The following is a 72,089-nucleotide window of genomic DNA, read 5'->3' as shown; positions in this document are numbered from 1 at the left end:
GTTTCCCTTAGGTGGATGAAACATCTTTAGACTTTACAGCTTCCAAGATAGCTGCCGGCCCATACTATGTATCACAGGTCCAGAGTGTCAAGAGCATTATTCATTTTAACAATATCACTTGACATTGAAAATGACTGCAAGGAGAGGGAAGATAAGTACTCTTTTCTTTACGCCACTGAGCCGTCAAATATTTCATGCACGGAGACGAAGATGAGACCTAATTGTATGACCGATTGCGCTAGTATGGGGAGATTTTGTGTCACGGAGTGGAGTTTAATCCAAAAGCACAATTCAGTCCAAATAGCATACTTCAAGTCAAACATCAATAACATCTGTAAACATCTGTAAACTGCAAACTGAACACACTAAACATTGTAATGAATTTCTAATGGTCTCATGAGCACACGGACATGCCCACAGGCTTGGAAGCTACTGTACGTGTGACCCAGTTAACCTTTCATGCAAGCTTACACTTCTCTTTAGAGTTCTAAAAATAGCTCCCAATGTTAAATGAAATATGACTGCACTTCAATGTCAATAATGCAAAGAGCAGTTGAAGGGATAGACATATAGACGACCATGCTGTAGAAACGGCCCTCATTGCGGTCACAGAGGCACTTTACTTAGCAAAAGCGAAAGGCCTCTCCTCTGTCCTGATTCTCCTAGATCTATCTGCAGCTTTCGACACAGTCAACCATCAGATCCTCCTCGCGGCCCTCGCAGGAATGGGAGTGGCTGGCTCTGCTCTGACATCATACCTCAATGACCGCTCCTACCAAGTATCATGGAGAGGGACCCTGTCGGCCCCCTGCGGACGGGTGTCCCCCAGGGCTCGGTCCTAGGACCCCTTCTCTTCTCCCTCTACACTAAATCACTGGGTAACATTATCACGTCTCATGCCTTCTCGTATCATTGTTATGCCGATGATACTCATCTCTTCCTCTCCTTCCCTCCCTCAGATATCCACGTCTCTGAGCGGATCTCGGCCTGTCTGTCCAACATCTCTGCCTGGATGACGACTGTCGTGGAAATATATTATCATACCATTGTGGTATTGTATGAGAGGGCGCTGTCATCAGATATCAACGTAGTATGTGCGTTTCTCTTTAAGAGAAGCACACATTAGCCAGTCAAAACAATTTGGTTATGATCTATGTTGATCCTTGCTATAAGGCCATAAGTGACATTGTTATGGGATCCGCTCTGTTTTCCTTGTAAAGCAGCCATAATAGTCATTTCAGCCAATCCTCAGGGTGATGTTCCAGTTCCTTCCACGTCATATGTATATATTAATTTTGTATTAACGGTCTTGCGGAACGAGAGATCGTCCTCACTTGGTGATCGGACATTTGTTTACATGGTCTGATATTCAACTGTGCATTCCTTATCAATTGATCTATGTGAGGAATTAAATCTATTTTCTATGTCCTTATTTCAACTTTTGGACTCAGAACAAGTTATTGCTCATTATTATATTATTAATCTCCCATAACACGACCAACCACCTCAAACTGAACCTAAGCAAAACAGAATTGCCCCACCTGCCGGCCAAATCCTCCCCCCTGACTGACCTTTCCATCACAGTCGAGAATGCAGCTGTGACCGCGTCCCGAAGAACCTTGGTGTTATCCTCGACGACCAGTTAAACTTCTCTGCTCACATTGCAGCGACAACCAGAACCTGCAGACTCCTCCTGAGCAACGTCAGAAGGATCCGCCCCTTCCTGACAAAAGAAGCCACCCAACTCCTTGTCCAATCAACACTCTCCCACCTCGACTACTGCAACGCACTGCTTGCTGGCCTCCCGGCCACTGCCACCAAGCCTCTTCAACTCATTCAGAATGCAGCGGCCCGCCTGATCTCAAACCTACCGAAAATCTAACCCTAACTAACCTTACTGTCATGCACGTGTCCTAATAAACTAACCTACACTGTAGCACTCAACACTTTGATGAACATCGTTACTCAGCTGATAGAGTTGTACCCTTCCTGATGACTTGTCGTACAGAACTTGTAAGTCGCTTTGGATAAAAGCATCAGCTAAATGACTAAATGTAAATGTAGTACACTGTGGCCAAATGTGGCCAGGATTACTGTTCATTACTCTCCATCTGTCTCGTTGATGCTACAGTGCAGTGCTTTGTTCATAATTATCTAACCAGAGGTATTAAAAATTATGACTTTTAAAGCCCCAATTTGTGATTTTTCTGACCATACAGTATCAATGCAGGATATATTCACGTACATTATGTCATTGTCATTATTGAAGGATTTGATCTATTGATGGAAAATAAGTTACTTGGAACTTTCTGTTTTTTTGTTTTACATAGCATAAACAAACCTTTTACAACCACAAAATACAGCAAATACAAATTCATATTTCTATTCTACCTCTTAAAAAAAATTGCCAATCCACTAGAGATTAGAAGAAATTCCCATGGGTTTAAGAGGTTAAGAATTAGTGACATAGGGGCGGCTAGGTGGTGCAGTGGGCAAGGGGCTCACCACCAATGCAGGAGACACTGGGTTCGAGCCCAGCTCTCCGCATTGCATTCAGCTTTGCTGGTCGTTCATACTAATACATTTGGCAGTATTAGGGGGTGGGAAGCTGATGGGTGGGGATCGGACGTTGTGGACAGCGACAGCGGTTGGTGCGCCTGCGCAGTAGAATCAGGAAGTGACGGGGGCGGCGTCCCTCCAAAGCGCAGACCCCCGATGCTGAAAGATCGCGCTGTGCAGGTGAAAAGATGCGACGGCTGCTACCTCGAGTACCGGAGGGGACTCGTGCAATGTATGGCTTCGTCCACATTACAGCTGGCTTGTGGGAGGCATGGCCAAACAGCGTTCGAGACAGGGGAGGGTAGAATTGGACGATACAAAATTGGGATGGGAGAAAAATAGAAAATGGGAGAAAAAGTAGATAAAAAAAAAGAATGAGTGACATACTTCATTCAAAGAGTTCGGAGCTGCGATAATTTTGGCAATTTAAGAGAACCTCTCCACACGTTGATGACTCTGGGGGGGGCTATCATAGGTTTTCTCTTACAAACTTCCTATGAAGTTATTTACGAGGAAACTTACAAGAATGTTGGTGCATGAGGTCCATTGTTTTGTACGTAGTTGGAAGTAAGACATGTATTGGTCAAGGATTTGGTTGCACCAGGAGCAGACAACAAGAAGATGGCCAGCAGGTCATCAGAATGTCACCTATTGCAAGGAACAGGGACATCCAGCAGGGGTTGTTGCTTTAAAGAATTTCAGAGCCGATTTTGCCTGCAGGAAAAATGTGGGCACCGCCTCACCAAGTCAGCGAGGGAATGCAACGTCCAACCCACATCACAAAGGCACGCAAGAAATTAACTCGATCACTGAGAACAAAGAAATGCATCCAAGGAGCTGCATCATTGCTGCACAATTTATCCGCAGGAGAGGAACAGACTATATGTAGTACTATACTACCTGATGTAGACTGAGCACTCCCTACTGCGTGACACCTGAAGAACTGTTCTTGAGATGACAAACTGTCACTGATGCAGCCCAGCTTGTCAGAGACACTGCTACACAAAGATAACACACAGCACAACCCTGAGGGAGCTCTTTCCAACCTCTGCAGCAGATGTTGGTCAAAAGCTGCAGGGGAGGAGAAGGAGAGAAGTGAGTGCCTGGGAGGAGGGCATTAGGTCCCATCACATAATTTATTTGGTGAATGTATATGACAGTAATTAGTGTGTAAAAGTCTTATTTATTACTAGTCTGGAATGCCAGAGAGATAAATACATAAGAGAAATGTTAGACCCCCTGGTTATACAGTATCTACTGTATGAAGTACAGGAATCAGAATCAGAGTGTAGTGTATGGAATATACATGTATAAAGTTATTGCAATAGCTATTATATTATATTATATATTATAGCTATTATAGTTAAATGATAATGTAATGTACATTAAATGATAATGTACTTGGCGGCTGGGTGGCGCAACGGAGATTGCGCTCATCACCAATTCGAGAGACTCCGGTCTCGAATCCGGGTGTCAGCATTGCCTCCGGCTTGGGCCAGCCGTCATACTAACTCGTTTGGCTGAGTTAGCGGGAGGGAAGTCGATGGGGTGGTAATCTGGCGTTGTGGACAGCGACTCCTACATGTTAGGTCAGGGCGCCTGCACAGTAAAAGACAGGAAGTGGTGAAGGCAGCGTGACCTCCCACGCGTTACACTTCACCAATGAGAGTCCGCGCTGTCAGGTGAAAAGAGAGCCGCTGGCTGTCTCTGCATGTGTCGGAGGAAGCATGTGGTAGACTTCAGGGTTCCCTTGTACCGACCAGTAGGGGGCACATGCACACAACAACCAGGTAGGGGAGGGGGGAATTGGCATAACGACTAAATTGGGATGGGAGGAAAAGCACAGAAAAAAATCAGGCGGAGAAAAAGAGGATTAAAAAAAATAATGTTAATGTAGGCTACTTGACCAATGGTGTACAGGTCAAGATAGGTTCCTTGCCTGTGATTGGGTATTGGTTTCAGTTTTAATTGTGCAGTAAAAGTGTTGGACGTTGTTCAGATAATGACCGCAAGCTAGGAGAAGCTGTGCCACTGTTCCATAAAGTTGACTGTAATGTGTTACGATTCTGGTTCTTGACTACGGTCGAGAACCACCCACCTTCTCTGTCATCTGTCACCTGATTGCTGTCACTTGTTTTTCCCTGTCATTTAGTGCTGTCACTTAGGGGTTGGCTTCTGATTGGCTGTCACGGGGGTGTGTGTGGAATGTTGGTATTTGGTGGCTATGTAACATTCCTTTCCTCTGCTTGTCATTCGTCAGGTCTTCTCTATAGGCGTTCGAAGATAACGCGGCCGGTTCCAGTTCTGGACCACCACTAAGCTCCATTATCTATTCTCTCGTTCCCGTGCCTTGGCATAGTATCCTAGTATTACTCTTTGTGTTCTTTACTATTAAAGTTGAACCTGTTTAAGAGTATACCTTCTCCGTCTCTGTGCCTACAACAATTGGAACTCACCTACCTATATCCTGACAGTAATGTATTGCAAGAATAAATAAACAGAACCAGCAATAGTATATGTTTCTTATTCATTTAAATGTAAATATGTATGTAATGTTGGTGGAGGCATAATTTCTAACTATAATAATATAATAGTAAGCATGATGACCTGAAGGCATGGACACTCATATTAATACTATTATATGGGCAGGGGAATGCTTTTTTTAGAAGGTTAGTAGTAGGGCTGACCTTCTAATCTTTTTTTGGCATTCGAAACTTCGGGCCGAGATTCGGAAAAAAAATTATGTTGTGGGACTTGTACAGCACTTCAACTTTGTCAGTGCTGTAAAGTTTAAACCTTTTTAAATCTTAGACAAACTAAACACTTTGCTTTCATGAAATATTGTAAGCCGTCATTTGAGGCTTTATAAAAGCAGCACAATGAACACAAATCTGTCAGTGCAGAGTCCGACCTCATCTTAAATAACAAACAGCATTGCTTGTTGTAGTTAACAAAGAGAGACAGAGTTGATTTTGCACCCAAAAAAAAGAAAATAATAAAATCTTGATTTTTTTTTAATATATTCTAATTAAATTTTCCCATTTGAATCCCATGCCCATCGAACGAAGCTTCGAAGCTTCAAAGTATTTAAGACAGCCCTATAGTAGGTTGTGATAGCTCCTGAAACTACATAATTTACTTAAAATAGATTGCAGTGATCTGTTCTGATAAAAACCAATATCATTTGACCTTTCCTTCTTACCAGCATCGTCAGACATCGCAATGATGTTCAAGCCTCTTGAGGAGGTGCTCCTGAGGAGTTTAGGCCACGAGAGTCAGTGACCTACACACCTCTGATCAACCGCTGTCAAGTATCCGCTGATTGTACAGTAATCAGGGATGGCTTTAGCTGTGCTTTGCTGACACCCAAACCAGGCTTTGTGCCAACAAACATCAATAGCTCTTACAGGTTGAAAGAATAGCACTTGTTTTTCATATGTGTACATAATGTAAATATCTGTAGATGACAGCAGACATCTACTCTGACACTCAGGCTTTATAATTAACACCGAGAGGGCCTTTGAAGCTGAGACAATTGAAGGAAATCATGGTGTATAACCTAGATCTATACATCTTAAATAAGGAGGACAACTTACATGTACGTGTGTGTTTTCAAGTTAGACTGTGGGAGAGCCACAGGCAGGCCCTGTGAGAGATAAAGCCAAGGTCAGCATCGAGAGCAGGCTGCTGGTAGGGGAAGAGATAGAGAAAAGGGCGTTAGAGGGGGTCAGAGGTGACCAGTGGTGCAGTCGTAATATGGGAACTGCCCGGACGCCACGTGCACATTCGTACTCTGTACTTCTGCTCAGCGAACTACTAGGATGGCGTGGTACCCCGTCCACCCACCACTGCATCCCTGGAGGTGACAAGAGACGTAGAGACGTTGCACCGTTGCCATGGCTAACGGCCGTTGCTAGGGGAATCCACTTTATAGCTGGGGTGAATTTCTAGGTGAAACAGACTAGGAGACGAAGCAGACGTGTAGACACGTTGACAGAGAGACATCAGTAAGCTGGAGCCACGAGATAGCTAGCTTCGGCTTTTGGCTAACCACTGGGCCGCAACACACCATCAAGCTGATAACAGGAGAGATCGATAGAATAATGAATTTAATAGACTTTTCAAAGACTTTCAGAACGGTTTCCATCTTGTACGAGTCTATGTTTATGGAATAAACATAATGTTTCAAGGAAAAGTACCACGTTTCCAGTGTGTCGATTCTTCTGATTACAGATGTATTAACGGGGGAGACAGCGCATGACAGCCAGTAAGATGAGTAAGAGATAACAAAGACAACGCAGACTTCACGGAACCACAGAGAGATTACTGGCTGATAACACGAGAATCCAACAAGGTCATGGGTCATAAGTCGAGGGTTATTACCAGGGGTGTAAAGTACTTGAGTAATTGTACTTTGTTACAATACTTAAGTACTGTTTTTGTGGAAGTGTTATTAGGTTTGTATACTTTTACTCAATTACATTTCAGAGAAAAAAAACATACTTTTTACTCCTTACATTTAAAATAAAGTAAATAAATCCACTGACACATGCCTTCTCTATTTGAACGACCACATCAAACAAGAGGTGGACGCGGGCAAATACTGCGGCATGATCATGCTGGACCTACAAAAGGCCTTCGACACTGACAATTCTTCCATTCTGATTGACAAGCTAAAAGCAATTGGTTTTGATAGTTTATCAGTGAGCTGGATGCAATCCTACCTGGAGGGGAGAGAACAGATGGTGGAGGTAAACGGTACTCTATCCCCCCCCTCACAGTGAGCTGTGGTGTTCCACAAGGAAGCATACTAGGACCGCTACTGTTCCTAATTTATGCAAATGACATGTCGTCAGCTTGTGACTGCAACTTGTTCCTGTTTGCGGACGACTCAGCCCTGCTGGTCTCTGACAAGAACAAGTCACGCCTCACTGCTGACATCGACACATATCACAACCTCTTGTTAACATTCTCCAAAACCATTACTAATGCCAAAGCTTCTTTCTTTCACCATAGGATCGAGGCCTCTGCCAAGAATCTTCGCAAACTGCATGCTACCATGTCCTCCCTCCTCACTCCCCCCCCCACCTCCTCCTCCCTCATCTTTTTCTGCCGAAGACTTTGCGATCTTCTTTGAGGAAAAAGTGGAGAACATCCGCAGCTCCTTCTCCCAACCCCCACCCATTCCAAACGCTGAATCGAGAACCTCATCCTTCACTCTGTCATCTTTCTCTCCCATTACAGAAGCCGAGACCCTGACACTGGTAACGTCGAACCGTCCGACTACATGCCAGCTGGACCAGCTACCTTCCCCACTCCTCCAGACCATAGCACCGGACATCCTCCCATTCCTAACTGCAACCATCAACTCCTCACTCAACTCGGGGGTGGTCCCCACCTCCCTAAAACAAGCCAGAGTCACGCCCCTCATAAAAAAACCAACCCTGAACCCCACCGTCATAGCCAACTATCGCCCTGTCTCTCTTCTCTCCTTCCTTTCTAAAACACTTGAACGTGCTGTATCCAACCAACTTACTGCTTATCTCTTACAGAATGACCTCCTAGACCCCAATCAGTCTGGCTTCCGGACTGGCCACTCCACAGAAACGGCCCTCATTGCGGTCACAGAGGCACTTCACTTAGCAAAAGCGAAAGGCCTCTCCTCTGTCCTGATTCTCCTAGATCTATCTGCAGCCTTCGACACAGTCAACCATCAGATCCTCCTCGCGGCCCTCGCAGGAATGGGAGTGGCTGGATCTGCGCTGACATGGCTGACATCATACCTCAATGACCGCTCCTACCAAGTGTCATGGAGAGGGACTCTGTCGGCCACCCGCCCCCTCCGGACGGGTGTCCCCCAGGGCTCGGTCCTAGGACCCCTTCTCTTCTCCCTCTACACTAAATCACTGGGTAACATTATCACATCTCATGGCTTCTCATATCATTGTTATGCCGATGATACTCAACTCTTCCTCTCCTTCCCTCCCTCAGATATCCACGTCTCTGAGCGGATCTCGGCCTGTCTGTCCGACATCTCCGCCTGGATGACGACCAACCACCTCAAACTGAACCTAAGCAAAACAGAATTGATCCACCTGCCGGCCAAATCCTCCCCCCTGACCGACCTCTCCATCACAGTCGAGAATGCAGCTGTGACCGCGTCGCCGACCGCCAAGAACCTTGGTGTTGTCCTCGACGACCAGTTGAACTTCTCTGCTCACATCGCAGCGACAACCAGAACCTGCAGATTCCTCCTGAGCAACGTCAGAAGGATACGCCCCTTCCTGACAAAAGAAGCCACCCAACTCCTCGTCCAATCAACAGTCATCTCCCGCCTCGACTACTGCAACGCACTGCTAGCTGGCCTCCCGGCCACTGCCACCAAGCCTCTTCAACTCATTCAAAATGCAGCGGCCCGCCTGATCTCAAACCTACCGAAGTCAGCCCATGTCACCCCACTTCTTAGGGACCTGCACTGGCTCCCCATTGCTGCACGTATCCGCTTCAAGGCCCTCGACCTAGCATACCGTGCGGCAAAGGGAACCGCTCCCGCCTACCTCCGGTCAATGGTCTCTAACTACACACCCTCAAGACCCCTACGCTCTGCGTCTTCTGGCCGCCTCAGATCTACTCCTATCCAAGCTCCCGGAGGGTCATCAAAGAGAAGCCGCCTATTCTCAGTCCTTGCCCCACAATGGTGGAATGAACTACCCATCCCAGTTAGGACAGCCGAATCCCGTCCAATCTTTCGCCGTCGACTAAAGACTCACTTCTTTACATTTACATTTACATTTAGTCATTTAGCTGACGCTTTTATCCAAAGCGACTTACAAGTTCTGTACGACAAGACAGCAAGAAGGGTACAACTCTATCAGCTGAGTAACAATGTTCATCAAGTGTTGCGTGTTACAGTGTAGGTTAGTTTATTAGGACAAGTGCATGACAGTAAGGTTAGTCAGGGTCTTTTTTTTTTTTTTTTTTTTTTTTTAATCATTTCAGATAATGGTTGAAGCATTGGTCAACCATTATCTGAAATGATAAAAAAAAAAAAAAAAAAAAATCTAACCCCGACTAACCTTAATGTCATGCACTTGTCCTAATAAACTAACCTACACTGTAACACGCAACACTTTGATGAACATTGTTACTCAGCTGATAGAGTTATACCCTTCTTGCTGTCTTGTCGCACAGAACTTGTAAGTCGCTTTGGATAAAAGCGTCAGCTAAATGACTAAATGTAAATGTAAATGTAAGTTACAGGTTGAAAAAACCCTCAGCTCGGAACTAGGCAAAATCTGCATATGGCTCGCTGATAACAAACTATCATTACACATGGGCAAAACAGAGTCCATTCTCTTCGGTTCAAATAACAAACTCAGCAAGACCGACGGCTTCCCAGTTACAGTGGATGACAATATTGTCACAAGGAAAGATGAAATTACCTACCTGGGTTCTATCCTAGAGGCAAATCTTTCCTGTGACAAAATGGCATCCAATGTAATAAAAAAAGTCAACCAACGAACTAGATTCTTGTACCGGATCTCCTCTCTGGTAAACAAGAATACCCTGAAGACTCTGGCAGGAGCACTCATTCAAGGGTACTATGACTATGCTTGCACCTCATGGTACCAAAGCACCTCAAAGGTGCTAAAAACAAGATTACAAACATCACAAAACAAACTAGTCAGACTACTACTTGACCTTACCCTTAGAACCCACCTCACCCCTGCACACTTTGACAACCTAGGATGGCTTAGAGTAGACGACAGAGTACAGCAACTTGCAATGGGCCTGGTCTACAAGATACGCTATACGACTAAGGTACCCATGTACATGTCAAAATACTTCCCAAAGGTCAGTGAATACCACGACCACAACACCAGAGGAAGCTCAACAAATCATGTTAAACCCAGATTCGGCTCAAACAAGGGACTAAACACATTTCGCAATTATGCCACATCAATGTGGAACGCCGTACCCAAAGCTGTAAAGAAATGTGAATCCCTACCCACATTCAAAACCGCTCTTAAAGAGCACCTACCGGAGGCTGCAATTCGAAACTGGCCACCGTAAATGTTCAAACCCCCCACCCCCTCCTAATAGACAGTCTCCTCCCCACTGCATGTATATATTCTCTCCCCGCCATATATGTATATTTCCCTCCCACCCACCCACCCCCTCCTAATGTACAGTCCCCTCCCCATCATATGTATATACTCTGTCAGGATCTATGAGTAACAGTACTGTATATTTGAATACCGTATATGTTACAAATGTATCAGTACTAAATACCTATATGTCCCTATGCCATAAATGTCATGTATGTTGAGTATGTCATAAATGTCAATATGAAATGAAAATTGGGGACCCTGATGTAAACAAGACAAACGTCTTTCTCTGGTCTGCATCCCCTTAACAATTGTGTGTATTGAGCCGTACTGTATTGTACCCATTCTGCAATCTGTTAAATAAAGTTTTCATTCATTCATTCATTCAGTCATGGCTCTTTCTTAACATTTGCATGGTGTACCTTTCTGTGCTTATTCATCCACAATCTATAGCTCAACATGAAAATATTCGCAATTAATCATAAAACAAAATCACCAAATTTGTTTTCAACCAAAAATGCTTAAACAATAATGTTAGTGATAGAAGGGAACTCGTTTTGTGCAAAAATGGAATGCTTTTCAATTCCCATGCGGCAGAATTGTTACAATAGCCGATAATCCATTTTCCCAATGATAAATCCCTATACGGTTGGAACAACCAGTGACGTCAGACTACACCTCCCTATAGCGGTAGAGATAACCGCTAAGCGTGGCGCTCAAAGTGTTAAAGGGTTAGAATTATAAAATTAATATGTGGTGTTATGATCAGGGCTGAAGTTGAATAAAAGATTGTATTTATTTCAATCTGACATTACAAAAAAACAGAAAATCCATCAAAATCAGTGTTGTTGCTAATCATACATATGCTAGCCTGTTTTTTAACAATAATTTGTGATGCCATCACAAACACTGGCATTTAAAGGGTACAAATAAAAAAATTCCTGCACCAGAATGCAGGAAATGAAGTCTTTGTAACAAAAAAATTCCTGGTGGCCAGACTGGGGCTATATTTTGCACTATATTTCCTGGCCTGAATGATTTCCCCAGTCCGGCCCTGGTTAAAAGCCTCCAATGCTTATTAGTGTGTGTGCGTTTGAACGTTTGCATGTTTCAACCATACATTTCCATTTATAAAAAAAATATATTAAATTTTTTTTTAAATTTGAATATTTTTTTTTCTTTTTTACCTCCTATAATAGTGGGGGTCGTGGCTTTCTGACACCGTTATTTGGGGGTCGCGGCCTGAAAAGTTTGGGAACCCCTGGGTAATTCCTGGGAGGCTATAATAGCCTGCAACGCATATTATACTTAATCCATTGGCATTTTGTCCCTATACATGCTACAATAAAAAATTGAAGTGCATATGATCGGTATATTATGTACCATCATGCATGCATGAAAGGGGGGGTCGTTTCTGATGAATTTATTATCAATAACAGCATTCGTTAGTACAACAGCATACGCTGATCAGGGCGATGGCTATGAAAACAATGCACAACCAGCTGAAATTGACGTTAAATTGCTCTGTGGCCGATGAGATTCCAAAAAGAATATTCCAATTATTTGATTGCCATCTGCTAGATTGTATGTCCATTTGGCCCACGCCATAACCCCCCACAGCATAATGAATCTGGCGTCCCGAAAGCAATTCAATGCGATCCGGTATACCCCTCGGCCCACGTTACTCGAAAACTCCGCCCGGAGGAATTTAAATGATACACAGAGTCAGAAAGGAAGTGCGACATCGGCCGCATACCACCAGGCGGCAGTATTGGACCTTTGCGATCTCAGACACATTGCATAATGGTACCACAACCTTCCGGGGTGATTTATGAATGGAAATAGCAAATAAAAGAAATAACGATCCATTATTATTATTAACGATCCATTATTCGATTGGCGGACAAACACGTATATGCGTGAATGGCGCTGAATGAGTTTAACAGAGGCTAGCTCACTGGATTTTGGATGCGATTATTCTGGCCTATTCCAGTATGGGTCTCACTCCACTATAGTCAGTCAGACTGCGATCTACTCCAGTTGTCTCTGCATCAGCTGCGCTGATTGTAGGGATCAATATGAAGCACATTTGTATTGGTGGCATACTGGTCTTCTCCGTGTCCCTCTGTCAGGTTTTATGTAAAGGACATAATCATCTCCTTCCTTCTCGCATTTGATGAATTGACAAGAAAGTGAATGTAAGCAAGGGCCCAGGAAAAGTAGTTATGGGCTGTTCTGGGGATCCCTTTCTTTTTCATGACCGGTATACAGGGGCGTGCACAGACAATTTCGGGGGCAGGGGGGGGGGGGGGGGGGGGGGGGGGATGCGAGGTACTTTCTAGTTACAGTATAGATTTCCGTCTTCATATTTGGAGGGGCACTTGGGGCCCTATCACTGCACGCCACTGGCTCCATTTCTTTCTTGAAAACATGAAAGTGAAGTTTTACTTTGGTAAATTTACATTCATGAATGTAAAATATGAGATTGATTAGGAAATATACTTTTTCATATATTGTGTTGTTCATATATGAATTTCTATTTCTAAGTTGATAAGGTATATTATTTCGTGGATAGTAGTATACATTTCCGTCTTCATATTTAAAAAAAAAAAAGGAGCACTTGGGGCAAAAGGGCAGGGGCTCAAGCCCCCCTTCGGCCCTATCTGTTCACGCCACTGCCGGTATATAGTGAATATGGTTGAGAGGCCTCATCATTGAACTTAAGAACTTAACTTTTGTTAAGATCAAAACAAGGAGTCTTGCCCAGCCAGCCACCTGCTCTGCTTGAACTTATGCTTGTGTGGTACATGAATAGATTCAGTGGAGGATACAGTTTCAGGCTTCATTTCACTGCACTGGTTACCCATAGTGCTAGCTTAGAATATATGACGCGGCACGGTCTAGGTCAGATTATGCCGGCAGAGACGATTCTTCAGAAAAGCCGAAAATGTTGCGCGATTCAAAAATAGGTTGAAATTGAGATATTGGCAATCTTGAGTGCTTTGGTTCTCTATCTGTTTCCTTCTTTGCTAAACTTAATATTACTTTTAAATGTGTTAATTATTATTAGATTGTTCGGTATTTATTCCGACACAGTAGAAAGAACTACAGTTGTGTCGCAGGGAGTGGCTTAAGTATTTAGGTCTCAAGTGTCGGAGAAGAGACAGACACGCGCAGAAATGACTGCTAACCAAATCTATTCAGAGACAACGGACCCAGTAGGCTACTTTGTTGGCGGTGTGAAAATATGCAGAAAAACATTATCTTTGGAACCGTTTGTGTTAAATTGTATCTAATTCTCTCCGTCACATAAAGGCCTAGCTGGCAGTGCGCGCAAGTCAGACTGAGTATAACAAACTATCTATCTCTCTCTCTCTATAATATATATATAGCACAAAGGACCTTTTGTAAACTCAAGCACTTTCGAGGTAAAAGTAAAACGCAGTACTTTCAAGTACATTCCAGAACAGTTGACAATGGAAAAAAGAATCTTGATTGATCTCAATTTCTCTTATTTTTTCAGTATTCTGTATGAACAAACCAGAATAACAGTGCATGAGTCTGGTCTCCTTTGAAAGGTAACATTCGTACAGAATAAAGAAAAATCATCATGTATAATTTTTTTTTACTTTTAATTCTTTCTGTAGTTAATTAATTGCAATTAATGCGATAAAGTCCCAGCCCTAGTTATAATATGAGCCAACTAAATGTTTTACTTTATTTTAAATTAAATCTTGAATCTTGAATACTATCTTGACTATTTTCCTTTATCCTCTAGTTCAGTGGTCCCCAAACTACGGCCCGTGGGCCGGATTCAGCTCACCTCCACATTTGGCCGGGCCCCCTAGCTTAAAAAAATTATTCAAAAATTCTTTATATATATCTTTTTCTTTTTTTTAAGATGAATCCCCATTGTCTGTGCTGAATGTTTGTTAGTGTTTGATATTTTCTGTTGGTTTTTAGTACTTTTAAACATCCATTTTTAGTAAGTAAAAGTTTTCATTTGATCCTATAATTTTTTCATTCACCGATTTGTGGAAACTTTTTTTTAGTGTCCTGAGGAATTATTATTATTATTATTATCATCCAGGAGGGAAAAGACACTTTGGATAGTAGGGACTTCATCTCTACCTGTCCTGGCAGCGCCTTCTACAACGCTGTTCGGTTTCCGCGTTGCCGTTTTGCGCTCTGATTGGCCCTCAGCCGTGCTGCGATAAGGCTTTCGCCAGCGGGGAGAGGGGCAACGACCCTCCGTGCTCCGGCTTTCAACAGCGGGGAGAGTATTATGGGGCTTATGCCGCAAAGCAGTAACACACATAGTTGCAATGCATCTGTCAGTCATACTTAACTATGTGTTCACTGTTGTGTTACTGCTTCGTGGCATAAGCCCCATAATACTGATGAGCGCAGCGATGCCGCTCACGGCGCCCCTCTCCCCGCTGGCGAAAGCCTTATCGCAGCACGGCTGAGGGGCGGCGATGAAGCCCGAGTCGTGCGATTTTTTATTGGTTTGTCATGACAAACCAATTACATAATCCAACATATGTGTAAGGAAACAACATATTATTCCAGTTAACGGTATATTTTTTTAATGATTGCTTACGGTATAAATTAGGTTAACTGGAGCTTAGTATTGCTGCCTGGCGCGCGATTCGGGCTTCATCGCCGCCCCTCAGCCGTGCTGCGATAAGGCTTTCGCCAGCAGGTAGAGGGGCGCCGTGAGCGGCATCGCTGCGCTCATCAACGACCCTCCGTGCTCCGGCTTTCGACAGCGGGGAGAGTATTATGGGGCTTATGCCGCGAAGCAGTAACACAACAGTGAACACATAGTTAAGTACGACTGACAGATGCATTGCAACTATGTGTGTTACTGCTTCGTGGCATAAGCCCCATAATACTCTCCCCGCTGTTGAAAGCCGGAGCACGGAGGGTCGTTGATGAGCGCAGCGATGCCGCTCGCGGCGCCCCTCTCCCCGCTGGCGAAAGATTTATCGCAGCACGCATGCGCGCGCTCGGCCAATCAGAGCGCAAAACGGCAACGCGGAAACCGAACAGCGTTGTAGAAGGCATATACGAGTCCTGGCCAGGAAACACTTTGCAACTGTGATCTCCTCTGGCAGTAGTTGGATATTGTAATGTGTGGCGAGGGGTTGCAGCAATTCCACTGAGAGAAACTGGTCTGAGGCTGGATAACATGCCTGTATGCCTCTCATAAGTTGTTCTCCAACTCATGAGAACCTGCTCTCAAGCTCTTGCAGCATTCTGTCGAGGACTGGATAGAACAGTCTCTGTCTCAGCTGATCTCCTGAGCTGAGGTCTGAGCTTATGCCACAAGATGACTCAACTACATACTCGTCCATTCTTTTCTGCTTCCTCCTTTGGCTGGTAGTATGTTCCTCAATCCCAAGGCCATTACATATGGCCTTTGTCCTGTCATACATGTCCACTGCCATCTCTGAGGTGCGATAACCTTTGAGTGTGTCCTGCACTGTGCTTTTAAATAGTACAGAGCTAGAGCTAGGTGGTCTGTAGGTACTGTATATTTATTTCATAAAGTGTTATTTATTTCATTAATGTTATTATTTATTTCCTGACTTTTTTTTCTGTGAAGATCCCGGAAAGGGTTATTAATATTTGGTTATGTGTGGCTTTCTGGAAAACAATAAATGTTTACGTTTAGGCACCCCTGCGATCGTCACACTTTTTCTGTTACAAACTGACCCCGGCCCCCACCAGAGAAGGGAAAAGTTATGTGGCCCTCACAGGAAAAAGTTTGGGGACCCCTGCTCTAGTTGGTTATAAGATCTCACAAGTTTCAAGTTTGCTTTTATTTGTTGCGTATAAAGTACATGTACATTACAGTGAAATGCTTGGTTCTGTATGAGCCCCTGAGAATGTGCTTCATACAGTAAAAAGGTGAGTGTTTGCTTAAAGTGAGTGTGTGCATGTGGATGTGTGTGCAATGAGTGTAGATGGATGGGTTGATGTTACATAGAGTCATTGAGCATCAGCAAGTATTTTCGAGTCATATACTGTATGTTGTTTAATATTTTTGATGTTTTGTGTTTACTATGGTAAGATTTCATGACATTGAGCTCAGATTTTTATACTGCTGTGTATTCATTTCTGCCTAGGTGGTGTAAACGCTGACAAAGGCCAGATAAGCTGAAACATGAAACATTAAGAAGAAGAAGAGAAAAGGCATTTAAACTTGTTTTGTGTGTGTGGATGTTCCCCTTTTCTGATGCTGTATGTTTAACCCTTTCACTGCCGCACTACCAAACGGTTAACCCTTTCACTGCGACAATACACATAATGTTAACCCTTTCACTTCCACACAACAGCAGGTTAACCCTTTCACTGCCACACTACAAAAGGTTAATCCTTTACTATCACACTACTGAAGGTAACCATATAGTTTAGTTTATTCGGATCCCCATTAGCCATTGCCACAGACATAGGCTACTATTACTGGGGTCCACACAAATCAATACAATACAATAAAATCAATACAATACAATCAATACAACACAATAAAACAATACAATACACCTCAACCTCAATAATGTGATAGTAAAGGGTTAACCTTCTGTAGTGTGGCAGTGAAAGGGTTAAGACGCTGCACCCGTTAATATTATAATCCAAGTGTTGTGGGTTGAGCGTGCCAATCCTTTGTTTAAAAAAAAATATATATATATTATATTTTTGCCGTAAGATTCACACAGCTCTCCTTTACAAATATTATTTGCTATCACAGCTGATGGCTAGCTAGCCAGAGGGAGAGCTACGCATGCTAACTAGTTTCTGATAGACAGCTATTTTGCTAATCAAACTATGCCTATAGTTATATTCCCCAAGTGTATAGAGTTAATTGCATTTCATTTTCACACGTTTGAAAAAAAAGACTGATACTCTACTAACCACTTTAGCGTCGCTGTTGCCGTTTTGCTTTGCATCTCCAGCCACAACACAGTGTTGTCTGCTCTGCAGCAAGTTCTTACTGCAACATTCTCATGGAAGAAGCCAACACCATGGGGAAAGGCAGGTGGGGCATCCTGGGGCGACAGGAGACTGGAGACACTGTGACAGTGGCAGCGCAGTGAAAAAGAAAAAAATAAGAATTCAGGGCTATAACCCTGAACCCACCGCTGTTCTTGAGAACAGAAAGTACATTTTCACAGAAGGGCCGGTTTTACTGGGAGGACAATAGGCATAGCCTCCAGCGCTTTATGGTGCACTTAAAGGACCTTCTGCATAGTGTTCTGTTACTTTCAAGACTCTTCATCTATTTGCACAGGGAGGAACGACATCATGCCCAACCGCAGCTGAGTTACAAGTGACATTAAAGGAACACGCCAACTTTTTGGGAAATTAGTTGCCATCTACCCTGGAGTTAGACAAGCAGATACATACCCTTTTCTTCTCTGTGCATGCATTGGCTTAGGGAACAGCCGCACAGTTAGCCTAGCTTAGCGTCATTTACAGGCAGGGGTGTAAAAAGTACCCAGAAATTATACTTAAGTGAAAGTTTGGGTATCGTCTCAAAATCTTACTCGAGTAAAAGTCAGAGTATCTGGCTAAAAACACACTTGAGTAAAAGTAAAAAAGTTTCAACTTTTAAATGTACTTAAGTACTAAAAAGTTAAAGTAAAAACCTTTTTTCTGACTCTCTATTCTTCGAATAGCAGGTATTTCATCAAAGATCACCGCTTTCTAGTCTTGCTCAAGGACCAATCAGCATAGGTATGGGTGGGTTAATTTTCCATTGATGGGGATTTGATTGGCTGTTTTTAAATAAAGTGCGGTCGTAGGATTAATAACGTTAACGTTAGTTCGGCCAGAGAAACAAATATACTAATTAAAATAGTTGGACCTGCTAGATTTGTACTTTGTACTTTGTAGGTCTGCATTTTAAATGTAAGGAGTAAAAAGTATGTTTTCTTTCTCTGAAATGTAATTGGGTAAAAGTACAAGTATACAAACCTAATAATACTCAAGTAAAGTACAAATCCCCCAAAACAGTACTTAAGTATTGTAACGAAGTACAATTACTCAAGTACTTTACACCCCTGTTTACAGGTGTGCCAGTGTAGCCTATACAGTAGTTCCCAACAGTCATGAAATACACTCCAAATACAACTCCAAAGCTTGTATTTTCAACAGCAACGGTGCGGCTGTTGCCTAAGCCTAATGCATACACAGAGAAGAAAAGGGTATGTATCTGCTTGTCTAACTCCAGGGTAGATGGCAAATAAGCTAATTTCCCAAAAAGTTGGTGTGTTCCTTTAAGTTCATACGTTTGTGGCAGAGGTGTTAGTCGGAGGTACGCCCTGCTATCAGGTGCAGTTGGCGTATGGACAACGATGTTGTGTCTGAGCTCAATGTGTTAGAGCTGCCTGTGCCTATTCTCCTTCATATTATTTGTCTTTTTCTTGCATTGACTTTGCAAGGGGAGCAGAGATATTTCCTCATCCATATGCAAGTAATGCCATTCTTGTGCATGTAGTCAGAGTCCTTATTGTTATTATGCTGAGGGTGGGCAATGCGTCCAATTGCCTGCCCATACTACTGCTGCTGCCCTGAATCCACCATGCCTGCCTAACCCTCAAAGATAAACAAGGATGTAAATAAGCGGCCTTCGGTTATCATAGTAGTTAAAACCCTCTCAGGTCGGCTCACGCTGTTTGCACCCGCCCGCGGGTAACAAAGGTAGAGAGAATTTCTCAGAAATGGCCAGAAAGTCGCGCATTTCAGAAATCGGTCAAAATAGAAAAATGGCATTTTTGAGTGCTTTGAGATGTTATATATATGTCTCCTTATTTGCTAAACTTAATACGACTTGTAAATACGTTAATTGTTATTAGATTGTAAGGCTGTTTTTGTTTTTCCCCGCAATAATATGAAGGAACTACAATGTCGAGGGGAGGGGCTGATTTAAGTGTCGGGGGGGGGGGGGGGGGGTGCAGTTTCACTGACGGTGATTTCCATAAGTAAACTCTGACTGAGCTCTGAGCAGAAAAGCTATCGACAACACAGCATTAGCATTGGCAGCAGCTATCAATCGTATTGGAGAATTCTGTGTTCACGGCGAAGAGGACAGATATTAGGCCATTATTATTATTATTATTATTATTTTGTCTCGGTCTCAATGAAGACTGAGCCGGCGAGCGAAAGCAAGAGTGAATCCAACAATGATGTCGCCTAGCTAACCCACACTGTCCGCTTCCATTCATTGTGCTAAGCTAGGCTAATAATAATAATGACGTTGGAGAAGTCAGCCAGATAGCTTTCTACAGAACGGGTCAATGAATGAATGATGCTAGAAATAAATAACGCCTACATGCTGGCTGTGTGTGTGTGTCTCTTTTGCATTCAGTAGAAAGCTATCTGGCTTCGATATTAGCCTAGCTAACCGGCACTGTCCGGTTCCATTCATTGTGCTAAGCTAGGCTAACATGATAATTCCCAAGACATCACATGCATCTGTACATATCCCTTACCTACTCTTACTAGTAGTTACTATATCTGTGCATATCCCTAGCCTACTCTTTCTAGTTACTATACCTGTACATATCCCTTACCTATACTTTACTATATCTATCTGTACATATCCCTTACCTACTCTTACTAGTAGTTACTATATCTGTACATATCCCTAGCCTACTCTTTCTCGTTACTATATCTGTACATATCCCTATAGCTTTCTATCCATAGCCTACTCTTTCTAGTTACTATATCTATACATATCCCTTGCCTACTCTTACTACTAGTTACTATATCTATCTGTACATATGGTGAAGAAACAGCCCATGTTGGGCTCATTATCTATATAATCTATATAGGGTGTGTGTATCTCTCTATCTCTCTCATGCATTCATTCATTCATTCATTCATTCATTCATTCATTCATTCTCTCTCTCTCTCTCTCTCTCTCTCTCTCTCTATCTCTCTCTCTCTCTCTCTCTCTCTCTCTCTCTCTCTCTCTCTCTCTCTCTCTCTTGTGCATCACAGGTACATTTCTATCTAAAGCCCTAATAATAATAATAATAATAATAATAATAATAATAATAATAATAATAATAATAATAATAATAATAATAATAATAATAATAATAATAATAATAATAATAATAATAATAATAATAATAATAATAATAATAATAATAATAATAATAATAATAATAATAATAATAATAGTAATGTATTCAGGTAAACTTCTATCTAAAGCCCTAGCTTGTGTGTGTCACACAAAACTCTCTCTGGGCCTCTTGGGTCCAGTCATTGGAATAACAAAGGAACAACAGACTGGAAGCTGGGCCTTTGTTTAGGTGTGAATTGGTCTAGACTAGAGTGACATTGATCACATTGAATTCTGGGAGTGTAGTCCTTTCATCAAATAGCTGAATTGACTTTCTTCCTTTCAAAGCCCTGAACTGAGATTTAGTTAGAATGTTACCAGCATGTTTCATAGGACATTGATTGAAAACTATCGGCTTGAATTTTACAATTGATGGCTTATTTTGAAGGTATGAACCTGTAGTTTCATATTATGTAAAAAATAATATGTGAAAATTCTCAGGGATGAGGGGCCCAACAGCCCAGACTCTAGAGGGTTTTAACAAGGCTTGTTGAGATCTAAGGCAGATAGACAGAGCTCTAGACTCAATTAAAGCGAAATACCACTTAATTTCAGAGGTGACATATGTTATTCCTATGCCCTGGGACTATTAACACTTTCTCCGCCGGAAACGGCTTACGACGGGTTTCAAGTTCATGCGAATTCTGCCAGATCACGGCGTACAACGTTATTCTGATAATATTTCATATTTTTGCCATGGTATTCATATTTCACTCACAGAGCCTTGTCTGATGCTGTGTGAGCCAGCACAACTCTGCAACGCTTCAATACTGCCACCTGGTGGCTGATCGGCGAGTTGCCAAACCGGATATGCCCGTTGGAGCTCGGTGCGTCTCCCAAATCCGTCCGGCCACTCGTATGTCGTCGCGGGACTCAAGACACACACCGTGGATATGGATCGTTGCCATAACTCAATAATCCACATGATTTGGGCATGTATTAGTATTATACAAACCGGAAATGGATCGCCTCGATCCCCATCACATAACTGGGATCTGTTTGCTCCACTCTCATCGCCCAACGGTAAGAGGAGACTGACGTGAGTTTCAGCGTTTTTATTTATTATTATCCATACAAACTGCTCTGATCTATATATAACCCATACTACATAAATCATTTAACGACGATCACGGAATTATAAACGACCCCCCCCCCCTCCGTTCACCCACGCATGATCAGTCATAACGTTTAGGACCATGTACAGTTGACATTTTTAATATAGCATGGATCGGTATCAAACGCCATTTGATAATCTAATATATGCATTTATGCCTATATCTCACATTCTAGGAAATACTGCAGAAAACGATAAAAACATATTTATACTCTAGACGGTATTTTCGTATGAATGTGTGAATGAAAAAGTAAAACGTCCCTACATCCTGAACGATAGATAATCGATGTTGAATGGGTCATAGTAATGTCAATTTAGCAATACAATTTAAAAAGTTATAGCCCTGCAAAGAAGGTAAACATCTCCATAGACTTACAGTGCTGGCAGTGATCAAACATTTATGGATATAAGCGTGGCAGAGAATGTGTTAAACCAGCATTAGATTACATTTACTTCTGTCTCCCATAGAGGAGCAATAGAGAGTAATTGTCCTTACTCCTGATCTGATATGTCATACTGATATATAGTTCCACAGACAATGAATTGGAAAAGTGACTCTGAGAGGTGAACATTTAGAGGCCAGCATGCATCTTCTGGATTGAAATTGACAGCAGTACTATAATATAAATCTCCTTTAGATGTAAGAGTTCAGACAAACTCTATGAGTGCACAAAGTCACTCCCCCATTTATTGTCACTGAGACAACACCAGTCTGTACGATGGAAGACATAACTGTTCAAGTGCATGAATACTTACTGGTCTGTACATGATCACAAGAACAACATCGTCCAGGGTTGATGCTCAGATAGATAGATAGATAGATAGATAGATAGATAGATAGATAGATAGATAGATAGATAGATAGATAGATAGATAGATAGATAGATAGATAGATAGATAGATAGATAGATAGATAGATAGATAGATAGATAGATAGATAGATAGATAGATAGATAGATAGATAGATAGATAGATAGATAGATAGATAGATAGATAGATAGATAGATAGATAGATAGATAGATAGATAGATAGATAGATAGATAGATAGATAGATAGATAGATAGATAGATAGATAGATAGATAGATAGATAGATAGATAGATAGATAGATAGATAGATAGATAGATAGATAGATAGATAGATAGATAGATAGATAGATAGATAGATAGATAGATAGATAGATAGATAGATAGATAGATAGATAGATAGATAGATAGATAGATAGATAGATAGATAGATAGATAGATAGATAGATAGATAGATAGATAGATAGATAGATAGATAGATAGATAGATAGATAGATAGATAGATAGATAGATAGATAGATAGATAGATAGATAGATAGATAGATAGATAGATAGATAGATAGATAGATAGATAGATAGATAGATAGATAGATAGATAGATAGATAGATAGATAGATAGATAGATAGATAGATAGATAGATAGATAGATAGATAGATAGATAGATAGATAGATAGATAGATAGATAGATAGATAGATAGATAGATAGATAGATAGATAGATAGATAGATAGATAGATAGATAGATAGATAGATAGATAGATAGATAGATAGATAGATAGATAGATAGATAGATAGATAGATAGATAGATAGATAGATAGATAGATAGATAGATAGATAGATAGATAGATAGATAGATAGATAGATAGATAGATAGATAGATAGATAGATAGATAGATAGATAGATAGATAGATAGATAGATAGATAGATAGATAGATAGATAGATAGATAGATAGATAGATAGATAGATAGATATCGTACATTTTCTATGTTCAACACATTCCAGCAATAATTTCTGATTATGTACCTTTTTGGTGTACTCCAGTCCTCCATCCCTGCCGAGTCCACCTCTACTTCAAAATACCAGCATTGACTTCTCTCACTTGTTAGCTAGACTAGCTAACAGCTAACCAATACAGCACAACCTCGAGTGTGATATTGCTTTTACACATAACAGTTCTACAATTGCCATTTAATAGTTAACAGTAATACGCAACATGATTTGTTTGTTTATTTAATCATGTATTTTGCTCCGCCAACAAATAGTTCCACAACTGTGCTCTTGAACTTGGACCGTTGCCAGGCAACCTGAACACAAAAATGGTCCTGCACAGCTTGCTACTTTGTATAGGTCAACACACGTTACCGCTGGACGACAGAAGTAGTTTTACCTTTCTTCTCGACCAAAGGCTGCCTTTCTGTCATCTTCTACAAAATAAATGGAGAAATGCGCTGTGGCTCCCTCCTCCCTCTCAACACGAGCTGAAACTACTGTGTGGGCTTGAGGGGCGGAGCTCACCGATGTGAAATTAAACGGTTATTAATTAAGAACACCTGTGCAGTGGAGTGATACATATAGTTAAAAGTCCCAGGGCTGTTATGCTGAATATCTACACTCATGGAATGCCTCTTTTTTTTTCCAATCAAATTACTTGGTTGGAACTAACTGTTGTATAATGAAGTATTATAGCTGAAACACACTGGGAGCAGAATGTATGCTGCCGCTCGTCATCCACACTGAACACCACTGACGTGGAGGTGGAGGGATAGGGATAATGTCTATTTTCACATTCAAAATAAAACCCTGTCCTTGGTGTGTTTGCTCTAGTGCCAACATATGCCTCTCACATCTGGCCATTCTGCTGAAGGGGTTATACAGCTAATGAATGGTCTGCTGTAGCTGCAATATTTCGACGTGACATCAGGATGAGGGTTTTTAGCTTGCTCGTGGAGCAAAATACAAGGCCAAAATGCTAAATAGACCCAGAAATGACATCACTAAAAAGGTACATGACTACTTTTTCTTAATAGCTTGGAAGTGTTTTAACCACTTCCATCCGGAGCCTATTTTCTGAAAATCTGCCTAAAATACATACCTAAGTAAATGGAATATTGCTCCAGGTCCATTTGCATATTCCTGGTATCTAGGGGCATCTATGGACCTCAGTGAATGTATTCCCAGTGTCAGAAATATTGTGTCTATTACTAGGCTTGCTTAAATTGTGATGAAACAAAGGAGAATATGAATTATGATTTTTCTTTGCATCTTTGACAGTGAATAACACAGTAATAATGACCAAACATTAAAAATCTCGTTCAGTACCTTCTTGAAAAAATCTAAGGAAATGAATAAAAGGAAGATGATTAAACAGAAGGTTCTGTAGATACAGTACTGAATTCTCCCATCCGGACCAATGCCATTTGACATATTATTATAGAATATAGAATAGCAGGCTTATAAATTACCTTATTATAGCCAATTTGCACATATATATATACATATATTATCTTTCAAATGTCCGAGTTCAATTTGGATTTAGTATCACCAGTCGTGCATAGAATAGATAATGAAATCTACTGTAATCTACTGTACTTTTTTATTTTCACCACAGTGCAACCGTTTTGAAACAAATTTCAGATCTAATTGTTGCTGCATGCTAACAATAGGGAAGAGAAACTAACTGCGTTTCAATATTTGTCAAAAAATTTACCTTTTGTGGTAGAATTATCCCGAATAATAATAGTTATTGAAATAATTCATACAGAACTCTGAACCTTGAACCCCATAGAACTTTACAGGAAGTGTAGTTTTGAAAAATTCCAACGTAGATCCATAGCTCTGGATGTCCGCTACAAAATGGCTGCAAAAAACTACAATTCCCATGATTCAAGGTTTTACAAAATGGCCGCCTCTCACGGAATATACAGACATTTCCAAGAGGAAAATCGATCTAATACACACTTTAACCTATTCCTAAACTAACGTATTGATGATAATATACATTCTATGCTGTTGTGACATGGTTATGATGTATATACTTGAATACGCCTGAAATAAAAATCGCTACTTTTATAGAACAGTCTGGAAAATATTGATTTATGACCAGACTGCGGACCGCACGGGCGGAAGAGGTTAAGGTGGACATTTCCTTTAACACTGTATACATTACTCGAATAAAGTTTTGGCATTTTATGTTATCGCTGCAAAATGAACAAATAGAATGAATGATTCAATTAGCATTTGTTTGAGCAATTTCTATGTGGTGGGGGGGGGGGGAGATCACTCGCTTGTTGCCTGACTAGAAATGTTGTCTGCAGGAACATCCCTGTATACATGTGAGTGACGTAGGTAGGTTGGTCAATGGTCATTATCATTATTATTGTATTTGTAACACCATGTAAACCTCAGGTTAGTATAGGTAAGTTGTTTTGTAATTGTATATGGTGTAGTGTCACCTGATAATAATTCCCTCTTCTGTTTCCCCCTTCTCAGGTACCGCCTGCCCTTTCCTGTAGAGTCTGCAGAGTGCCCAATGATGACTACAGCTGAGGGCAATCACTCAGCGGGTGGATAAAGCCTGAGAAGCTGCACCCACACATGGCCTTTTGCCATTATGTAGGGACGATGCAGATTGTTTTTTGTGTCGGCCTTATTCCACTGTGGTGTGGAACTATGTGAATGTGAGGTTCACACTTATTTTGTAATAGCCTGTTGTGTTTTTGTTGTGCTGGGTGGTTTCCCAGATTGCCAACCATGTGGCCTTTTGGTTAGGTCCTGTGACACTGGGTGACTTATGTTTGTATAGTGTTCCCCCTTGTTTTCCCCATTTGATGGGGTTATTATTATTAGTTATAGGTAGGGATGTCCGATATTATCAGCCGATATTGGCATTAAAATGTAATATCTGAAAATATCGGTATCGGTTTTCAATTTATTTTACATTTATTTAACCTTTAGGCTACTTACCCAGGCAAGCAAGTAAGAACTTGAATGAATTGAAGTCTATGAGAAAACTCAGTTTTTCTTTTGTACACAGTTGACCAAAATCACTCCTAATCACTCATTTCTGAATGGATCTTTATGGAATCTGGACATGTGTCACGCTTCCTCCGGTCCTGCGGGACCAGACGGCAACCCTCCTCCCGGTTCGGCTAGATCAGGTGTCGGACTGTCTCAACTCCCTTTCCATACACCCCTTCAAAATACAACATTGCCAACCGGTGGGCTGATGCAGATCTGGCATCAGCTCACTCACCTGATTATTATTATTTACTGTCATTTATGTTTATTGTGTTTATTGTCTGTTGTTGTGAAGGATCAGATTAAACCGAATATATATATTTATTTATATATATATATTTAAATAGTGTTTGTATATCGTTTGATATCCCCTGTATATTCCTTGTACAATATGCACTGAATATCCCTTTAGTCTACTAAACAGCCCATAATAGTTTCATTCTACCATTGGACGAGAACCTGGCGCCAGGTTGCCATACCCCTAGGTTCAAGTTCAATCGTGCCGCCCAACATGTCGTGGCAAGCCCCGGTTCCGCGCAGGAATACGTCTGGCGAAATACGAATGGTACTATTTGTTCATAGCGCATATATATATGGCGCAAGTAAAGTAGAACTTTCTTTTAGTCCAGTTCTTTACCCTCCAACAGAGTGACAGACGCGAAGCCTCACCCACGACGCACGTGTGGTGTAGTAAGGCCTACTTGGCCTCAGAATAGGCATTGAGATATCGTGCGTATTAATAGTTGAATAGTCATAGTTTGGCACTATACCGTCGAGTTGGACGTATTCTATTAAGCTAATAATAGTCTATTTATGTATGGTGCATCGTTCGGTTAGAGTTATAAAGTTATCAGTACCCCCATCGTTCCTGACGTTATCTGGACGCTTAACCAGGCTGGGCAGACCCCTAGTGGTGCTTGCATCCGAGGAGCTCCGGGCCAGGGCGACTGGACCTGTATATTGGATTACTCTACCCGGACGACGGCGAGCCTTCCACGGCTTGGATTATGCTTTGGGTGCTTTGATTATTCCATGGATAACGGCCAACACTGCGGAGTGTTGGAACTACCCCCCGGAGAGGACTCCAGGTGAGACGGCGCTCTACACCAGTGAGGTCGCCTCACGTCTCTCCGTTGTGGACCGGCAGCTACCGTCCACCAGAGGGTCCAGCTGTATTCGTCTGCGGACCGAGGTTCTGTGGGCACCGTGTTCAAGACTTTGAATTCTCCCAAGAAATCGTCGGCCAGATGGGATACCGCCAGCGGCTTCTCTAACCCCCCCCCCCTCCTACTGTCTTACAACCAGCGGGACCCCCCCCCCCCCCCCCCTTAGTGTATCCAGCTATAATCATTTAAGTACCATCGCTATAGTTTCCTAAATATCCAGGTTGTATACTTACTCCCTGCGTAACCAGAGATTGGACATTCAATGTTGATTTACCTACGAATACTCATTTGCCATACAAGTGCATATTTCAAATCATAAGTGTAAACAAGTGAACGTTGTATATACCTTTTGCTATATTAAATATTCGATTTGTACATTTGTGTGGATTCGTTTCATCAGGTGGGAAAGTGTTCATCATACTTATATCATGTACTGGATGGCCAGAAGTTAAAGTACAAGAGGTAGTGGTATTAAATACCATATCTAACAATACAGTCAGGGAATTGTACCCCTCAGTTACATCTGTGTTGTCATTGTTGTCTCCACTTTGTTAGACTTGTGTTCCCCTGTCTGTGTTTTGTAAATATGTTTTAGTCTTGTTGTTCAATTGTTATTGTTTTTCCCAGTGTGTTCTGTTGTTTCTGTCTACCACACCTGGGTCCTGTTTGTAATTACCCTCTGTCTCTAATCAGTGTCTGTATATTAGGTGTTGTGGGCCAGCAGTCACTTGCTGGTTCATTGTTAATTGTTACCGTTGTTTTCAGTTGTGTTTGTTGTTTTCTGTTTTAAGTAAAGACCTTTATTATTCATCACTATGCCGTCTCCTGTTTCCTGTTATACCTCTCCGTTCTACACTGCAAACTGAGTTCCACCACATCGTGCCAGCAAAGCGGCACCACCGTAACAGACATGTGTAAGGCTTCATAAGGCTTCAGGCTATGGGTCCGTATGGATTTGTAAGCCATACCACCTTACAAATCAAGTTCAGACCTATGTTACTCTATTACGTTAGCACTAAAAGTGATTTCTTTTTCTGGAATCCGAAACTTCAGAATGTCATCTTTCAAAAGAGACCAGGCTCATGCATGTGCTATAAGTATAAATTATGTTGTTTTGGTTTGCAAAAAAAGTATGCAGTCCTCAAGTTCAAGTAAAGAAAAATTGCCACTTTTCTACCCGCTTGATAAGAGGTTAAAGACCCCAAGGGTCTGGGCTGACCTGATGTGGAAGGGGAGGCTATTCCACAATTTAGGGGCGGCTATGGAGAAAGCTCTGTCCCCTTTGGTTTTTAGCCTAGACCTGGGCACCTGTAGCAGCAGCTGGTCTGTCTGGAGACTCCTTGCTCGCTGCCCTCTGTTAGACTAGATACGGGGGAACTCAAGGACCCGCTTCCCACACGATGCGTTGCAGTAAACACAGCGGGGGACTCAAATCAACATCTCCCAACTCCTCCACCTTTACTCATACATCTATTTATTTATTGTCCTGTATGTATACAGGCAGTGATGCAGTGGTGGTACCACTCGGTACCACGCAGTCCTAGCAGTTCGCTGAGCAGAAGTGCGCGCACGGATGTGCACGCGCGCACACGCAAAAATGCTTTCACAACTTTCACTCTACTGTCGCGCCGTGCGCCAAGTACCCGGCACTTATCACCTAGTCTTTGCATAGCATAACAAAGAAAGAGAAGTGCAAGACCAAAATACAAGCCATGTGGGGGGTTTGCTTGAGCTGGTCTGTGCACACGCGAAGGAACATGTATGCGCGTGCACGTGCGTGCGCGGGAGCGCGCGTGCACGTGCCGTCCAGGCAGTTCTGATATTAAGACTGCACCCCTGTATACAGGTAAACACACAAGCGATACATTACACTGCCCTATGGCCCCAGTAAAATGGGCTTTTAATGGCCACAGCGTTTTATTCTCCTGGTACCATTGACCTCTCTATACTCTTGTGTACCTCTTTCTGTGTCCTGTTTTTACTCCTGAAACTGATTAATGACTTTAAGGGTTTAAGGCTCGCCTTGAGCTGCCTGTGCGTGTGCATGCATGTCCTCGTGTTTATAGGTCCTATTGGGACGTTTTGTAACTCGTAAAAATTTCTGTAGGAGAGCTGACGTTTTCAGGTCAAGATACGATTAGGCAAGGTGAAGAAGTGGTTCAGGTTAGGGTTAGGTTAAGGAAATGGGGTAGAAAGGGTTTAGGCAAGTATAGGCTTGGTGCCAAAATGGTTAAATGTCAAATCATTATGAATCAGGGCTTACCTGAATGCTCTGAAGCCCATTGCTGCCCAAAGCATGCACCTCCAAACATTTTAAAAGGGTGCTGGACAGAGAAATACCTGAAGAATTAGGGGACGATGCTCCCATTGACATTGATTACCATAGAATATAATGTTTCCAATAGTATCCACTTCTTCAGATGCCAAATCGATGGCAAAATCAAGATTTGAATGCTTCATTATTGTTGTTTTGTCAAAGCCTCGATTATCCGCTGATAATATTACTACCGAAGCTTTGAAGGCCAAACAAGGATATCCCTAGTGCATATTGTTTTTTTTATTTCACATTAACATCAGACCTTTTCTATAATCATTTTAGAATCAAATTGGCTGACATGACTTCTAGGTCCAAAGAAAGGTGAAAATAGAACACTTAATTAAAACAAGAGAATGGTAACTCATCATCATCATTCTGTCAACACACCAATGTGCTGTAGTCAATTTTGGTGGTTAATGACCAACACATTATGCACAATAACACAGCATACGTTGTGAATGACGAGTGGTGTAAGTACCCTCCCCATGGAGCCTATACTTTCAAAAGCATAAACAATGGCCAGTGAAGGAATGGGGGTGTAAAGTGGGGTGGCAGCAGGGGAAGATGTGCTTATGGAAAGCTTTTACATGGTGACGAGGTTATTAATACACATATTGATTCGGTTTGTCTCTCGCAAATTACATTACTACGTCTGCCTGTGACGTACAAGTTGGTGTGACTGAAATGGCAAAAAGCTGGAAAGCTGCAAAACACTCAGAATGTGTGATACATGTGGTAATTGATGTTGCTTTAGAAACTTTTTGACTGGATTGTCAGTATTGTACTTTATCCTGGAATGCGATCCAGAATATAATAGGTCGATATAGTTAAATTTAGATCTTTTGATTATAATTCTTTTTTTCATATGAGAAAGGAATGTTTACTTTAGCGTAAGTGTACAGATGCCATAATTTTCATGTAAAATATACATTAGCTAAAATGAAATGTATAGAGTATGGCAATAACTTAGGGATAGTCACTAATCGTCAGAGTAGCCTAGTAAGCTAACGGTTCGGACTATAATTCTTACCCTGCCTACTCTTTTACACTGCCTATCAAATTCATGTGTCGGTTATTGCACTTTTTACTTCTTACTGATGACTATTTTTAAACTGAATCATTTTAAACTATTCTTATTATTCGCTATGCTCGCTCATGCCTGTATTTTATTTTATGTCCGTCGGTTAGTGCACTTTTTAATTACTGAATAGAGAGCCTATTAGGATGCTAGATCCTAATGTGAAACACTATGCTGCATTGTAGAAACCAGGTTAACTGTGTCCTGGCTGTTGTAAAACCAGGTTAACTGTGTCCTGGCTGTAGCATTGTACAACCAGGTTAACTGTGTCCTGGCTGTAGCATTAAACCAGGTTAACTGTGTCCTGGCTGTAGTAGCATTGTACAACCAGGTTAACTGTGTCCTGGCTGTAGCATTGAACCAGGTTAACTGTGTCCTGGCTGTAGTAGTTAGTAGAACCAGGTTAACTGTGTCCTGGCTGTAGTAGTAGAACCAGGTTAACTGTGTCCTGGCTGTAGCATTGTAGAACCAGGTTAACTGTGTCCTGGCTGTAGTAGAACCAGGTTAACTGCGTCCTGGCTGTTGTAGAACCAGGTTAACTGTGTCCTGGCTGTAGTAGAACCAGGTTAACTGTGTCCTGGCTGTTAGTAGAACCAGGTTAACTGTGTCCTGGCTGTAGCAGTTTGGTTTGTTAGAACAGACTGTAATCTTATGCTTATGGCAGATCAATCAGCATGGATTGTCTGTAAACTTTAATACATGGCAGTTTGGTTTGTTAGAACAGACTGTAATCTTCACTTGCTTATGGCAGATCAATCAGCATGGATTGTCTGTAAACTTTCACTTGCTTATGGCAGATCAATCAGCATGAATTGTCTGTAAACTTTATGCATTGTTGTCACTTGCCATATCTTGCTATGCTCGCTCATGCCTGTATTTTTTATGTCCGTTCTATTTTATAATTTTTATTTTATTTTATTTTATTTTTATTTTACTATTTTTAAACTGAATCATTTTAAACTATTTTTACTATTTGTGTTACTGAAAACTGTAAGCGGAGAGCCTATTGGGATGCTAGATCCTAATGTGAAACACTGATTCTACCTGTCTATCTTTTTATGCTCGCTTATGCCTGTATTTTTTACTGTTGTGAAGCACTTTGAACTGCAACCTCTGTATGAAAAGTGCTATACAAATAAAGTTATTATTATTATTATTATTATAATTCGTATAGCTACTATCTCTAACTTAGGCACAGTCCCCATAAAATCATCTGTTCTAAATTGCCAATTATTTCACCTGAATCCACAGACAGTTTGAATCAATTTACTTAAATAATTTTTTTTTGAGAAGTATATTGCCACATCAAAAATTAGACCACTTAAAGATCCTGATCTCTCAAACAGATCCAGATGTCATAGTAATAACAGAATCATGGAACCTTTTAACAGGTGGGCAGAAAAGTGGCAATTTTCTTACTTGATTTTGAGGACTGCATACTTTTTTTGCAAAGCTTAGCTTTATACTTTATACTTATAGCACATGCATGAGCCTGGTCTCTTTTGAAAGATAACATTCTGAAGTTACTAATGGAAAAAAGGATAATCACTTTTAGTGCTAATGGAATAGAGTAACAGAGGTTTTAACTTGAGTTGAACTTGAACTTGTGTACTCACATTTCTCTTCAGTGGTTGCCAGATTCCAGATTCCATTATTCCAGCATAGAGGTATGAGCTGGAAAACCATAGCCTATAGTCTTATGTAGTACAGGTCCAAATTTGATAAAAATCGGTTAAAATGAGTGATTGAGAAAGGTTTTAGTAAACCGTGTCCCAAAAGAAAAAGCTTCAAAATCATCCGTGGCTATCCACCTCTGTGCGTTCTGAAGATTGAGTCACAACAAATATTCGCTCTCAACTTTCACCTACTTCCTCTATTTGCAACCCCCCACGTGGGGTATCATTGGAAGCGGACACTCGTTGGCTACAACGCTGACCAATCATTTTTGCCATCAGTGGTGATTGGTCAGTTCTCAAGCGTATACAGTCAGCCGTGGTCATTCATTGAGTCAGGACTATAAATGTAAAATGCAATGCAAAACGTAATTATTAATAATACAAATATTGTCTTATTAATTATCATTATAATCATTTAATTCCATGGATGTCTGTATTATCGGCAATCCCCAATGACTTGTCCCAGTGAAAGCTGTTGAAATCACGGGCGCACACACCGGTCTGTCCGTCTTACGACTGCCTTTTCGAGTTCGTAAATCCTACATAAATCCTACAAAGAATTTACAATACGAAGCTATTCGAGAATGCCGAATAAGTACGTAAATCGAGTTACGAAGGAATTCCTTGCTCACTTTTACGTATGTCCGTTCGAGAATGAGGACCATTATGTACACATTGAACGAGTGTGTATCATCTGTCAACTCATATTGAGATATACGGTACATGTGTACAGAAATATGCAGCATACAGTATATAGAAATACATGCTATGCCTAGTCTATGCCTATACTGAAATGTACAGAATAATTTGGTCAAGATAAGAAACATCTCTTGTGCCTATATTGTATTCACCTTATTTGCCCCACCTGCCACAGTTTTATATGTTTATTTTATGTTATTCATTTAGATTGTTGAACGTTGTGGAACAGATTCAGTATTTTTTTTTATTATTTTTTTTACCTTTATTTAACCAGGCAAAACTAAACAAATTATTATTTACAATGATGGCCTGGCAAGAGACAACGCCTCTTGAATGGGGGGGGGGGGGGGGGGGGGGGCTTTAAAGGAATTCAGGATTAAGCATTTCCGACATACAATATATGTTATTACAATATAAATATAGATACAACAAGCAATTGTATGAGAATTCTGTTCTTATGGTTGTTTCCAGTCCAAATGGCGGTGTCCTTCCTGGCTGCCGTGGCAGCATGCATGTGTGTAAGCAACATTATGTGAGTATCTGAGAGAAAAGTAACAAATGAATAATTATATGTGATATGATAATTCAGTTCTCAATCATCAGCAAACTTTTATAGCTGCTATCGGGATCAGATAATATTCCAAGCCTAATCCAAATGGGCTTTAATTAACATGAGCCAATATAAGTCTGTTACCCCGGTCGTTTAGCAGTAACTACAGTAAACCAGACGTGAAAAAACTGTTTTGATCCATTAAACATTACATTTTCTGTAATGTTGAGATTTCAAATAAGAAGAAGAAGAAAAATAATGATAATAATAATAATATTATAAATAATAGTTAAAGCTGCACTATGGAATATTTGCATCTTGTTATATTGACAAGGCTTAACCCGAGGTTCAATAAGATTCATTTATTGACTTGTTCGTATATCTGCATCCATTCATGTTGCTTACGTGTCTGTCACGTTACAACTCGTGTGTCGCCTTCCTGGTGCGACGTCACAATAACAACGACAATCAAAGAGGTTCAAACTTGAACCTAATACATCACACATCTTATAACATGCCCCGTCAGATGGTTAGTTACATAGCCATCCTTTGAAACTGTTTCGAATAGAGCTGGCAAATAAATTTAACTACATGACAGGTGATTGGATCTAAACCATGCCTGTAGCTGCCAGTAGTTCCTCAAAGGATGCTGATTGGTCCAAACCACTGTGGTTCGGGCACAAGCACTTAACTTGAAGCCTGACAAGCAATTATCGTGTGATCTCGCAATCTCTTTTGATGACATAGAACAGCGGTTCTCAAACTATGGGTCATGACCCAAAGTGGGGTCGCGGGTAGGTGACAGTGTGGTTGTGCATTGGCAACAAAAAAAAAAAGGATTAAATCAAGAGAAAACCGACGAGCCCAACTCAGTTTTCCACCTGGCAGCTGTGTGTATTTGCCATGTCTCGCCCCTTCATCAATGGAGGCAGACACAGTATTCCAATACACATCTCACTACATCCTGTGCATGTATAATCACAGGAGGGGGGTCTGGTCTTTTGGGTGTAACCTGGACTCGCAATGGATAGGTTTGTTGTCAGAAGCGGTGCCGGTTGGCCGCGATTAAAATGGGCTCTGCGCATAGCCAGCTACTATACCACACTGAAGTAAGGTGGCTATCTCGAGGTATCGAGTATTAAATCACAACAATTCCGTTGCTTTTGTTGATAATATTCATTAATTTCATTGATAACATAGTGCTGCTGTAATTTAATTTCCTAATAAATATGCATGATCAAGTTCAACAACGTGTGCTTTTATTTTGATATTCCTTATTTCCACGTTGAAATGACGCAATACATTAAGTGTGGGGTCGCCAAAAAAAATCCTAAATGAAATGGGGTTGTGGTATAAAAAGGTTTGAGAACCCCTCACATAGAAGACTCGTCTGACAAGGAAACTCAGACCCAATCCAATAGATTGAGTAAAAAGGGGTCTCACTGGAATGAGCATATGGTTTCTCACTGCTTGTGAATTGAGTGCATATTAATATATAATGTTATGTAATGTATATTGTACTATGTATGATTCCATAATGATTAGGAATGCGTTATGTATGTTTGATAGAAAGTATATTGTGGTAATAATAATAATAATAATAATAATAATAATAATAATAATAATAATAATAATAATAATAATAATAATAATAATAATAATAATAATAATATTCAATTTGTACCGCACTTTACATTTGTAAAAATCTCAAAGTGCTACAGGAGATAAAAACAAAAAGTTAAATGAATAAAACAATTCATTGTAAAAATCTCAAAGTGCTACAGGAGATAAAAACAAAAAGTTAAATGAATAAAACAATTAAAATGAATAAAACAACCAATGAAATGGAAGAAAATAAAAAATTAAATAGATTAAGAAAATGAAAAAATAAATGAATAGAAGTAAAAATAAAAGTAAAAGAAAAATTCAGGCAAAAGTCTTGTTAAAAATAAATGTTTTTAGGCCCCTTTTAAAAGCCTCGACGGATTGTGGTGCTCTCAGGTGGATGGGGAGAGCATTCCACAGTCTGGGTGCGGCAGAGCAGAAGGCTCGATTGCCCATGGTGTGCAGCTTAGTCCTGGGGGCTTTGAGGAGGTAGGCTGTGCCGGAGTGGAGGGAGCGTGAGGAGGACTGGGGGGTGAGGAGTTCCTTGAGGTAGGCAGGGGCACCACCGTGTACGCACTGGTGAGTGAGGAGGGAGACCTTGTACTCGATCCTGTGTTCCACGGGGAGCCAGTGAAGTGGTATTTTATTTCATCTTACTACTACTACTTATTGTTACCATTCTTGTATTCATTGTTGTTTCTTAATTGTGCACTGTTGAGCTCAAAACATGAACTGCAATGCCCTTGTATTGGTGAGTATTTGACAAATAAAGAACTTGAACTTGAACCAGGGTGATGTGACTAATGCACACAGTGGCTATTTATCAAGGAGCTGGGCAAACAGCCTGCCATGCCACACATGAAGAGGCGTATAGAGGACACACCCCAACTCCAAAAGCATATTTGTAGAGGCAATGGGAAGATGGGAAGATGTGGGATCAAAAAAAATAAACGCAACCACCACCCAGCCACAGGAGGACATGGGAGGGGGGGCAAGTGAAGAGGAAGAGGTGACAGATCTGCCCAGTTGTCAAAGACAGAACAGTCAGAAGCTGGTGTTCCCAGTGTACCAGGCCTGCGCTCCACAGACATGCTGTTGTCATGCGTGAGGCATGTAAGCACTGAGATGGCAACTCACACTGTACCCATGTCATTTTACTTCATCTTTTATTTGGTCACATTCACCCACAGTTCACTACGTTACACTACAGATACTACAGTTTAATATCAGTATCATCAGTTATCAGTGATATGATGTTATGTGAATATTTCTTTTTACCCCCAAGTGTGTGACTTGATGTAGTTACACAAAAACGTTGTTCAAAAGTACAAAATGGAAAATGAAAATAATTTGTGGTAATCAAAAACTAAATATCTAATGAATCATTTGAATATTAAATGAATTAATACGGGTCATGTTGCGCATTAGTGGGGGGTTTACATAGCTTGTGCATCAAATGGTTAAACATGGCAGATAAGAGAAAACGAAAAAAAAATATATACATTTCTTCAAGCAAGGTCATTTTGGGCACTGTTTTAAATGTGTGCCGTTCACATTTTATGCCTAAAAATAAGACTGCCTTTTACGGACTTTGTGCCACTGGTCATCATGACCAACCAGAGGAGCTTGTGTTCACTGTGTTCCATGCATCGCTGTTGGGATGGTGTTCTCTTGTTCAGCCCAACTTGACAATATTCAGAGCAATGTTTTTTTCATGAAAAAGTGCAGGTTTAAGCCGTGGTTTGGGGGGAAATTGTGATTTTTCAGAAAAATTTGTTAACATAAAGTGTTATATTGAGAAATATCCATTAAATAATTTATTGAAGGACGTTGTTTTTTTTTTTTTTTAGTTTTACATTGTGTCAGGTGGATTTTTATTCTATTCCTACTTTTACTGTAGCCATACTTCTTTCTAACGTACACATCTGTGTCCACCCTTACAATGCTTTAGTGTTTTTATTGTTTTGCGACTCCGGAGGTATGTAGATAGATAATGCAGTTAGGGTGTTGAATGGCTCCCCGGGGGCTCGTCATGAACACAAGCCTTGTGTGTCACACACCTCCCTACCTGTGTGCGGCTCCCCGGGGGCTCGTACACAAGCTGCACGGCTTTCATGACAAGTATATACTATCCGTCCAGACTACTGCTATGATCAAATACACAAGACCTTCCCTGAGTGTGTATGTGTGTGTTTTTGTCTTTGTGTTACAGCCACAGCTAGGGATTTTCTCTCCCCTGTGGCTAGTTCTAGCGGAAGCCGAACTAGAATGGAGAAGTAAGACAACTCCTTCCCTCCACTAGTCTGAGGGTCCACCTTGGGCAAGTGTTAGTACCCTCTCTAGCCTCCCTACCTAGGGATACAGGGGGCTGCACTGCCTTGTGTGTGTGCATATGGATACGTAAAGGCTAAGGGAGAAAACCCTGAAAGAAAACCGCACTGCCTTGTGTGTGTAGGAATACGCAAAGGCTAGGTCCTCACTGACCATGGGGTTACCTGTAAGGAAGGGCATCCGAGGTATAATAAGACTAGCTACAAACCAAAAATGATGACTCCAGTGGCGTGGAGTCATCGCCCGTCCAACCTCACTGTAGTGGGAAAAAAGGGACATAAAACGAAGATGATGATGATGTGTGTCAGCAGATTCCCAGGCCCATACATGGTCCTTCCTGTCCCCACCTCACAACCACTGTCTACCTGGATGCTGCCTACACACCTGAGAACCCTCACATCATCAAGGAGCCAGGATAAGAGGCCTGCACTCCTGTCACTCCTTGTCCGAGTGTTGTTTTCACCTCCCATGGTATAGGACTCTATTCAGACCTCAGTGTTCAGGGAATCATGTCTTCTTGTGCCAAGTGACTTTTTGCCAATAGAGGTTCTATGTAGGATTGTTAGTAACTGTTTAACTGCATATATAACTGTTTCCACTAGAGGGCGCTCTAGGCGGAGCCACTCCTGATACCACCAGGTGGCGAGTATAAATAGAGATGTCTCCTCCCCCTCTATCTCTTCTCCCCCACCTACCTCTCACGGAGAGGAGGACTCATGTGCTGCTGCATTACCATGTGAATGAATAAACCACGCCGTTTAAAGGCTAAAGATAGAAACCATGCCTCTTGACCACATTATTGTCTCCCCATAGCCAGATTCTGTCAACAGCCAAGTCTTGTTCTCTGATGTCCAAGACCTCACCTCTCCGGACTACACCTCAAACATGGAGCCTCACCAGCCTGAATCCTCATGGACCTCACACACACACCTGTCGCTCCTCCACTCCTTGATCCCTGTCTCTGAGCTCCTCTCACCACCTTGGACCTTGCTTCCCATACTCTCATTAAATATTCTAAACCGCTCTATTCTGCCGTGCCTGTGTTCCACTCCTGAGGGTTCTAGAAAATACACCTCACCCTACTTGCCTGTGTATTCAAGTGCATACAGATTGTGAATAGAGTAAGTAAAGTTTATTTAGAGGATGCCAATAGAGAGAGAGAGAGAGAGAGAGAGAGAGAGAGAGAGAGAGAGAGAGAGAGAGAGAGAGAGAGAGAGAGAGAGAGAGAGAGAGAGAGAGAGAGAGAGAGAGAGAGAGAGAGAGAGAGAGAGAGAGAGAGAGAGAGAGAGAATATGCTGCGATGGAAGATAATTTGAAGACCACACTCAGAGGTAGACTTTTCCGTTTCCGCCACAGCTGACACCTGGACAGCTAACAGATGCTAAACAGGTTGTACTTTACTTTTTCGGAGGAGGGAGGTGTAAGCAAGTAATGCAACTAGTAACATAACTAATTACTTTGCTACAAAGTAATTAGTAAAGTAATTTTTGATGAATTTTTAAAGGAGTAATCAGTAATAAGTAACAAATTACACTTCCTGAGTAACTTGCCCAACACTGATCACCAGTATGTATAGGCCCACAAATAACGTAAGGTTATTCTATAAGCCTAGTCAGGGCCGCCTGGGAGAAATGCGCGGCCCTGTGCGAGATTAAAAAAAAATTATATACGTTTTTTTTTTTTTTTTTTTTTTTTTTTTTCATACAGTCAACATATTCGTAAATAATAGCGCTGCCCGAGGCTGGGCATGATACAGTCAACATATAGCAAGAGAGAGAGCGAGAGAGAGCTCCCGTTCTACAGTCAATATACAGTGTACAGAGAGAGAGACACATTGGAAAAAAATTGAAATGCTATTTGGCCCTAAACAGAGAGTACACAGTGGCAGAATACCTGAGCACTGTGACTGAAGATCCTTGACTAGGTACAGACTCAGCGAGCACAGCCTAGCCATCGAGAAAGGCCGCCATAGGCAGACTGTGTGTGTTAGAAAGAGAGAGAGAGAGCATGTATGAGAGAGATAAGCAAAGATGACCCCCTAAAGGATATTCAACTTTTAATGAAAGAACAAAACAGAAGGAAAAGATAACTTCACAAAGGCAACATGAATATACATAGATCCAAAAGGACAAAGATCAACACTTAAATCCAAAGAGAAGAGGGTCTATACCAGAGAAAACAAAGCAGCAAGGAGCCAATGGCCGACAGCTAAAGGCTAGCCAGGTAGGCTACTGACACCAGGCCACACACAGCTTTGGCCAACGGCCCAACGCTACCCAAGCTACACAAACGACCAAGACAATGAATTCACACACAGCACATGTCGTATCTCCAAATCTTGTGAAGTAACATATGTTTTGCCTGGAAAAAAACATCGTTATTAACAAAACATTCAGGAGGGGAAGGAAGGAAGAGTGGGGTAATGTCATGATTTTCATTAATCTTACCTGCACCAAGGAACGCAGGGCGAAAGGCCGCAACACAGGTCTCCACGTTGACGAAAGGCCTCTCGCTGGCGGGACAAAAATAACCCCCTGCTATTCTCACGGCTAATGTCAATGGTCGTAGCACAAGCTAACAGCTAACTCAAGGCTAACTGATAGCATCAAACGAACGTTCCCAGCCGAGCGCAGCCGGCAGCTAATGTCGTAGCTAAACAGCTAACTGGCTAACAGTTAGCTCAACCAGGCTATCGCTAACCATTAGCTAACGCAGAAGCAAGCTATGCGGCTACATACAGGTGCTGACACCAGGCCACACACTGTTAGCTACTAGTAGTACTACAACAGCTAGTCGGCCAGTTTAGCTCCAGAGAGAGAGAGAGAGAGAGAGAGAGAGATGTCCACGGCGGGAATACAATAGAGTTAATAGAATAGGTTAAAAACTCACCAAACGTCCAAGAGGATGGAGACAACCGCGTGGAGTTGACGAAGTTCATCTGCCAAACGACCATCCTCTTCATCTTGGCTGTATGCGCTGTCTCTAGGTTAGCTAACGCTAGTTAGCCTTTAGCTAAGCTAGCTACTAGCCGACATCATCATGGCTATACCATGACAAGGCTCCGGCCATTTGTCCCGCCAGCGAAAGGCCTTTCGTCAACGTTCCTTGGTGACCGACCGACTGATAATGACCGACCTCTTTCTTCGTCTTGGCTGGCATAACTAAGCATAATAGTCAAAAGCTGCACGTGCGAAATAGTCAAACGCAGCTGACTCACGCCGGCGTACTACACATGATGTAACTTCATGTAAGTAACCACTCCCTTCGTTGAAACCAATAGTATGTCTGCTGCAGAGCCCCAGAGGCTGAGCTCCAATAGTGAGTATGTCTGCAGACCCAGGAACAAGTCAGACACATTCTACAAACGTGTCTAATGTGAAATATATAAGCATATAAGCAAAACTAGATTTTAGGTCTGTGATGAAAAAGGGCCTCGCGGGAAGGGGGGCCTCGCAAAAAAAAATTAAAAATTCGAGGCCCCCCTTCCCGCGAGGCCCTGTGCGACCGCACTGCTCGCACACCCCCTGAGGCGGCCCTGAGCCTAGTTATATGAGTATAGCGAGCGCTCTGCTCTTAGTGGAACTATCCCTTTATCCAATCTAATAATGAATAATTTTCTCCACATGCACACACCCATCCGCCTGGCCACACCCACATCCGCTCCTCTACATAAGCGGGGTCGTGGCCACACCATCATCTCCTTCCCAAGTCTTTCACCACCGAAGGCGAAGACCACGGGGTCCTCAGTGAGTCAGAGCAGAGTGCTCGCTATACTCATATAACTAGGGTTATAGAATAACCTTACGTTATAGATCGTATAGCTTACGCTCTGCTCTTAGTGGAACACAGGAGCTGCGCAGAGCGGAAGCTCGACAGATGTACCCGCTGAGGCCCCCCACAACCATCAGAACCGGGGAGGACCCGAGCCCCCTTGACCCCCCTAGAGGAGGACGGGAGGGACTCGGATCCGACTGTGCAAAAAGGGTTTAGCACCTCAAAACGCACAGGGTGAGCAGACCGTGGGACTTACCTTCACTCAGAAGGACCCGGGACCACTCAGGCGCGCATCCCACATGCCACCAGGGAACGGACGGGAAGCAAAACACCTCCGTCACAGCCCCCAACATCACGGGGTCGAAGGTCAAGAAACCCAACCCTGTGGCAAGGCCGTAGCAGCGGAGCGCGGAGGAGGTCCCAGCCCTAGGACAACCTGAGGGACAGGACCCCCCGAAAAAAGGGGGCCTGGTGAGGCCAACGATGCCGTAGCATCGGGACCCCACCAGACGGTCACTGGTGACACCACCCCCCACATCGCCAGCGTATCGGACAGGGCCCAAATCAAGAGCAGGCCCTTCCCCCCTCGGCACGCCGCTCTGAAGCACTCTACAAGAGGCTACTTCCCCACAACACTGTGGGGCCAGTCGGCGTGCCTGGGAGACAACCCCCAAGGAGGTTGATCCCTCAATCCAGGCAACAGGCCCCAAGAGTATAACTCGATCTGCACCTGGAGCACTGCGGACTAGACAGGCGCTAAAGGGTCTACTGTGAGAACAGTATCCCAGTGGAAGGGGCGTTCGGTATGCTGTGCACCATGTCGTAACCTCCACAAACCCGAGGTTCAAGAGAAGGCTGACACAATTGGCAGACGTCACGAAAGGTGCAGGGGCACACTCTCGGGCAGACGGGGTCAAGCCCGGCCTCAACCCGAGAATCGACTCTGCTATCAACACACCGGGGAACCAACCACCCCCCTATGTTTAGTTTAACAGGAGGCGGTTGTTCCTTTAACCCACCAAGAAAAACACAGAAACATAACTGCGCGTATACACAGGCTATACAGGCAGTACAAGTGTTTCAGTTTTCAAAGGGTTAACCCAGGCCAACAGGTCGACGAGAACGAGTTCGGACCTGGGCCCGGCGGACCGGGACCTACACAGGGATGCCTAGAGGGGTTAACAGAAAAACCTCCTCGACAGCCCCCTCCCATCCCCGCCCAGCAGGGGGAGGGAGGGGTGAAAACAAATGGAGAAGGACCAGGCCCCCTAACACAGCGCAAGATCCAAGCACGTCACTGTGAAGGGCAACTCGTAGTGGCATACACATGACACACACATGCATGACATCAATCCTCGCGATGCCCGGGCCGACCCGACATTTTTCCCCCGGAAAAGCACAAAGTCCTTCGGGGTACCAGAACAGTAGATCTGCGCCCCGGCGGACAACGGGTTAACTGACCTGGTCCGGCGTGACCAGAACCAGTCCTGCGTCCTAGTCACGCCGCCATCCCCAGTCCTAAGAGGGGGGTAGGTACGCGCATCGATCCAAAACATCACAGAGGTCGCCACCAAGATGCACTGCTCCTGGTGGCCCACCCCACGGGTGTGAGACCCCTCCGCCAATGTATTGATCTACCCCGTCATCTCCCCCCGGAGATGTACGTGAGCCGTCGAGTCTAACCAAGTACACTGGCGCTCGGTAGAGATAAAAAATCTCCTTCCCAGCCGCCCGCATAAAAAACGCTGTTTCTATGAATTGGGCAACCAAGGCGCGCCAGCCCATAACGTGGTTTCACATCGAAAGCACCCAGGGCCAGCGCTATGTACACATCGAGACCCAAAAAACACATCAATGGTGAATTCTAATAAGAAAACCAGACAACGTTCCCTCCATGCTGTCTGGGACGAGCAGCAGGAAGCCGGTCAATAAGACACAGATATGGGTCTCATACCACGCGTCTGAGGGTAAAACCCTGTCAACATCGCTCTTTACACAAGAGGGAAAGACAGAGAATCCCCCAGAGAGACCTCCACGTGAGTAACAATTGAAAAAGATATATGTAATTATTGAGCCAAGTACAAGTACAGCCCAATACACATTTCAATAGAGAGCAGAGCAGAAAACAAACAGTTCTCAATGCATCGCATCACCCCAAACCTTAACAATGACAGTGGTCCGTAGTACGGAGCCTGAAAAAAATCACGGAAGTCTCATGGCCAATAGAAAACACGCCCAGTGACGTATTCCATGGCCGGGGAAATCCTGTGACCCACTTATCCTAATATGGCGTGGGACCAGGGAACTCCCCCCCCCCCCCCCCTTTCCCTCCCTGTGACGCACTGACCCCACAGCTCGACAGGGAGACCGACGTACAAGAGGTCCAACCCCCTGGCCAATCGGTAAAAGGGGGGAGGGGTTTATCAGTTCACCCCATATGACCCCACACCCCGGATACGATGCAATAACAAGCAGTGCATGACACCAGTTGTCTAGCATGCTACATGAAAAGCGCATATACCTGCTAGGGTAAAAGCTATATAGTTTGCATGCCAGCCACAGACGATAAACTCGTTTGTGTAAAAAACTGGCTGTTATACAAGGCTTAGGCTCATGTGCGAAAAAACTTGCCATCCGCATTTTTACACCTTTACCAAGTAAAGAAAAAACAACAGACGTTAAAGAGAGGGTCCAAAGACCTCGGTACAATAGCTACATATGTGACCACTTCTGTAGGCTAACACTCAACCTAGTTGTGGACTCGATGCCATGTTTCCTAAACGTAACATGAATACACACAACCCTCTCAGATAATAAAAAAGGTAAAGTTCACTCTTACTACTGCAAGAAGAACGCCGTCTTTTATGATGAGAGAAGACAAAGTCTTTCGACCGAGTGCTAGCCACAGGCCTTGCTAAGCACACATATAATAGCGACCAAAAAACTATTTTCAGAGAAAACTGCCCCACTCCCTAAGCAAGAACACAACCCCAAAAGTAGTCGAGGGTTTTACATCGTATCCCCAATATATAGTGAATAAACACACGTTTTGTAATAAAAAAGAGTCCCTCACCAGGAGGGACCTTTTATTTAATAACAAAATTATATGTTGGGGGGGGGGACAGGGGCAAAAAGGGGAGTCACTAGCGCCGCCTGCCGCGTGCAAAGCGACGTTTGCCCCCACGGGGAGGCGGCCCGGAGGGACGGTGCTGGGGAGGCTCCTGGTCATGTCGATCCCTACCGTACCCTCTGGGCGTGGGACGACTGGCTGCAGCGGTCGCAGCACTCCCTCTACTCCTGGCCTTCTTGGCGGAAGGCCCAGCAGTGGCGGCGGTGATGGTGGCAACGGCCGCAGGCCTCTGCCGGCGTTGCTTCCTCCGGACATCACCGGTGGCATCGGGTCGGGGGAAATGGGGCTGGAGCACAGAGCGCTCCTCCTCCATCTCCCTGCAAGCTGCCGTCATCTGCTACATGGCCGACCCGAAGAGTCCAGCATCGGAGAGGGGGGCCGTGAGCAGCGGAATCCTCCTCTGGTCCGGCACCCGCGCCTGCTTCAGCCAAAGGTGGTGCTAGATGAGAGTGGCCAGGGCGTGCTCCTTCCCGGCGGCTATCGCCTGCAGCTGGGTTAGGTGCAGGATGGCTCCAGCCGCCTGGGCGTGAAGGTACCGTTGATGGTCATCTAGTACCGTCCCGCCCGCCATCAGCCCCGACATGTAGCGCGCCAGCTGCGCGATGTTGGAGGTCACAGCCAGGCTCTGTGTTGAGGCGATGTACACCTGGTCACTCGACGACGCCAACTGCCTAGCCGACTTCCCCTGGGGAACCGGCTTTCTTAACGGCTCCCACACCATTTTGGGGCAAAGTATGGCTGCCATTGGGCTATCAAGCCGAGGCACCCCGTCCTTTAGCCCCTGGACCAAACCCACCACCCGCGTGACTGGCACGTAAGCGGGGGTCAGGCCAACGATGCGGGATATTACCTGTCCCTGTGCCACGTAAGCCTCCATTGCTGGGAATAATGGGCAGACAACGCCCGTCTTTCTCACAGGACGACATTGCCAGAGATGACCTATCATGTCATCAGGAACAGGTGCCGGCAGTGGCTGCGGCAACGCCACGCCATTAGCGGCTGCAGAGGCCGCCATGAGCTCGGGGAACAAGGCAAGCAACTCCCCTTGCATACCTTCTTCCACGTCACTCGCGTCCCTCGCGTACGGGAGGCTGTACCGGGCGCCATCGTCCGACGCGGCAGATAGCTGGGCATCTCCTCTCGGGGGTGGAGGTTTTAACCCAGTCCCAGAGTACAAGGAACCCCAGGGAGACGTAGCACTCCCTGCCACTCCCCGAGGGGGAGAGTGACAGGTCTCCACCGGGCCTTCGAACAAGAGAGCTCCCGCCCCCTCCATGTAATGCTCAGTTTCCATCGGAAATGGAGAAGAGGCGAGAGAACTCTCGCTCGGCTCCAGCACAACACTACAACCAGGTTGTTCACCCCCGCTGCTCGCCGTCTTACGACGAGAGCAAGCCGAGGCGAAGAGTCTGCGACGCAAATCCTCGGCCACCAGAGGAACTGTCGGCCTCACAGGAGATGGGGGCTCACCTGGTTGCCACGACCATAGAACCAGAGACACCCCATGGCGCACAGAGGACGCCGCGATAGTGAAGCGCTGGTGGAGGGTAGCGTTGTAACCGGCTAGACCCTCCGACGGTGAAGACATTATCTCTTTGCTTTTTCTGAACTTTGCGAGAGAGAAAGAAACAAAGATACAATGTCAACATAGCTCCTTTCCAACAACTATTTTGGCACAAAACTTAAAGTGGTGTCTTACAGACACTTTCTGTGGTGAAAATAGGGAAGGAGCTGATGGTGTGGCCACAACCCCCTTAAGTAGAGGAGCGGATGTGGGTGTGGCCAGGCGGATGGGTGTGTGCATGTGGAGAAAATTATTCATTATTAGATTGGATAAAGGGATAGTTCCACTAAGAGCAGAGCGTAAGCTATACGATCTATAACCCCAACCCACATGCAGTAACTCTACATAAACAACACAGGCCTACAAGCACAACACATACCTATCCATTGGGCTGCTTCTGTGTGTGTGCTGTGTACCATTAGCATTCACTGCCCCTTGTACACCGACTTGGGGAGGGTTTTATTTGAGAAAGTTCAATTTGTAAATCCGGATTTGTTTTGCCACTCTGAGAGTTGTATGTTGAGTTGATTTTTTGTGGAGGAGATTTTCAGTTTTGCAGGATTCTTGGAGAAAGCATGGCACTTGAGACAAAACACATTATATCATATATCAGTTGATATGAATTCCTCTTGTTTCTTTGAAGTAGGCTACATTATTTACAGCTTGTTATTTTGTTTTATGTTGTTTTCTTTTTTGTGGCCATCTTGGTCTATATGATCACTTATTGTTTATGTGTCTTGTAAGCCCATATGGGCTGGGCATACATCTGTATGTAAGACAAAAAACAAAACAAAAATCAATCAATCAATCAATCAATCAAAGCACTGAAACAAAGGACATAGATGGCAGTATGCAGTGAACACAAATCTATTGAGATTTCCTCTGTAGACCTGTAGATTTTAGGTGTTGGTTCATCTTATACTCCCTGCCCAAATGTTGCTGTTTTTAGTCTATTTTCAGTTGCTGGACTTTGTGACAACAATGCTAGCTAGTGTGGATATTCCCAAACCAAATAAATAATGATTATTATTTGTATTTGCTATAGCTCATTATCCTTTAGCTATAGCAAATATATTTTTAAATGACTGTCACTAGAACATTGGCATGGCATTTTTCATTCTAAATTAACAGACTTAAAAGGCTAATATATCCAGGGGTGTAAAAAGTACCCAGAAATTATATAGTGAAAGTTTGGGTACCGTCTCAAAGTATCTGGCTTTTGTATTTTGTACCTGTATGTTTGTAAATCAAAAATGAAAATAAAATATTAAGTAAAAAAAAACAAAAAGAAAAACACACTTGAGTCAAAGTAAAAAAGTTTCTACTTTTAAATGTACTTAAGTACTAAACAGTTTAAGTAAAAACGTCATTCTATAAGAATCAGTGTTGACTGCGGCCAAAGAGAACATTTCATGGAGATAGGGCCATGGGTGCTTGTCTTGTCACTCTGACTGTCTATTCTTCTGATAGCAGGTGTTTAATCAAAGATCCCTGCTTTCTAGTCTTGCACAAGGACCAATCAGCATGGGTATGGGCGGGGTCATTTTCCATTGATGGGGATTTGATTGGCTGTTTTTAAATAAAGCGTGGCCGCAGGATTAATAACGTGTTTTTTTTCTCTGAAATGTAATTGAGTAAAAGTACAAGTATACAAACCTAATAATACTTGAGTAAAGTACAAATCCCCAAAAACAGTACTTAAATATTGTAACGAAGTACAATTACTCAAGTACTTTACACCCCTGAATATATCCCTTTCTAGATACAGTGTCACAAGCTCATAGGAAGTGGAAAGATAAATAGTAAATGGACTGCATTTATGTGGTGCTTTTTATCCAAAGCGCTTTACAACTTCACATTCACTCATTCACACACTGACGGCGGAGACAACCATGCAAGGTGCCAACCTGGTCATCGGAAGCAATTAGGGGTTAAGTGTATTTTTTTTGGGATCAAATTTATTTACTTAAATTTTTTAACAACAACACAATATCAACAGTAACAACAACAACAATAATAATAATAGTGACAAAACTATAAGAAATAAGAAATACCGATCTAAACTTAACTAATAAATACAAAATACCAATATACCAAATAAAAACAAAAACACACCACAAACACAAAAGGGTAACACTTTATAATAACACTCAGTTATAAGACCTTTATAAGTGTAACTGAGGGGTACAATTCCCTGACTGTATTGATAAGTATGGTATCATTAAACCACTACCGCTTTATGTACTTTAACTACTGGCCACACAGTACATGATATAGATATGATGAACACTTTCCCACCTGATGAAACCAAGTCCACACAAATGTATCCGTCGAATCTTTAATATATAGCAAAGGGTATATACAACGTTCACGTAATGACATTTGTGATTTGAATGCACTTGTAAGGCAAATTAGTATTCGTAGGCAAATCAACATTGAATGTCCAATCTCTGGTTACGCAGGAAGCAAGTATACAACCTGGTTCTTTAGGGAACTATAGCGATGGTACTTAATGATTATAGCTGGATACACTAAAGGGGGTCCCGCTGGTTGTAAGTCAGTAGGGGGGGGGGGGGGGGGTTAGGAGAGCCACTGGCGATATCCCATCTGGCCAACGATTTCTTGGGAGAATTCAGAGTGCTGAACACGGTGCCCACAGAACCTTGGTCCACAGATGAATACAGTTGGGCCCTCTTGTAGACGGTAGCTGCCGGTCCACAACGAAGAGACGTGAGGCGACCTCACTCGGGTTAGAGCGCCGTCTCACCTGGACTCCTCTCGGGGGTAGTTCCAACACTTACCAGTGTTGGCTGTTATCCATGGCATAATCAAAGCACCCAAAGCAAGTAGATAATCCAAGCCGTGTAGGGCTCGCCGTCGTCCGGGTAAGGTAATCCAATGTGCAGGTCCACTCGTCCTTGCCCAGAACTCCTCGGATGAAAGCACCACACGTGGTCTGCCCAGCCTGGTTAAGACTCTAGATAACGCGAGGAAAACGATGGGGGTACTGCTCACTTTATAACTCTAACCGAACGATGCACCATACATAATAGACTATTATTAACTTAATAGAAATACGTCCCACTCGACGGTATAGTGCCAAACTATGACAATTCAACTATTAATCCACACGATGTCTCAATGCCATTCTGAGGCCAAGTTGACCATACTGCACCACACGTGTATCGTGGGTGAGGCTTAACGTCTTGCCACTAGGTTGGAGGGTAAAGAACTAAGGGCTAAGGGGAGTTCTACTTTACTTGCACCATATATATATGCGCTGTGAACAAATAGTACCATTCGTATTTCGGCAGACGTATTCCTACGCGGAACCGGGGCTAGTAACGACATGTTCGTCGGCACGATTGAACTTGAACCAAGGGGCTTGGCTGCTGGTGCCAGGTTCTTGTCCAATGAGAGAATGAAACTATTATGGGCTGTTAGTAGACTAAAGGGATATTCAGTGTATATGTACAAGGAATATACAAGGGATATCAAACGATATACAAATACTATTAAATATATATCCATAAATAAATATATATATTCGGTTTAATCTGATCCTTCACAACAGCCGCCCCCTAATTAGTCCCACCTAATTAGCTAAGCAGAGACAGATTAACCGCACTGTCTACCACTCAAGGTCCGCTGTAAGGGTCAGTCAACTCACAAAGTCATGGGGTCATGGTCGTCATCGATAGTGTCTGGGAGTCTAGGCAGTTCTATTAGCCTCGCCACGGGTCGTGTGTAAGTTCGCCCTTGGACGAGCACTTCAGCTGCTCGGACCTTGCCATCGGCACCGGTGATCACTTTGCTTACGCGGCCAGCCGGCCACATAGCTCTGGGTAGTGACTGGTCGATAATCATGACGACTGTTCCTTCTGTCAAATTGTCTCTCTCTTTTACCCACTTCTGGCGGGTCTGTAGAGACGGTAGGTAGTGGAGTAGAAAGCTGTTCCAAAACTTGTCAGCTAGTACTTGACTGTACCTCCACATTCTTCGGCCGTTCGCTTCTTCAGGCCTGTACATGGTCTGGGGTAGCGCGGGGTCCAGCCGCCCCATCAAGAGTGTGTTGGGGGTGACTGGGTCGACATCTGCTATATCACTGGAGACGTAGCCGAGGGGCTTGGAGTTCAATACTCCCTCGATCTCCGTGAGGACTGTCATTAAGACTTCTTCCGCTACAGTCTGGGCCCCAAGCACGGCGTACAGGGCTGTCTTTATAGAACGTACTTCTCGTTCCCAGGTTCCACCGAAGTGGGGTGCGTTCGGGGGATTAAACTGGAAGTCAATCTGGGATGGAGCAAGGTGGGTCTTAAGTTCTGGGCCCATAGCTTGGAAGCTCTCTCTCAGCTCTCTTTCTCCGCCTTTGAAGTTTGTCCCGTGATCAGACAACAATGTAGACGGTTTTCCTTTCCGTGATGTGAATCTTCGGAAGGCCATAAGGAATGAGTCTGTGCTCATGGTTGGAAGGAGTTCGATATGTATCGCTCTGGTGGTCATGCATTTGAATACAATACCCCACCGCTTCTCGGTTCCTCTTCCTTTTTTTATATACAACGGGCCAAAACAGTCCATGCCTGTGGAGTGGAATGGCTTGTCGCCGAGTCGGAGGCGACAGGGAGGTAGGTCAGCCATCCGGGGTATGCTGGGCTGCGCGCGCCACTTTCGGCAGTCTAGACAGGTTCGCTGGAAGCGTCGCACTGCTTCTCTCCCTTGAAGTATCCAATAGCGACGTCTGATCTCCGCGAAGACTCTCTCTGCTCCTGCGTGGTGTACATCCTCGTCGTATTTCTTTATGATCAGCTCTGTGACCTTGTGTCGGCTGTTCAAGACTATCGGGTACTTAACGTCATCCGGTAGATCGGGGGCTCTCCGCAGACGACCACCCACTCTGATGAGATTATGGGCGTCGCTCTCGGGTGCCAGGTGGAGCAATCTGCTGTCTGATGGGACAGGCTTTCCTCCCTGTAGACAGTCTAGCTCGTCGGGGAACAAGTCTCTCTGGGCTCATTGTAGTAGAAGAAGTTCTGCTTCTTCGTAGTCAGCTGCTGAAATGTCGGCAGTGGGCTGAATCTCTGGGTGGTGCCTCAGAAATGTCTTTAGTTGCGCACTCTGTAGGGTGAGGCAGTCATCTATGTTGGGGTCTGTGGAGGCGACTGTGCTCAGTCCACAGAACATAGGTTTCTTGTTCTCAGCCTCCTCTTTACTCGCCTCCCGTGGGGTGGGCGTAGGCCACTCTCCTTCCGGGAGCTTGAGGAACTCTGGTCCGTCACTGTAGATGTTGTGACGGGTGAGGTCATCTAGGGACATTCCCCGGGTGATGACGTCAGCTGGGTTGTGTCTATAGTGGAGCGAGTCTGTTTTGAAGCGCCAGACTAGTCCTAGTGTCATTTCTTGGGCTTCTCCTGGGATTGTCGCCATCCAGGTCTCGCTGCTGGCAGCCTTGTCCGCGGGGGAGAGGCTGCGCAATACGTGCGGGTCGCTGCTGGCCCACTGCCTGAGATCAAAGCCGCCTTTGATCAGGGAGGCGCGTAGCTTGAGTAGGAGAGCCTCGGCTTCTTCTTGGGTCGAAACGCTTTGTAAACAGTTGTCCACGTAGAAACTGTTCTTCACACTGTGTCGGACCTCTTCATCTGCTGCTGGGTCCTCTGCGACGTGTTTCTGCAGTGCAAATGTAGCACAGCACGGGCTGCATGTGGTTCCGAAGGGGAGGACTTCCCATTGGTAGATGGCTGGGTGCTCATCTCCGATCCTCTCTCTCCATAGGAACCGCAGTAGGGGCTTATCCTCCTCCACTAGTCTCACCTGCAGGAACATCCCTTTGATATCCCCGCTGATAGCCACCTTGTCCTGGCGGAAGCGTAGTAGCACGCCTAGTAGAGAGGGGCCGAGTGTGGGGCCGGGCAAGAGCTCTTTATTCAGATTCTGGGATCCGATCTGGTAGCTGCAGTTAAACACAATGCGATCCTTGCCGTTGTGGTGGACCTTGTGGTGCGGCACGTACCATGATTCGGTCGTCTGATCGGCCTCTTTAATGTCAATCTTCATTACGTGTCTCGCTGTGATTAGCTTCTCAATCTCAGCGCGGTACACACTCTCTTGAGCGGGGTCTTTGGCTAGGCGCCGCTCTGTGTTCAATAGATACCGCTCCGTAGCTTCTTTCGTGGCGTGAAAGGTGGGCATTCCCTCTCGCCTCAGGAGTGGAGTTGCGTATCTCATCACTCCGCCGACTGTGACTCTCTTTGTCCCTTGCTCGAGGAGGTTTATGGCGTAAATGCCTTCTTTAGAACGAATGTCTTTCTTTTCGTTCTTAAAGGGCATTGTCTCTAGTGTCCATAGCCTCTCGACATGCTGCAGGAGAGTGGTGTCTTCCTCTGTCACTCTGGAGTGGAGGCAGCTAGTGGCTGCTGTTCGGTTGAGAGATTTAGCGAGGGGGCCTTGTAGTGTCCATCCTAGGCGGGGTCTCGACTGCTGCAGGACAGCCTCTGGGTCCTGTATGGACCCGGTCTATCGGGACTATGAGGTCTGCATGGTCGGAGCCTATCAGCAGGGTCGGGGTGGCGCCGTCTATGAGCGGGATAGGTAGTTGACGCAGGTGCACATATTTATCCATCAGCTTGGCGATGGGGTAGGTGTACTGTGATAGTCCTATTTCTTGGCTGGTGAAAGCATTTGTAATCCTATACCGTCGCTCTGGCTGCCCGCTTGCTGCGATAGTGAAGGAGACATTCTCGCCTTTTATCGTCTTTAAATCTCTTCTTATTGTCCGAATCGTCATTTGGTTCTCGCTCCCCCGCAGTCCCAGCTGGGCCGCAGCGGACGCGAGCAGAAGGGTCTTCTCTGACCCGTCATCAAGGACGGCGTAAGTGTCCATGACTTTATCTTGGTAGCTCAATGTTACACGGACTACCTTTAAGAGCACTTGGGCGCCGCTGCTGCTGGCGGGGTCAATGTACATGACACTTGCCTTGGTGCTGCTCGATGGTGCAGGTGCAGGCTTTCTTCTGTTACTGTCGTGTAGGACATCTAGGTGGGCTCCGTCACACCGACTGCACCTCTTCTTTAGGCGGCACTCGGCTGCCATGTGACTGCGCGCACATCGGTAACAGCGCCTGTTGGACTTTATCCATTGACTCACTTCTTCTGCATTCATCTTTGTGAACAGGTCACATTGTGACAGCCAGTGTTCCTTCTCGCAGTACGGGCACACCATCTTCCACTTCTCTTTTCTCGAGGGGGTACTGTGGTTCTTACTGCTCGGTACTGATTCTGATTGGTGCATGACAGTCACTGATCTTCTTCCATCGTTTACTCTCCTAGGTCCCTCTCTGGAGCTTGGTGTGCTCCGCACGAACGTATCCAGTCGTAAGCTGCTGACTTCTCTCGCCAGGAAGTCGGCTAGATCGAGGAGGGATGGTTCGGGACCGTTAGGATCACGGTGGTCTCTCTGCCGCCTAAAGCGCTCTTGTCTGGCGGGTGGCAGCTTCTCTAAAATCCTCTCGACGTTAGAGTTGGCGTATAGCTCGTGCATACCCTTTTCTCGTTGCGCTCCCAGCATCCCTACCACGGACTGCACTTTTATAGACAGGTCGTCTAATGAGCGATTGTCTGTTGCTGGGGGTAGGCGGTCAATATGCCTTATCTCTTGGATCACGTAATCCCATATACGTCCATATCTCTGGTCCAGCGCTGCTAGAGCCGCGGTGTATGGGGTCGTAGAGGTGGCATAGGCTAGCGCTATATTGTGCGCTCTGGGTACTTTCAGGTGCTTCAGTAATATTGCATACTTGTGACGTTCATCAACGACATCCACCATCATTGTCTCTAAGCACATTCGGAGCTCCGTGTACTGTGCCCGATTCTCATGGGTGAAGTTTGGGATGGTCGGTGTGGCAATGTATGACGCCGTGGTTGGCTGATACATCGGCGAGCGTTGGGGGAGAGGCCTCCTAGGCGAGTCTCCTCTTGCGCCTCTCTGTGGGCTGGTACCGGCAGGGTACCATGGCCCGCTGGTCCAGCGTCGTGCGTCGTGCTCACCCGTGAATAGAGTCGGGGGTCTGTAGCGCAGCGCCGCGGGGGTATAGCCTGGGCTGTACTGGACCTCCTGGTCCGGTGGAGTACTGTGCTGTCGTCGAGCTTGGTTCTCCTCCTCTCCCTCTTCTTCTTCTATCAGGTCCTCTAGATCCTGTAGTCGTTTATTTAGCTTCTCCGCAGTGTATGCTGCTCCTTCCTTGTAGCTGGGTCTCGCTTGGACCGGTCGGGGAAGGGGGTCTGCGGGGGGTATAGGCTTGGTCTGTTGGTCAAGTTCAGGGTCTCTTGTTCGGTTAGGAGACGCTGCCCTTGACTGTTGTCTCGACGAGTTCCTTGAACCCCTGGCGGAGGGAGAGGGTGTTGCCTTGAGGATCAGCTGCTCCATTAGTTGCGCTTGTAGCTTGTCGCGCTCGGCTTGTAGTCTGTCGCGCTCGGTTTCGCGCTGGATGAGAGCGAGGTCGCGCTCTGCTTCTCTTTGGGCACCGGCAGCGGCACGCTGGGTGTCTGCTCGGTCTCTTGCCATATTCTCTTCCGTCTGAAGGCGTCTCATCTCCAGGCGTATGCGCTCTTCTTCGCTCCGTTGCTGTGTCTGGAGTCGATCGCGTTCACCCTGAAGTCGATCACGTTCACCCTGGAGTCGATCGCGTTCGGTAGAGGCTGTCAGGCTGACGAGGAACACCTGTGATAGCATCCTCTCCGCTTCGCTGGGGGAAGACGGTTGTAGAGGTGAGCCGCTCCTGGCGGTACTCGTTGGGGAGTCCTGGAGCTCTATTTCCTCGGCGCTCTCCTCCTCTTCTTCCGTGCAGAGTTCTCTCTCTGTAGGGTTGTCTTCCTCCCGGGGCTGGTCGGGGACTACTTCTTCGGTATTGGCGGGGGGTAAAGGCATGTCAGCTCCCTCTTGGTCCCCACCGTGAGCTTGGTCAGTTACATTAGAACCCACTAGGGCCTCTGTGGTCGGGGTAACCTGGTCGTTAAGGTCAGACATAATTTTACTTTCTACTTTTACCGCGTTTACCGTTTGTAGAAGGCTAGGTAGTTGACTGACAGCGTAATCCTCTAAGTACGGAGGTGGCTGTCGTCTGCGCCGCGGGCGTTCTACGTTAGGAGGACCGTTTCGTGGAGTGTTCATCATAGGCCATTTCAATATTAATAACACTATATTAATATTACACTAGTTACCCTCCGGCTCGAAGGACCAATTGTAACTGAGGGGTACAATTCCCTGACTGTATTGATAAGTATGGTATCATTAAACCACTACCGCTTTATGTACTTTAACTACTGGCCACACAGTACATGATATAGATATGATGAACACTTTCCCACCTGATGAAACCAAGTCCACACAAATGTATCCGTCGAATCTTTAATATATAGCAAAGGGTATATACAACGTTCACGTAATGACATTTATGATTTGAATGCACTTGTAAGGCAAATGAGTATTCGTAGGCAAATCAACATTGAATGTCCAATCTCTGGTTACGCAGGAAGCAAGTATACAACCTGGTTCTTTAGGGAACTATAGCGATGGTACTTAATGATTATAGCTGGATACACTAAAGGGGGTCCCGCTGGTTGTAAGTCAGTAGGGGGGGGGGGGGTTAGGAGAGCCGCTGGCGATATCCCATCTGGCCAACGATTTCTTGGGAGAATTCAGAGTGCTGAACACGGTGCCCACAGAACCTTGGTCCACAGATGAATACAGTTGGGCCCTCTTGTAGACGGTAGCTGCCGGTCCACAACGAAGAGACGTGAGGCGACCTCACTCGGGTTAGAGCGCCGTCTCACCTGGACTCCTCTCGGGGGTAGTTCCAACACTTACCAGTGTTGGCTGTTATCCATGGCATAATCAAAGCACCCAAAGCAAGTAGATAATCCAAGCCGTGTAGGGCTCGCCGTCGTCCGGGTAAGGTAATCCAATGTGCAGGTCCACTCGTCCTTGCCCAGAACTCCTCGGATGAAAGCACCACACGTGGTCTGCCCAGCCTGGTTAAGACTCTAGATAATGCGAGGAAAACGATGGGGGTACTGCTCACTTTATAACTCTAACCGAACGATGCACCATACATAATAGACTATTATTAACTTAATAGAAATACGTCCCACTCGACGGTATAGTGCCAAACTATGACAATTCAACTATTAATCCACACGATGTCTCAATGCCATTCTGAGGCCAAGTTGACCATACTGCACCACACGTGTATCGTGGGTGAGGCTTAACGTCTTGCCACTAGGTTGGAGGGTAAAGAACTAAGGGCTAAGGGGAGTTCTACTTTACTTGCACCATATATATATGCGCTGTGAACAAATAGTACCATTCGTATTTCGGCAGACGTATTCCTACGCGGAACCGGGGCTAGTAACGACATGTTCGTCGGCACGATTGAACTTGAACCAAGGGGCTTGGCTGCTGGCGCCAGGTTCTTGTCCAATGAGAGAATGAAACTATTATGGGCTGTTAGTAGACTAAAGGGATATTCAGTGTATATGTACAAGGAATATACAAGGGATATCAAACGATATACAAATACTATTAAATATATATCCATAAATAAATATATATATATTCGGTTTAATCTGATCCTTCACAACAATAAGGTATTTGTAGATAATGAACTAATCACGAACAAACCATTTATATACATTCGTAAATTATTATTAAATCATTGTAAGGGACCAAGCAGCCAGACAAGGAGGACACAGTGGGTTTGGCAAAAAATAAGGGTTTTATTTTACCCATTTCAAAAACAGCCAAAGAATACAGGTTTTATTTACCCATGCAAATACATAATTTAAATATAACATAAATGGTCCAAATAATAAAGCAGGACAGAACAGACCTGAACAGAACGGAAGACAATGACAAATGAGAACTCAAAACTATATATAGGCCCTGGCCAGATACATTAATCTAAGTGGGCTAATTGATCATTAATATTTTACTAAATAATATCTTATACAATTCTGATTAATCTAATAAACAATAAACACACAACACACTAACAAACTGAACAACTAATAATCTTAATTAATAAGGAAATACATATAACGAAACTAAATTACAATACAATAAACCCCCCCCCGACATCTCCCGCGACATGGTTCGGTCCACCACCCCCATCCGGCTATTTAGAGTGGACCAGTCGCAGCTGCTCTGTTTGCTCAGCATGAGGACGGCTGGCTGCAGAGTTGGAGAAACAAACAATGAACGACATGCATGCACTTAAACCATGTAAGTCAAATAATAAAGAATGGATATGATATCAGTACGCAAGTCTATGTGTCGTGTGTCATTATGTGAAATAGAAATTGTGTATGTGCATCATGAATGTAAACGTGTACAAACATTAACTAACTAAACAAACAATACGGTGAGGGAACAAGTTAACATGTGCGGGTGCGGTGCACAGACGTATCCGTCACATACTCCCCCTCCTCTGGAAGCTCGCTGGCACAGTGGGACAGGTAGTCAGCAGTCACATTGTCCTTGCCCGGGATGTGGAGGACGCGGAATCTGTAGGGCTGCAGGTCGAGATACCAGCGAGTGATCCGGCCGTTGGAATCTCTCATCCTCTCCATCCATGTCAGCGCCTTGTGGTCCGTCTCCAGAATGAACTCGCGTCCCAGAAGATAGTACTTCAGAGAGGAAATGGCCCATTTGACTGCCAGACACTCCTTCTCGATGGTGGAGTACCTCGTCTCTCGGGGAAACAGCTTCCTGCTGATGAACACTATGGGGTGTCGATCATCGGGTGGGCCCTGCAGAAGGACGGCCCCTACACCCCGATCTGAGGCATCAGTCTGTAGAAAGAAAGTCTTAAAGTTTGCTGAAGGTCTTTAAAGGCCAAAACAGCCTCTTCTGTCCACCTTAACGGGTTGCGACAGTTCTGACTGAGCATGTCAGTGAGGAGGGCAGCCCTGGCAGAGTAGTTGGGCACAAATCTATGGTACCAACCGGACATGCCCAAAAACGACCTCAACTGCTTCCTGGTTTGCGGCAGGGGACACTGCTGAATGGCTTGGACCTTGTGGACCTGAGGCCGCCAGACTCCGTTCCCAATGACATATACCAGGTACTCTGTCTCGACTCTAGCGAATGCACATTTGGAGGGGTTGATGGTGAGTCCAGCCTCTTTGAGACACTGAAAGACTCTCTTCAGGTGTCCCAGGTGATCTGTCCAGGTGGTGCTATAAACGACAATGTCATCCAGATAGGCTGCGGCAAACTCTGACAATCCACTGATTACCCCATCCATGAGCCGCTGGAAGGTGGCCGGCGCACCATGCAATCCAAAGGGCATCACTGTAAAGTGGAACAGGCCCCACAGTGTCCGGAATGCAGTGAGCTCACGTGACTTGTGGGAAAGGGGAACCTGCCAATATCCTTTACATAGATCAATGGTGGTCAAATATTTGGCTTGACCCAGACAATCAATCAGGTCATCGATACAGGGTGTTGGGTAGGAATAAAATGTTGACATTGAATTTAAATAACAAAAGTCAATACAGAACCTGATCGATGCATCCTGTTTTGGTACAAGAACAATGGGATTGCACCACTCACTTCGGGACTGCTCGATGATGCCAAGGGACAGCATGAGGTCAATCTCCTTCTTGAGGGACTCTAGCAAGCGTTCAGGAATGCGATAACTCATGCGTTTTAACAGCAGCATTGTCCTTCAGCACAATCTCATGTTCTACTACCTGTGTACGGCCAGGGTTCTCCTGGACCACCTCTGGATCACATACAGCTCACACCTGAGCCTGTCGTTCTGGTGACAGATGGTGTACATCCAGGACAGGCGAGGTAGGCTCCGGTAAGTACTGCTCTCCAGCATCATCCTCCTCCACCCTCCGGATCAGCAGCACTGGTAGACTGTCTGGTGGCTTTGGTCGGGGGACCCACTCTCTCAGTAGGTTGACATGTAGGTTCTACGACCTGGGGTGGAGATTTGGTAAGTGGTGGAACCAAGTTTTTTGATTACCTTGAAGGGCCCTTGCCATTTTGCCAGCAGCTTGTTTTCTTCAGTAGGTAGCATGACCAGCACTTCCTGGCCTGGTTCAAAGCTCCTCTCCCCGGCAGACCGATCATACCAGGTATTTTGCTGTCGCTGGGCCACCACCATAATCTCCTGGGCCAGAGCAGACATCCTTGTCAGCTTCTCCCGCATCTGAATCACATAAGAGACAACATCACAGGGTTCATTTAACTCCTGGTCCCTCTGCCAGACATCATTCAGGAGTGAAAGAGGCCCCCTTACCTCATGTCCATACATCAACTCAAAAGGTGAATAGCTGGTAGAGGCCTGTGGTACTTCTCTGTAAGCAAACATTAGATATGGGAGCCACTGGTCCCAATCAGAATCAGAGTCACTGACAAACTTGCAGAGCATCTGTTTTAAGGTTTGATTGAAACGCTCGGTTAGACCATCGGTCTGTGGATGATTTGGTGTTGTTCTTAAGCCTCTGATGCCCAACAGCTGGTATACATCCTTCAGGAGCTTGGACATGAAATTTGTGCCCTGGTCCGTAAGTATTTCACGGGGGAACCCTACCCTGGAGAAGAACTGCACCAGACAGAATGCAACACTCTTGGCTTTGACTGCCTTGCGGGGAAACACTTCAGGATATTTTGTGGCATAATCTGTAATGACTAGCAGAAACCGGTTACCAAACTTGCTCTTTTCTACTGGACCGACCACATCCATACCTAGTCGTTCGAATGGAGTGCCTATAACTGGTAATGGCTGGAGAGGCGCTTTGGCATAGTCCTGCTTTGAGGTCAGCTGGCATTGAGGGCAGCTCCGACAGTAGGCAGCTACATCTCTACGTAGGCCAGGCCAAAAGAAATGTCTCTGTATGCAGGCAGTGGTTCTATGCTTTCCTAGGTGGCCAGCCCAGGGGATGGAATGTCCCAGATTAAGTATTACTTCCCGGGTTGCTTTTGGAACCACCATCTGCTCAGTGGACTTAGTCTGGCGATAAAGGATACCTCACTGTAAAAAGTAGTTATCAGGGCCACTCTCAAGTCCAGCCTCAACTTTCCCTCTCCCTTTAGCCTTGGATAAACAGCCAACTAGGCTGGTGTCTGCTTGTTGCATGTCCATAATGTTGGTTGGTATTCTAAAGCCTAGGGGAAGCTCTGGGTTTGGTTCACCTTGGGGATGGACAACAGTACCTTGAAACTTCTCTCCTTTCCTTTGCTTGCAGGATTTCCGTGGTTTACCTGGTTATGCCTCCATATCCACATCATAGAATGGCAGCACAGCAAGTGTCTGATCAGGTTCGGCCGTCTGCTTAGCCTGAGCTCGGGTGAGGGCAGCATTACAGGTCTGACGGGACTGCAGCAAATCAAACAGCACCGGCAAGTCGTTTCCTAATATGACAGGAAAGGGCAGGTTATTGGAAACAGTGAGCAGGTAAGCTTGTCCCTGTACCTTAATATACAGATCAGCAGTGGGGTACGGCTTTTCATCCCCGTGCACACAACATATGGGAACTGTTTCCGAGGTGCGCACTTGATGGAGTGGTACATACTGCTGATGAACCAGAGTTTGTGCACTACCCGTGTCGATCAAAGCCCTGAGCTCCTGGCCATTGATTTCCACTGTGATCTCCCTTGTGGGCTGCTCATACTTCCACTCGGGCTCAGTCCTGTATCGTGGAGCATAGCATAACTGGGTCAGCTTGACAGGGTTTTTAGGGCACATGGGCTTGGTGTGCCCCTCCTGCCCACACAGATAACTGTGACGGGGTCCTTTTTCTCTCCCCTCCAAACTCACAACAAATGATGGCGTATTCGGAATCACAGGTGTTGGTGTTGCTTTATTGGCGGCTATCCACGGTGCAGAGGTGACATTTCATAGAACTGTGACATAATCAAAATAACAAAAACTATACTACCTCGAATGTCAGATGTGTTCCACAATAACATCACGATGACATTCCAACACTTACTGAGTGGCACTTCCCTCAGTTACCTACATTGCAACTGTTTATCTGGTGAAGCCCCGACACAGAGACAAACAGACTAACAAACACTCACGGCGCTTCCCTCAGTCACCTACATTGCAACTGATGCAGGGCAAGAACCAAACTCCTTGGGCACGCAGCCCTCATGAACACCTGGACTCCTCCCCCTCCACAGGTGCCACACATAATTAATTAACAAAACTAAACAGGTGCTACACATCAATTAATTTGCAGTTTCCTACACACATTAACATACCAGACAACCCGCAACACCAATACCCCCACAACAACCCAATAAATAAATATATATACACACCCCAATAAATAAATATATGTATGAATGGATATATGAATGTATGGTAATATGTATGAATGCATGTATGATAAGATTAATGAATATGTATGCATGTTTGATTATACATATGAATGTATATATGATGAATGTTTGTTGTGTGTATGTGTGCGTGCGTGCTGCCTCGGAGTCAGTGACAGACCCGCTCTGTCACATAACAAACAGGCCCTTTTGGCTGGGAGTATCTGACAGTCATTGGCGGGTTTTCCCTTTGGGGAAACTTACCCACATCGGTGGATGCTTGGCGAGTGGCCTGCGGGAATGAACCCTGTCGCCACGGCTCCTTGGCTACCTTCCATGCAGCATTGGTCCACGGTTGGTTTTTCCGTCTGGCTGCCACAAAGATGTCAGCCAGACGAGCTGCTTCTGCTGCCGTGCCAGGGTCATGTTCCCGGATCCACACCTGTAGCTCAGGGGACAACATTCTCAGAAACTGTTCCAATATCATGGTTTCTCCAATGTCCTTCACAGTTTTGCCTTTAGGCTGGACCCATTTGTCATACAGTTCTTTTAGCCTTACATAAAGCTCTTTAGGGGTCTCGTTGGACTGCACCTCCCATGATCGAAACCTCTGTCTGTATGTCTCTGGGTTAATATCATACTTCTGGAGAATGGCTGTTTTGATTTGGTCATAATCAAGTGAGTCATCAGCATCCATGTTTACATAGGCACTTCTGGCCTTACCAGTGAGGAGAGGAACCAGTCGAAAGGCCCAATCTGCTTTATGCCACCTACAGGCCCCTGCAATGCGCTCAAAAGTTACTAGAAAATGTTTAATATCATCTGAATCAGTACATTTTTCCAGTCTGGGTTCCTGGGGAACTCGATACTGACCAGAGAGGCTGCCAGTGTGTTGGCTGGCTCCAAACAGTAACTCTGCCTGTGAGGAGTCACGCTGTGGTTCCACGCCTGTAGGCCCCTCCCTCAGAGTACTCACCTCTGGGGGTGGTAACGTGGCTGGGAAGGTACGTGCTGTGACTTCCAACTGAAGTAGATAGAACTGGTGCTGGATGTCTTTAACCCTCTTCCCTTGCCTTGCCGCTTCTTCCTCCATTCGGGTCTGCCTGACCTGTTGCTGGCCCATAAAGGCTCGGAGGATGTTGGATAGGTCTGTTAGGGTGGGTTCTCTACTGACACCTCCAGGTGGCTCACTGGCCCCTCCAGTTGCTCCAGGCTCCTCCCCATCATCGTCTTCTGGTACCGCCGACTGCTGCCCAGGGTTTGCTTCCCCTCTTCCTCGCCCCCTCCACACTCTTCCTCCGAGCATTTTCTTCAGGGAAGCAAGGGAGGAGAAAAATAAATAAAAATAGAATTTCCAAAAAAATAATGTCCTCGGCGTGCTGATCCCACCGCTGTCACCATTTGTAAGGGACTAAGCAGCCAAAAAATAAGGGTTTTATTTTACCCATTTCAAAAACAGCCAAAGAATAAGGGTTTTATGCATGCAAATACATAATTTAAATATAACATAAATGGTCCAAATAATATAGCAGGACAAAAACAGACCTGAACAGAACAAGAGATAAAGACAAATGAGAACTCAAAACTATATATAGGCCTGGCCAGATACATTAACTTAAGTGGGCTAATTGATCATTAATATTTTACTAAATAATATCTAATATCAGTGAATTTTTTTCTTCTTCAAAAATGGCCAAAATGTACAGCTCTGAGCAGGCCTGCACTGCAGTAATGACTGCAGTAATATTCGTGCAGAATAACTTCACAGGTTGACCCAATGTTAAATAAATAATAAATAATAGCCAATCAAAATAGGCTATTAACTTCATCTAAGCACGGTCTGTGCAGTTAAACTCTTGCCATTGAATGGAGGATTTAATGATTGACAGCCCTTGACATCCAATACACGGAGGTTGAATGATTGGCAGCCTTGCAAATCCATCAGAGTATGGCTCCTACGACTGCAGCTTTGTAGCTACACGGCTGTTTCTCCCCTCGCGGGATTGATTGTTTGATTTAAATTTTTATTAACAGAGCACTGAGAGCAGCCAAGTTCGAAAACCTCTATATTAGTGTATCTAACATTTAGCACTTTAATAGCGGGACATTTACTGAGGACCAGCACAACACACATGTGGATATTATGATTTAACAAGTCTATCTGTCCAGGAGGATGACAACATTATTGCAGGTACTGTAAGCATAAGCAGGCATCCTAGCAGTTTCTAGCTTGGATGCTAATAACTACTAACGTTATCACGCTAGCTTGGATGTAATGTATCACGTTGGCTGCTGGCTGCTAATGCAGCCTGCAGATCATATTTGCATGTGCACTGTGTTAGTGGTGAATGAATGAATGAATGAATGTTGCCGCTAGCTTGTGGCTAGGCTAGCGTACTTTGCTGATGCACGCTGATCTAGTGCCTCTGTGGCTCTGCTGATTTGTCACGTGAGATTCATGTGGTGGAACTTTGGTGTGCTCTTATGAATGAGAACTGCTATCTTGTCCGTTGTGTGTGGGTTTGTGTCTGAAACGACCGGTGGCTTGCGTGTGTTGCGTGAGATGCAGAAGTAAACATTGCCAGGCATTGTAGTTCTCGGACCGCTTTCAAGTATTAACATCACTAACATGTCACAAAAGCATGTAGAATGTAAAACGTTAGGTTGGCAATAGGTTAGCAATAGGTTCAAAGTGTCATTATATCGTTTTAAGTTTTCGATTTGCGATCGTCTATCCAAGCCGGAACCGGAAATGGACATTTTGAACCATGGGAATTGTAGTTTTTTTGTGGCCATTTTGTAGAGGACATTCATAGCTGTCGGCCAGCGTTGTAATTTCTCCGATCTACACTTCCTGTCACATACTATGGTGGTTCAAAGTTCAGCGTTCTGAATGAATCATATCAATAATTGTTATGATTCGCGATAATAAGCCACAAAAGGTAACGTTTTTGACAAATATTGAAACACAGTCAGTTTCTCCTCACTATTGTTAGCATGTAGGAACAATTAGATCTGAAATTAGTTTCAAAACGGTTACACTGTGGGGGAAATAAAAAAGTACAGTCGATTACAGTAGATATCAGTATCTGTTATTATGCACGCCTGGTGATACTAAATCCAACTCGGGCATTTAAAAGATACTATATGTATATATATATATATATATATATATATATATATATATATATATATATATATATATATAAATGTGCGAATTGGCTATAATAAGGTAATGTATAAGCATATATTCTATATTCTATAATAATATTTCAAATTGCATTGGTCCGGATGGGAGAATTCAGTACTGTATATACAGAACCTTCGGTTTGATAATCTTCCCTTTATTAATTTCCTTAGATTTTTTATACACATGATCTCAAGAGGGTACTGAACGAGGTCAGTGGTAGTTTTTTAAGTTTGGTCATTATTATCATGGTGTTATTCACTGTCAAAGATCCAAAGAAAAATCATAATTCATATTTTCCTTTGTTTCATCACAATTTAAGCAAGCCTAGTAATAGACACAATATTTCTGACACTGTGAATACATTCACTGAGGTCCATAGATAGATGTACCTAGATACCAAGAATATGCAAATAGCCCTTGTAAAAGTGGAGCAATATTCCATTTACCTAGGTATACATTTTATGCAGATTTTCACCTGGGGTGGAACAGGCTTTAGTATGTATATTGATATTAATATTAATTAATTGATTCATTGGTGTTGGTATTAATATTAATATATAGTGTATATTAATATTATGTTTTCATCTGTGTCCACTGACCACTGACACACAGTGGGGGATGTTTTAAAAATATAATTTAATATATAATATAATATAATAATTTGTGCTTCACCTAAAAATTTGGTCACCAGCCTCCACTGTAGTATATATATATTATATATATATGTATATTTATAAATAAATTTATTGGATTGTATAGAGATACAGCGTGTATACATATAATAAGCAATAGAATACAATCATATAATCTGTGATAGATAAAAGGGGTAGGAATTTAAAAAAAAGTGTATACTCCTTCCTACTCCTTTTTCGAACAGGGTAAACTATGATTTGTTTCTCTTTTTGTTGTCTTTTTTTTATTATCTTTTGTATATGTAAAATTAACAGATATATTTTAGTTTTTATACTTTATAGTGATTATACTATACATTTAAATCTTTCATTCATTTATTCAAGACCAGGCCAGGTTGCAGTGCGTGGTCTGGGCAGCCAATAGGGTCACTGGGTGCTCAGTTATGTGATCATCTCATCCTGAGTAAGGCTGAGCGCATCCTCAATGACCCTGCCCACTACACAACACGTCCTCAATGACCCTGCCCACAACACGTCCTCAATGATCCTGCTCACTACACAACACATCCTCAATGACCCTGCCCACTACACAACACGTCCTCAATGACCCTGCCCACTACACAACACATCCTCAATGACCCTGCCCACTACACAACACGTCCTCAATGACCCTGCCCACTACACAACATATCCTCAATGACCCTGCTCACTACACAACACGTCCTCAATGACCCTGCTCACTACACAACACATCCTCAATGACCCTGCCCACTACACAACACATCCTCAATGACCCTGCTCACTACACAACACATCCTCAATGACCCTGCTCACTACACAACACGTCCTCAATGACCCTGCTCACTACACAACACATCCTCAATGACCCTGCTCACTACACAACACGTCCTCAATGACCCTGCTCACTACACAACATGTCCTCAATGACCCTGCTCACTACACAACACGTCCTCAATGACCCTGCTCACTACACAACACATCCTCAATGACCCTGCTCACTACACAACACGTCCTCAATGACCCTGCTCACTACACAACATGTCCTCAATGACCCTGCTCACTACACAACACGTCCTCAGTGACCCTGCTCACTACACAACACGTCCTCAATGACCCTGCTCACTACACAACACGTCCTCAATGACCCTGCTCACTACACAACATGTCCTCAATGACCCTGCTCACTACACAACACGTCCTCAATGACCCTGGTCACTACACAACACATCCTCAATGACCCTGCTCACTACACAACACGTCCTCAATGACCCTGCTCACTACACAACACGTCCTCAATGACCCTGCTCACTACACAACACTCCTCAATGACCCTGCTCACTACACAACACTCCTCAATGACCCTGCTCACTACACAACACGTCCTCAATGACCCTGCTCACTACACAACAATCCTCAATGACCCTGCTCACTACACAACACGTCCTCAATGACCCTGCTCACTACACAACACGTCCTCAATGACCCTGCTCACTACACAACACGTCCTCAATGACCCTGATCACTACACAACACATCCTCAATGACCCTGCTCACTACACAACACAACACGTCCTCAATGACCCTGCCCACTACACAACACATCCTCAATGACCCTGCTCACTACACAACACGTCCTCAATGACCCTGCTCACTACACAACACGTCCTCAATGACCCTGCCAGTGGGTCTTGGACTTCCTGACGGGCAGACCCCAGGTGGTAAGAGCCGGCAACTGCACCTCCTCATCCATCACGCTCAACATAGGGGCCCCCCAGGGCTGTGTTCTGAGCCCCCTCCTCTACTCCCTGTACACACATGACTGCGTAGCACAGCGGAACAACAACACCATCATCAAATTTGCTGATGACACAGTAGTGGTGGGCCTGATCTCTGCCAACGACGAAAGGGCCTACCTGGAAGAGGTAGAGAACCTGTCACAGTGGTGTCAGGAGAACTGCCTCTCCCTGAATGTCAGCAAAACAAAAGAGATGATTGTGGACTTCAGGAGGTCGGGGGTCAAGGACTACAGCCCCCTCAGCATCGACGGGGCACCGGTTGAGAGAGTGAACAGTTTCAAGTACCTCGGAGCCCACATATCCGAGGACTTGACATGGACCACACACATTGACAGTGTTGTGAAGAAGGCACGACAACGCCTCTACTTCCTCAGGCGCCTAAGGAAGTTCCAAGTCAGTCAGAAGATCCTTAGGAACTTCTACTCATGTACAATAGAGAGCATCCTGACCGGCAACATCACCTCCTGGTTTGGGAATAGCACTGCACAAGACCGTAGCAGACTACAAAGAGTGACACGTTCAGCCGAACGCACAATTGGAGGGGGGCTTCCCACCCTCCAGAACATTTACAACAAGCGGTGCAAGGGGAAGGCTAAGAGAATTATTAAGGACTCGAGCCACCCGAACAACTGCCTCTTTGAACTGCTGCGGTCAGGCAAGCGATACCGGAGTCTTAAGGCGAGCACAGAAAGACTCAGAAGAAGCTTCTATCCCCAGGCCATCAGGCTGCTAAACGAACAATAATCGCTAAACGAACAATAATCACTATGCAACAACCATCAAATGCACACAGCACACACACCCACACGCACACACTCACTCAAACAAACAACACACTGCAGCACCCACTCTCCACACTTTAGATCACACAAACACACTTACACTTTATATTTATTGATAAAGGATTTGCACTACAACTCGTACACCTACTGTGAATTGTACCTAAATTGCACCTCGTCCCATTTCTCCATTTCTGCCTTGCACTATATAGTATTATATATTAGTACACTGCACAGTATTGTATATTGTATGGTAACTATGTCTATTCTGCATCGAACATTGTACATATGTCTAAACTGAACACTGTGACCTCATTTTTTTACTTCTAATTTTACTATGTTATTTTATTTCATACTTATGTTGTCTTGCACAGTCTCTGGAGCGCAACAGTAAGAAGCATTTTGTATAAAAGTATTCTGTACTTCTGTATGACAACTATTAAAGAAACTTGAAACTTGAACTTGAAACTTGCCCACTACACAACACATCCTCAATGACCCTGCTCACTACACAACACGTCCTCAATGACCCTGCTCACTACACAACGCGTCCTCAATGACCCTGCTCACTACACAACACGTCCTCAATGACCCTGCTCACTACACAACACGTCCTCAATGACCCTGCTCACTACACAACACATCCTCAATGACCCTGCTCACTACACAACACGTCCTCAATGACCCTGCTCACTACACAACACGTCCTCAATGACCCTGCTCACTACACAACACATCCTCAGTGACCCTGCTCACTACACAACACATCCTCAATGACCCTGCTCACTACACAACACGTCCTCAATGACCCTGCTCACTACACAACATGTCCTCAATGACCCTACTCACTACACAACACGTCCTCAATGACCCTGCTCAACCACTGAGTGGAACAGTGGAAGGTTCCTGCAAAGAACAATAAAACAGATTTGTCTTTGAAGTCGTTTGTTTTCCGCAGCAATCAGACTGTTAAATAAGAGGGACAAGAACAACGCCATAGGGCCTACCCCTCAAGTGCAATATCCATAAATGCAATACCCACCCACTAACGTCTGACACTGTGATTGTTATTTTGTATATTGTTGTTTTGTATATTGTTGTTATTTTGTATATTGTACAGTATTGTAACATTGTTTTATTGTATAGTATTTTATGTTTCTCTTTTATTACTTGTGTGATTTTATATTTGCTTCCACTACTGCACCTTAAGTTTGAGTCCCAAATCTCGTTGTATGCAAATATAATTGACAATAAAGTATAATCTAATCTAATCTAATCTAATCTAATCTAATCTAATCTAATAGCAGTTATGTGCAATAGTAATCTTATGTGCAATAATGGGTATGGTGCAATATATTTCTGTGTGTTTTATATGATGTTAGAGGAACTGCACATCATATATATTGTGTATTTGTATCTGTTCCTTTGACCTTGACCACTTGAATCTTCCCTACTTGGGGATAATAGAGTTCACCTTTACCTTTAACTCTCAACACTAAAAGTACCTTTTCCCGGTGATGCAGCCCTTCCGTCGTGTCCCTTTTGACATTTCCCCCCAAAGGTTCCCCAAACGGTGAGCGTGCACCGTGAAGCCTGTGCTCATGCACCGCGCCGTAGCTATTTCTGTCCCACTCACCGATGTTGCTATTTATCTCCCCTGTGAGTACTAGCTATAGCATGTACCGCTAAGGTACTGTAGAATGTGTTCTGCAGTGTGTGTGTTCTGCAGCGTGTGTGTGTTCTGTAGTGTGTGTGTGTGTGTGTGTGTGTGTGTGTTCTGCAGTGTGTGTGTTCTGCAGCGTGTGTGTGTGTTCTGTAGCGTGTGTGTGTTCTGTAGCGTGTGTGTGTTCTGTAGCTCGTGTGAATCAAGAATCAAGAGGTTTATTTGTCACATACATACCAGGGCATACAGTAAAATGCGGGTGGTCTTGCCCGCATTGATTGAGCAAAATACAATAATAAAATAGAATAAAATAGGCATAGAAAAAATAAAATAGATAAGACACAAGATATGCATAAAAAAAAATACATGCTAGGTTACTGAGAAACTGGTTCTTATACACTACTATGCAATATACAATTTACGATGTTAACTCTTAATTTATCTAAACTATACAGTACCTCCTTCTTTTAAAGTGTTTCTAAGATAAAAAGAAATTAAACTGACATTTTGTTTAAAGTGATTTTGCGGTTCCCGCATGAGTGGTGTGTGTGTGTGTGTCTGTGTGTGCTCATGTGTATTTGTGAGTGGAGAGTTCAGTGTTCAGTGTTCTGATGGCCTGGGGGAAGAAGCTGAGTCGGAGTCTCTCTGTTCTTGCAGCGTGTGACCGTAGGCGCTTGCCTGACCGCAGCAGCTTAAACAGGCTGTTGTTGGGGTGGTGAGGGTCTTTCATAATTCTGCAGGCTCTGGATTTGCACCTCCTGTTATATAAGACCTGCAGGGGTGGTAGTGCAATACCCGTAGTACGGTCAGCTGAGCGCACCACTCTCTGGAGTGCCTTCCTGTCCTGTGCCGTGCTGTTTCCAAACCAGGCAGTGATGTTTCCAGTCAGAATGCTTTCTACAGCCCCGGAGTAGAAGGAGTGGAGTATCTTCCCCGATACTCTGAACTTCCTTAGCTGTCTCAGGTGATAGAGGCGCTGTTTCGCCTTTTTCACAACAGAATCTATGTGTGTTGACCATGTCAGGTTCTCTGTGATGTGGACTCCCAGGTACTTGAAACTGCTCACCCTGTCCACGATAGCCCCGTTTATCCACAACGGCGTGTGTGTCCCCTGCTGTATTCTCCTAAAATCCATGATCAGCTCTTTGGTTTTACCAATGTTCAGGAGTAGGCTGTTGTCCCGGCACCAGCGTGCCAGTTCATCAACCTCCTCCTGATAGGCCTTCTCGTCATTGTTAGAGATCAGCCCCACCACCACCATGTCGTCCGCAAACTTCACTATGGAGTTGGAGCTAAACCTGGCCACACAGTCATGTGAGTACAGTGAGTACAGCAGGGGGCTCAGAACGCAGCCCTGTGGGGACCCGATACTCAGGGTGATTTTGCTGGAGGTATGACCCCCCACCCTGACCGCCTGGGGCCTGTCACTTAGAAAGTCCAGGATCCAGGCGCTCATGGCGGAGCTCAGACCCAGATAGATCAGCTTGTCAGCCAGTGTGTTCTGTAGTGTGCGTGTATGTTCTGTAGCATGTGTGTGTGTGTAGCGTGTGTGTTCTGCAGCGTGTGTGTCCTGTAGTGTGTGTGTTCTGTAGCGTGTGTGTGTTCTGTAGCGTGTGTGTGTTCTGTAGCGTGTGTGTGTGTTCTGTAGCATGTGTGTGTGTTCTGTAGCGTGTGTGTTCTGTAGCGTGTGTGTGTGTGTGTGTGTTCTGTAGCGTGTGTATGTGTGTTCTGTAGCGTGTGTGTGTTCTGTAGCGTGTGTGTGTTCTGTAGCGTGTGTGTGTGTGTGTTCTGTATAGCCTGCCAATTGACACCTCTCATGTCCTGCAGTTCTACGTGGCCCTGTGGGGCATAGTGTGTTGAGTCACAGCCACCCCAAACACATACAAACCCACCTGGGTGTGCGACCAAAAGTAGAGATAAGGAGATATACTGTACGTACACTGTAAAACTGGGATTGGGGTTAATTAATATTTATTAAAAAATTATTATCATACAACAAGTAGGTCCGACCACGCATTGTGATTGGTCGAGAGCGTTCTAAGTCGTTT

Source organism: Notolepis coatsorum, assembly GCF_963971535.1.
Source record: "Notolepis coatsorum genome assembly, chromosome: 7".
Taxonomy (NCBI): Eukaryota; Metazoa; Chordata; class Actinopteri; order Aulopiformes; family Paralepididae; genus Notolepis; species Notolepis coatsorum.
The sequence above is the reverse complement of the archived record's forward strand: the minus strand, read 5'-3'. Positions refer to the sequence as shown.